The 72,089-nt window shown below is 37.5% G+C and overlaps 2 protein-coding genes and 1 pseudogene across 2 annotated transcripts; 1 reads left to right on the forward strand and 2 right to left on the reverse strand.

Moving 5' to 3' along the window:
* Positions 1-11,537: 11,537 nt before the first annotated feature.
* On the reverse strand, positions 11,538-41,932 carry LOC104244862 (uncharacterized; annotated as a pseudogene).
* Positions 41,933-54,487: 12,555 nt separating this feature from the next.
* On the forward strand, positions 54,488-57,314 carry LOC104244863 (uncharacterized). The gene is made up of 5 exons (XM_070172819.1): positions 54,488-54,833; positions 55,006-55,210; positions 55,360-55,910; positions 56,176-56,666; positions 56,871-57,314. Exons 1-5 carry the CDS (start codon positions 54,488-54,490, stop codon positions 57,312-57,314), a joined length of 2,037 nt encoding a protein of 678 aa, XP_070028920.1.
* A 2,688-nt stretch (positions 57,315-60,002) lies between these two features.
* Positions 60,003-61,448, reverse strand: LOC104244861 (uncharacterized). The gene is made up of 7 exons (XM_009800364.2): positions 61,425-61,448; positions 61,117-61,320; positions 60,796-60,927; positions 60,608-60,713; positions 60,439-60,519; positions 60,242-60,322; positions 60,003-60,168 (listed from the first exon to the last, which is right to left on the reverse strand). Exons 1-7 carry the CDS (start codon positions 61,446-61,448, stop codon positions 60,074-60,076), a joined length of 723 nt encoding a protein of 240 aa, XP_009798666.2. The 3' UTR covers positions 60,003-60,073.
* Positions 61,449-72,089: the final 10,641 nt, after the last annotated feature.

Below are 72,089 nucleotides of genomic sequence, written 5' to 3' on the forward strand. Positions count from 1 at the left end.
CTGTGGCTTCTCTGATCGACCTTGTGGAATATAGAGAACCTCATTCTTCTAAGGCAACATCGTCTCTGTCTTTGTCTCAGCCTTCTTTTCGAGCTCAGCCTTGACAGTATTAGTCTTCTTTTCCCCTTTCTCTTGCTTCGAGGCTGCTTTAGGCTTTCTCTCTGCATTGACAATGGCGATTATAGCTTTCAGGGCAGGATCAAACTCCTTGTCCTCACAGATCATCCCAATCAATGGCCCATTATTGTGAGCGGGCAACGGATTGTTGGTCACATTTGGGACCTCCTCGTCCCTTAATACTATCTTTCCTTGTTCTATTAAGTTCTCTACCGCCATTTTTAAAGTCCAACAATCATTTTTATCATGCCCTTCTGCTCCCGAATGATAAGCACACCTGACACCGGCTCTGTAAGCAGGTGATGCTGGATTTTGCCTTGTCTGAGGGACTAGTTGCAGGAAACCCATCTGGACCAGTTTTGGGAATAGGGTAGAATACGGTTCACCAATGGGTGTGAAAGTTTATCTTCTGGGTGGTTCTTGAGGATGGAAGTTATTCTGGGGTAGTTGTGGATTATAGTGGTTTCGGTAAGGAGGCTGATTTCTGGGAGGTGAAGCTTGGCTCCGATTGGCTTGCTGTGGTGGTCGGCCGTAAGGTTGAGCATTCATGACCATGTAAGGTTGAGGAGCATAGGCCACATCCTGGTGGGGGTAGTAATGTTGTGGTTTATTTTTGGAAAACGGGGCCTGGGATTACGATATTCTCTTGCTTCTGACGCCGCCATGGACGTCTCTTCCTTTTTCTTCCCTCTTGCCATTCCTCTGGACCCGCCTTGGATGGCTTGGGAGGTCGCCCTTATGGCCGCCTGACTCAAGATTCTACCCATTTTCAACCCATTTTCTACCATCTCCCCGATCTTAATCGCTTCTGCGAAAGGTTTTCCCATGGCCGACATCATGTTTTGGAAGTAATCTGATTCTTGAGCCTGGAGGAAAGTAGTGACCATTTCTATTTCATCCATGGGAGGTTTTACCCTTGATGCTTGCTCGCGCCATTTAATAGCGTATTCTCTGAAGCTTTCTGAGGGTTTCTTCTTCAAGTTTGACAAAGAATTCCTGTCTGGTGCGATGTCAATATTATATTGAAACTGCCTTACAAAATCTCTGGTAAGATCGTCCCAAATGTGCCATCGATATATGTCCTGATCCATATACCACTCTGAGGCTATGCCCACCAAACTTTTTTTGAAGTATGCCATCAACAATTCTTCTTTGCCTCCAGCCCCACTCAATTGGTTGCAATACTTTTTGAGGTGAGCAATGGGATCGCCATGCCCATCATATTTCTCAAACTTCAGTGTTTTGAACCCTACGGGCAGGTGCACATGAGGGAACATACACAGATCAGTATAGGAGACACTCTTCTGCCCGCTTAAGCCTTGCATATTTTTTAAGCTCTGCTCGAGGCTCCTCATTCTTCTCGCCATTTCATCTTGTTCAGGAGCTTTGGGATTTCAGTCTTGCCTAGGCGTAAGCTCGCATTGAGGCTGCTGAGGGTGAGCACTGGTGGTAAACCGAGTTGGTTCCAGCGAGAAAGATGGTGCTTGAAATGTGAATGAGGAAGAGTCAAAATTAGGCCTGTGTATAGCGGGTTATGCCGCAATTGGACAGGGCGGTGCAGTGAATATGTTTGTAGCCACATCTGTCATTGACACCCGGGGATAAGAATCGGAGGGTGATCCAGCGGAGTGGGCTGAAATGGTAGGATACCCGAATGGGGTAGTTGGATAACTTATGGGGACGTTGGAAGTCCCACTTGTCCTAGAGAACACCTCGGGGAATCCAGGGATTACACTCGGCGGATCTTTTCCATTGTTCCAGTCATCCAACATTTCCAACATGCGAAGCCGCAAGATTCTGTTTTCTTCAGAGGTTACTGATTCGGAAGTTGGGATGGCCGAGATTGAACTCTCTTCGAAAATAGGAATCGTTGGCAAAGGAATTTCTGAAGACATCTCTACACTTCCCTTTGATCTCGTGAAGTAAGTGTGAATACTTCCTCTCAACTTAGTGACGGGTAGCTGAACACTTCCTTTCGACCTCGTAAAGTATGAATGTGAGGCCAGACCTCCACAAAACCAAACCACCTTTCTAAAAATCTGGACTTAGCAGCAAGCAAACGGTTAGTTTGAAACAAATAACAGATAGGTAATCTCACGTTGGGGTGTGATGCACCTATACAGTTAAGTGAGTTTCTACATGTTTGCATCGATGGCATGCGTCATTCCGGCTTCTCTTTATGCTCCCCTTTATTTATATATATTTATTTTTTATTTATTTATTATATATTTTTTTTATCATTATTATTATTTTTTTTGGTTTTACAACCTTTCTTCTTATTTAAGGTTCTGGTCGAATCTTACGAAGATTGCCTACGTATCACGGCCCCGCGTGAATCAGACCAAGCGAAGTTTGTGACAAACAAGTGCAAAAATAAAGAAACATTTTTTATTACTAAAACATTCTATTACAAACTAAACATTTTTGAAAAAGGGAGAATAACAGACTTGAAATAAATACAAACTCAAAAACTACTGATACACCATGATGCGAAAAGACAAACAAAAGACGCCAAGACGGAAAATACAGACTCGACCTATAAATACATTAAAGCTTTAAAAATTGGCGCCCGCGGGGCATCGTTCGGCCTCGCCGCGGGCTTAGGTGCGAGGTCCCTTTCAAGTTGTTCCAGCTCATACATGGTTCGCTTGACATAAATCATCACTGCCGAGAAAAAGGTAGTGCGGGTCATATCTTCACACCGTAGACACCTCCTAATGATGGCATGGGCAATGGTCTTAATGTTATCCCTAGTTTTCCCTTTTCTATAAGTAGGTGCTCTATTTGATCATTACGGGCCTTCAAAACCCGAGAATCCTGGAGATGTTGATTCTGCCACTGCTGAATTTCTACTTCCATCTGGGCCAGTAAATCATAGTAATGTCTATTTTCAGCTTCAAAGGTTCGGGCTTGCTTAGCCTCTTTGTCCTCAAGAGTGGCCACCTTTCTCTTCAAATTGGCAATGGTTTGCTCGTGATCCCTTTTCAACTGCTGCAGGTACCGGTTGCGCTCCTCTGTTCTTTTTGCCCAGTGTGCCTCGAGTCCTGCTATGGTATTCTCAAAATTCTCCAACTCACTCCAGCACTCACTAATTTCCATTTTTAAACCTTTTATCAGTTGCTCATCCGACCGGCTCCTTTGTTGGTTATCAGCGGTTATCCTTATTTGCTGGATTTGGGCCCTAAGCGCCTCGTTTTCCTGGGCCAACTTATTCTTTTCTCCCAGATCAGTAGCAACTTGCACGTTGTTCTCAAATTTTAGACCTTCAATTTGTTGTTTCAGCTTGCTGATTTCAGCCCGATAGCCTTTTTCTTTTGCTAACCAATCCCATTGCTCCTGTGATGACTCGGCAAAATTCAGGATATGGGGTCGTTTAGCCGACCTTTTGTGCTCAAGTTCTCTTCTGTACCACACAAGGTACCCTGGTGCTACTTCACCTTTGGCCCGATCCTGCACGCAAGTATCTGCTTTTAAACATTGGCATTCATTCCAGATCTGGCGGACTTTTGCTTCAGGAAATTGTCCGTCAGGGCTAATCTCAATTGCTTGAGCACTAAGATTTTCCTCGTGTGGCACTATCTGGCATCTCCCGAGTTGTCTCAAAACTCGATAGGGCGCGTAAGGCTGAATGCTCTTAAGTCCCATCAATAGAAAGTGGGTCCTAGCTGCCGGCATATATATGACCTCATCAGCAGGCAACCATCCCAGTGTCCGCTGTATTTGGCTGGCGGTGAGGGTTCGAAAGAATGACGTTTATGCCGTAACTCCCTTGGGTAGACTGACCTCCTTGATTCTCATGTAAAACTCTTCTATGCAAGTCTTCTTCGAGGAACCATAACTCAAAAGCTCGGAACGGTGGCAGAGATGTTCAGTCATCCATATTTGTTGCAGCAAATTACACCCCTCGAAAAAAATTCCTCTGGCTTTGCAGGCTTTGAGAGCTCGAAAGATATCAGATACTACCATAGGCGCAAGAGTGCTTTCATTTTAAGTGAGCAAAGTACTGACGACCCCGGATATTTTCAGATCAATGTTTCCGTCTTTCCTTGGAAACACCAAAAGGCCCAAAAATGTTATCATGAAAGCCACTCGTCTATGCTCATCCCACTTCTGACGATTACCTTTGCTGCATAACTTGTTACCCGGATTGTTGAATCCTCCCACATGACCATATCTGTCGTATATGAAGCGCGAATTACAGAAACTTGCGGTCAAATCTGGGTTATGGACCGTCCTGGGTATCTTTAATGAATCTAGAAACTGATGCACAGTGACAGCTCTTGGGGCAACCAGGTATTTTTTCCTTAATAGAACTTCAGCATTTCCGATGTACCCGGCTATTTCCTCCAAAGTCGGGGTGAGTTCAAAATCGGAGAAGAGGAAGACATTGTGTGTCGGGTCCCAGTAGGTGACCAAAGCTCTTATGATATCTCCCCGGGGCTGGATTTCCAATAAACCCGTGAGACCTTTCAGATATTTCTTGACCTCATCTTGCCCTTCACCACCTAGATCATCCCACCATAGCCGCAACTTGACAGGGACTTTAGTCATTATCGAAAAGTGTTCATTTTGCATTGTGCTTATCCTGCACATTTATTAAGGTGATTTAAGCAAAAATTATTTGACTCAAAAATGATTTGACTATATTTTAGAAAGAAAGATCCGATTTTTTGAACACGGCCTTTCAGCACTTCAGGGATGAAGATTTTAAGGCTTTGAGGGTCAACCGATCAAAACTCTAAAGGATGATCGAAAGTGGTCGTTTATGCAAAGTCAACCTTCCGCCGTCCCTTTCGGGAACATTTGGCTGTTTTTGACAAAAACCAGCATCACTTGATTTATTTATGACTCTTTTTTTTTTCAAAATAGTGGCCCGACATTGGGAACACGGCCTCACAGAGCCTCGGGGACGAGGATTCTAAGGCTATTGGGCAAATTGGTCAAAATTCAAAAAATGACCAAAAGCGTCTGTTTATGCAAAGTCAGCCTTCCGGTGCATCCCTTTTGGGAACATTCGGCTACATTTGACAAAAACGGCATCACCCGACTCATTTATGATGAAATTAAAATTTTGACATTTTGGCTATTTCTGAAAAAAGGTAGGTTGGACCCGATGAGGGTTGCCTACGTATCTCACATCCTGTGAGAATCAAACCTGCGTAGTTCGGGCAGATAAAACAAACTTCTTTTGAAAAACAAGACTCTTTTTCCATTGGCAAACAATACCATTTTTCATAAACAAAACTCTTTTTTTTGAAAAATTCGGCAGAGTTTCGACACTATTTGGACGTTGATTTTTTTTCAAAGCAGGCGATTAACTACCTCTATCTCCCTTTCCTCAAGACATTCAGAAGCCGGTCGGCATGCAAGTCCGAAACAAACAACTGCACAAGTAGCAAGTTGGATGCATCAGGATGGTCTTTGTCATTTTGGTACATCTGTCCTAGACAAACCCAACCCCTATGTTGAGCCTCCAAAGTCAAATGCACATGATGCAAACAAACGTTCTTACTAGGGATCCGGCATGAAGCTGAGTTATTCTAGGTTCGTAACCTGGGTATTTGTTCTAGACTGTGTACCCGAGCAGATAACTCGAGTCGAGGAGGGGGCTACGTACCAGGGACCCGCGAGATCGTCCGGCTTTGTAACTTGTCCGGACTCTTTCTTATTTCAGGGTTACACTAACAGAATAAGGGAGTCTCGACTAGTAAGCACATCCCCGAAGATGAGAAGAGGAGGGTTTCAACACAGTTTATATACAGTTAAGATAATATCAAAGCGGTAAAAGGCAATATTTAGCACGTTATGCCCAAACATGTAATAAAGATCAGATAATAAAGCCAAATATAACAATTATTCTAAGCTCGAATTCTTGAACCCTGAACCAGAGATTCTGGGTTCACTCCCCAGCGGAGTCGCCAGAGCTGTCACACCTCCTTTTTGCGCACCTGTCCCGAAAGATAAATGCGTGAGGGAGTTTTTCCATTTTAAGTTACATTATTCGAAAATGGGATTATTTATTTATTTCAGAGTCGCCACTTGGGAAAGGTTTGGCTTTTGGTGTCTCAAGTCACCGGTTTATCTTGAATCCCAAATCGAGGAAATTTTCGACTTTCCAAATGAAGTCTGCGAACCAAAAATTCTAAGTAAGGAATTCTGTTGACCCGAGGGAAGGTGTTAGGCACCCCCGAATCCCGTGGTTCTAGCACGGTCGCTTAAATTGTTGTAATGGCTAAATATCTGATTTTTATACATGTTATGACTTGTGTGCTTTTATTAAGTTTAAACCGCTTTTATTATTATTTTTTAATAGAATTGCAACGTCGTGAAAATGCATCTCGAACCACGTCACAATCAATGCACCCGTGGATGTTAATACGTTCCGACTCCGTTGAGATTTGGATTTGGGTCACATAAATGCGCACCCGAATTTAAGCATGTAATTTAATTAAAATCGCGTCTAAAGAGTCTAACGCGTTATTATCTTTGGGGAAAGCCGTGAAGTTCGCTAAATGGCCACTCCCGAAATCTAAGTAATTATTAACATCTATTGAGGGCCCCGCAGTTTGTGCGTCTTTGTTTGGCGAGGCTCGCCTCATTTATTTTAAGGATATCCTAAAGTGACTACATTTCTATTAAATTCGTTTCTAAAATAAAAGAGAAAAAATCCTAATTAGTTACATGCTTAAAAAAAAGGGCGTAACATATTAAATGCTAGATTAAGACAAATGTTAACGGAAAGGAATATTACTAAAATTGAAATTATAAATAAACTACGGAATCGACAAATAATATGTTCAAAAGAAACTAATTATCCTATAACTAGATTAAACTCGCATTGTTAGATGACTTGAACCGTTGGAATTAATTATTTACGACTATTTGAAACTAGAATCAATCTTAATTACTAATGCATATTCGAAAGTTTATTAAATTCAAACGTTAACTCGTCTTGTTTGAACTCAAATCATGCCATAATGCCTAATTCACGAAATTAATTTAAATTCATACTTTAACTAAATTTAGCTACATGTTCACGATTAACCTACTGTTGACAATATTAAAACCTTCAAGCTAGTGAACTAACCAGTTTTACCAAGCCGATTCACTAAAGACCAACTTATGTTATTTTCCTCTTACTCCAATTGTTAAACAGTTTGACAGTAATGAGCATGCTTAAACATATACTACCTAATAACCAAACTAAAACAGAGTATTATTTAATACATTACTACAAGATGCCTAGTTATGCAAAGCAACCGAAATTTACAGAATAATAATATATGAGATAACCTAAACACAATCAGTAAAAGAGACAAAGAAAAAAAAAACTAAATTAAAACTTCAAAATTCCATTCTTCATATGTATTCATGCTTTCACATTTCAGCTTACAATATCGATAAGGTTACGGCCATGTACCTGGTATTGGAAGTAAAAGAAGAGGAATATCAGTAGAAGCAGCAGTAGTGTAAATACACAGCAACAACAGGTTCAGCAAAAGCAAAACCAGTAACGACCAGTAGAATAACCCAGTAACAGATTGAAAACCAGCAGTACCAGAATGCAATCGCAGTCAAAGCAGAAGAGAGACGGATACAAGACGCAGTAGTTTACTGATTTTTGAATAACACTCAAGGAAAAGCAACCTGAAATTATTCAAGTAAAAGTTCAGCTTGTTTTTCTCTTTTTGCTCTCAAATTCTGATTTCTCAAAATTTAGTCAACTCTCTCCTCTCTTTCTTGTCCAAAATCCAGTCTATTTAAAGACTAGAATTGGCCATTCTTTTATTCAAACATTTCACTTTCAGCCTGTTTTATTCCCTCCTCATGTGCATTCCTACCTTTTTATCATTAAACCCATGCTGTTACAGATTTCTCACTAGTAAAGTCACTAAGCCAACTCAAGTAGTACCTTTTTCACTAGTTAATTCAAAAACCTGTCAGTCTTTTAACTGGCCATTTCTATTTTTAAAATTAAACCCCATGCTATTTCTGATTTCCAGCCACTAAAGGCACTTAACATATTATCACTCCCACTATTGATCCCTATTTTATTCATTTGCTTAGTGATATGTTAGTATTAAACTGACAGACCCTTAAAACTAAACAATTTGCAGGTTTCTAACATCCCAACCTGTTAAAACTAATTGACGACATTTATCCAATCGACTATATGAATTACAACATATATAGTCAATAGTTAATGATCAGAATCGAACAGTACACACAGGTGATTCAAGTTGTACTGACAAAACAGGGAATTACCCTGGAAACTAATTAATCGACTAAACTCATTCCAATCGATTATATAGTTTAACACATACACTTAACAACAAACAGACGAAAATTTCGACCAAATAAAAGGTCTAATTTGGAGAAGAAGAATAACAAAGCACAGAAATTGGAAATAAAATCATTCTAAACACACAAACGAATAACCAACCAAACAAAAAAATAGAACAAACAGAAAGGGAAAAAGAATACCTCAAAGTAAACTAGATGACCCAGGTCCGAACTCAGACTTGACCCTTTTGAGGTCGAATGGACCTTAATCAAGTGTTCTCAATGGAGAACACTTCGACTAAGGTCTATTAGACCCCACACCCTCTGCTAATTTGGACAAATTCTTGGTTCTTGTATTTCTAGGGTTCTTGGGGCTCAAATTAGGGGTTCCAGCTTTTCTGGTTCGATTCGAACCAAACCAGGCTTGGTTTGGTCACGAGGGAGGTGAGGGGAGTAACTGGTGTGAATTTGGGGTCGGTTAGTATAGGTTGAGGTTTGGCTCGAATCTTCAGATGAAGATTCGAGACGATATAGGTTGATTCGAGCCAAACAGTTTGTAGATTCGTGTCCAGGGGGTCAAGGTGCACTAGGGGTGTTAATTTGGTGGTCACCGGCATCGTTGCCGCCGGGTTTCAGGCTTAGGGGTTCAACGGCGGCTAGGGTTTGCTGATTGGTTTCGTCTCTGAGTTGATAGAGACGAAGGGGTGCAGGGGGTTGTTTGGTTACGGGGGCGTGGGGTGAGAGATGAGGGTTTATATACGGGACGGGGGAGTTGAATTTCGGCCGTTGGATCATTGATGATCAATGACCTTGATCTTTTCACTTAAGGGGACGGCATCGTTTGGTCTCGCGTGGAGACTGGGTCGGTCTTTGGGTGAAATAGGTCGGGTATCTGGGAAAGCCTGGAGCCGTTAGATGAAGTGAGATGAACGGCTCAGATCAAATACACCTAAACGACGTCGTTTGGAAGCCCAGGTCATGGACTGGGTCAATGTAATGGATTGGGCCTGATTTTCAATTGAATTTTGGGCCCAAATCTGGTATTTTCTTCCCTTTTCATTCTTTTAATTTAAACAAAAATTCCTAATTAAATTAAAACCAAAATTAAACTACACAAATATTAATTAACATTCAACAATAATTAACACACAAATTAAAACGTTTAGTTAAAATAAAATCAACAATGACGACAGATAGAATAAAAATGCATAGTTTTGTGATTTTTCCCTTGAAAACCAAATTATGGTTTAATTAATTCCTAAATGCACAATTAAATCCTAAATATGCATGCGGCCTGTATTTTTGTATTTTTTTAATTAACTACAACAAGGTAAACATTTACGGACAAAACAATTACCAAAATGTCATGTAAATTCTCAAAATTGTACCCAAAGGTAACTTGATTCTAGGGCTCCCACAGAGATGAGATTCTTCTTCAAATCCGGTACATATCGAACATCTGTTAATGTTCTGATCATTCCATCATGGTTCCTTAATCGTATTGAACCAATTCCATATGAGGTAAGAGAGTTGTTGTCCGCTGTGTGGATGACTCCATATTTTCCTTCTTGAAAATCCACGAACCAGTCCCTGTTGGGACACATATGATAGCTACAAGCCGAGTCCATTAGTCATATGTCTGCTGATGTTGATAGCTCTGTTGTAACTAATGAGAAATCTGAATCATCACAATCAACTATATTTAAATCCATAATGGCCTTTCCATTGTTATGTTTGGATTTATTCTTCAACTTCGGACAGTTTTTCTTCCAGTGTCCCTTTTCTCGACAAAAGGCACATTCATCTTTGCTGGGTCTGGATCTTGACTTGGATCTTCCCTTCTTTGTCCTCATTTGATTTTGAGGACGACCCCTCACAACTAGTGTTTCTGTTTCTCCGCCCTTTTGTTTTTCTCCCTTTCTTTGTTCATAGCTGTACAAAGCCGAACAAACTTTTCTGAGAGAAATTTTGTCATTCTCATGGAGTAGAGTAGTTTCAAGGTGCTCGTACTCATTAGGAAGTGATCCCAATAACATCAAGTCCTAGTCACCATTATCAAAAGTTGCATCCATATTTTGCAAATCTGTGACCAACTTATTAAAACTGGTGATATATTCGTTCATTGTGGTACCAGGAACATAGGTGAAGCAAAACAGTCTCTTCTTCATGTACAATTTATTTTGACTGTTTTTCTTCAAAAATTTATCCTCCGGTGCTTTCCATAATTTACTTGCAGAAGTTTCCTTTGTGTATGGATATTTCTGCTCTCTAGCAAGGTAGGATCGAATGGTACCGCAAGCAACACGGTTGATAATTTTCCAATCTTCTTCTCCAATAACATCTGATCTTTTTTCTTCAATGGTAAGATCTAGCCCTTGTTGAAAAAGGACATCTAGAACCTCGCCTTGTCACATCCCAAAATGTCCTGATCCGTCAAAAATTTCTACTGCAAATTTCGCATTTGACACAATTCTTGTCATAAGCGAAGATGCCAACGATGACGTATTATTGACACTTGATGTAGATTCTTCTTGTTTATTGTCTCCCATTTTGACACGAATATTAGACAGAATCTTGACACAGTTACCAAGATAAATCTTTTCTGATGTGGAAGATCAGACTATGCTGCAACCACAGAGCATACTAAGACAGTACCTTGGCTCTGATACCAATTGTTGCGGAAGCCAAATGTATATAGTGTGAATAAGTCACAACTACTATACCAAAAATTATGACAGCCACCAAATAATAAATAAGACAATAAAGCAACAATAAAAGGAACACCAGAATTTACGAGGTTCGGCTAATTTTGCCTACTCCTCGGACACAACCAATATTTTATTCCACTCCAAAAATACAAGTGAAATAATACTAAAGAGAGAAGATACAAATGCCTTAAGAAGATAAGAAGGCAAATGAGAGGTGTGTTTAAATCCTAAACATTAGACCTCCTTTTATAGGGAAAAATTCTCAATCCCAAAGTGTCACCCACCGATGTGGGACTTTTGACAATCAACAACTGTGACATGGCAAAACAAGCAAATAACTATGCCACACGCGTGGAAAATTAACTATACCGATGCCCTCAAAATACAAACTTTAACCTGGAGATCATCCTGCAAGGAAGTCGATATAATGTCAGATCAAGCAAACTTGCAGCAGTAAATAGGCATATATAATCACTTAAACATGGCCGGGCCAGAGTTCATTTTTTGTGTTTTGCACTTTCGCGACATTCACCTAGAGCACAACAATATTCAAAGTAAACTCCTAAAAACAATGTCAAGGTTGCTTAATAAAGTCTTTCATCCTTTTAATGAATTCAGTACTGTTAATACAAAAACACACTACATGACTGAAGCGTCCAATTCTAAAGGAATACAATCCTTATTAGCTGATTCACCAGACTTCATAGTAGGAACTTGCTACCTAAAATGTTGTGTGTGCTACCCCTTTATGGTCTGCCTCTGGGAATGGTGAACAAAAGCCTTATATACATGCTTTCAACCTTGTAATCACCTATAGAAAATTGAACAATTTGCTTAATCTTTGACGTCTTCCTAATTTATTGCTTGCACCATCAGAGTTCAGACGTAAAACTACAGCATATCCCCTTTGTCTAAGAGTAGGTAATTACGGAGTAGACCAATCAACTCTCAAAATATAACAGAACATCTGTAGCTTCAAGTAGCAACAATAAGACCCTTTATTAGAATACTGTTTCCGTGCTAACAAAGAATATTAGAAAAACTGTTAGCTTAATAAAAAAGGTATCCTACAGGTTGCCACGCAGGTGGACACCGGTTTCGCATAATAACCATCAAAGCTTCGAGATTTAACATATCCGTGTATAATGTATTCCAGTCACCCCTTTGTCCCACGATACATGTTTGTATTTGCTAAAGAACCAGCTCATTTTAAAGTAAATCAGAGAATTAGTTTAACCAGATGATGGTGTTAGATAACTTGGACAGTGATTTATTCTTGGAAGCTTTTGACAAATCTTGAATGCTTCGCAGAAATTGCCCTGAACCAAGAATCTTTAACTGAAGTTCATTGGAAATATTACTCAAGCTCTACTGGTTTGCTAGTAATTGTAAAGCCAGCATCTTTAACATGGTGGTAACATAGCAAAGAGCATGAATTACTCTACTACTACCATGAGAGACTTCAAGTATCCAACTAAAACCTTAAAAGTAATGAGCAAAGTAGTTCATGAGTATATTAAACTATATGGAATTTGAAATCCTTAAGTAACTAATTTGGGGCACATATTTTAACATTTTCTTGCACATGTGACAATGTTTCAAGAAAGAAACGGGTCCAAATACATTACCTTACTGTTTAAGACACACTTGACAAATAAAAAAGCTCAGCCTTTGGAGATGCTCTAGGGAAACGCATCAATTCTGTGGTGATATTTCTTTCTTCGTCGGAACCAAAGGCTCTATAACGCTTAATGCTCATCCTTATCAAAGATGGACTATGAGCTAACAATAGCTTTACGAAAAGCAGTTCAGTTTTTGAACCGTTAAACCAATGTATCACTACATCTTTCAGCTGGTTGAGTGGCCGTTCCAAGCAGGTTGGTGTGCCTAGATATTTCTAAACTGCTTCAGCATTGTCGCTGGTATCATAGGCCTAATGGTGTCAAATTACACAAAGTAAGTTTACCTTCTCATGTTTAAATATACACATAACCACATTTACCTTTCTTACCCAAATCTCAAGTTTACTCAAATTGGGGGTACTCTTAATTAACTCTAGAGAGCAAGAAGTCTGACCCATTTTGCCGAAGCATACACCCAACCTTACATACCACAAGCAGTCGAGCGTACAAGGAAGCCGCTTCGAAACTGTGTCTGCACTCAAAAGCTTTAATTGGAGCAAATATTAAAATAAGAATCGCATGAACACAATCCTTATAAGATGTTCAAGTAAAACAACATGAATGATTCATACCTCAAGGTCAATTGAGCCCAAAGCAAGATCCTCAAGCGTAGGCAAGTTAAAAAGAAGCTTTCCCAAAGTTGATCTTTCATCATGTTTTGGATTATTAACCACAAGGTCCAATACTCTTAAATCATGTTGTAAAGCAATTTAGTTCAAGATCATAGTGACTCTGACGAACAGTCAAGAACTCCAGCAACGGTGAGGCCAGGGGTGGATTTAGGGGGGGCGGAAGGGGTTCACCCGAACCCCCTCGCCGAAAAAATACACTGTATATATAAAGCAAAATCTGTTTTTTACCTCTATATATTAAGTTTTGAACCCCCTTAACACAACCCAAAAGTATAGTTCAGTCAAGAGGGTTCAAAACCTCAACACAATTTTTTTTTTTGAACCCCTTCGTGAAGATCCTGCCTCCGGCAGTGGGTGAGGCCATGTTTAGGTATTGCGTGCCGTTACAGTATATCAAGTACAAATTGGCAAGAAGGGGGGCATTGATAACACAAAACTCTGGGGTTTATTCAGATGGAGGTCTGCAAGATTCTGAAAGCCTAGAAAAGTATTTGGTGGTTTGAATACACAGTTGTGGAGATCCAAATATGTCAGGGTTGGACAATTAAATATATGCGAAGGGAGTCTATAAGTAGTAATATCTGGCATGTTTAGGGTTAGCTCCTTGACACCATTTTTGGTGACATACTACATCCATCTATCAATATTTGCATATGAAGACAATATTACTCCTGAAACATCAAGAACAAAAATCACGATGTCTCCAATATGCTGTAAGAGAATCCAATCTACTGTTTAGTTGAAAAAAGAATGAGATCTTTTTGCTAATTTATTGCCAGGGGCGGATGTATAGGTAAGATTACGGGGCATGTGAACCCATGGTCTCTCGGCAAAATTAATATTTTATGTATATATATATATTTTTTTAAATTGGTATAATATTAACTGTTGGCACACATACTCCAAGAAGGTTGATTAGGGTACTTGGTTGAAGGTTGTGTTATTTATCTAGAGTAATAGGGATCATTTCCACTTAATATATTTTTTTTCTTTTTTTGATTGTGCACTCATATACTAAAAATCCTAGATCCGCCTCTGTTTATTGCAAAAGAGCTTATCCAACACAATATTAGGAAGCATGGTCCAAATATATCTCCAGTTTGTGGATAAAACACTAGTTCTTGCTGCATCTTGAACCGATAAGACCTCAAAGATATAATATATAATGCTTCTTGGTAAAGCACTGATTCTATCTTCTCTATTCCCTTCAACAACAGCTTCTTTTACTATCTGTTAGAAGAAGTTGAATATAAGTCTTAAGCTTAATATTTAGAACCCAAAACGCAAAAAAGAAGGGGGAAAAAGAGGGAATTGTATACCTTGAATCATGCTGGCTGATTCTTAAGATAAAATTTGTGATGTTAATCAGAGTCCTCAAATTACATAGCAGAACAGAACAGGACCAAATGCAAAAGATGTTGCAACATTACACTCTGTTCCTTAGAATTTTATCACCGTCAGCATACCCCGCTGAAAAATATCAAAATTTTAAGCAAAGTCAACAAGCTGTTAATTAGATTACTGCAGAGAGAAAGGGAGGGAGTGAAAAGGCACCCAGCAGCTCAAGAAGGAACTGAAAGTCAAGTCTAAGACCTATCTCCAACCCTAATATCAAATTTCGAGAAGTTTTATTTTGTGTCTCATACAACTTATCCTAATTGTATGAGGCTTTTTTTTTGTCACATAAATTTGTGGACCCCCAATTTTACACTTCTGGGTCCATAAAACTGTGAGACAAAAAAATTGCTTCATACAACTAGTGTCAGTTGTATGAGATACAAAATAAAATTTTCCCCAAATTTCTCACCAAAATGATGTAACACCAAATTTACTTCAACCATTACACCATTTTTTACACCAAAAAAATATTTCTTCTCTCTCTTCTATATTATATTACTAGTATTAGTAATCGCACGATGTGCGGATAATATTATGATCCTTCTAAATTATATAAATTAAAAAGAATAAATTATATGAATAACTATTGACATAAACTTAAATATTATAACCCCATATATAGTCGATGATACAAACAAATAAAAATACAATATGATTCAAAAATAAAACTCATTCCCTTTCAATTTACATAAAATATTTTTCTTGTTAGTCTGTTCCAAAAGAATGACACATTTTTATATTTGAAAATAATTTAACTTTAAATTTTTTATTTTACTCTTTTACATATAATGAGAAGTTCTTACACTCATGCAAATATCATGGCTCCGCAAAACTATTAGGATCATAAGTTTCAAAAGTTTCCTTTTTCGTTCTTAAATTTCGTGTTAAGTCAAACTATCTCATCTATATTGAAACTGAGTGAAGTCGTATTATATAGAGTAATAACAAATAAAAATACATTTAGTAATATCTTAATTTAAATTATAAAGATATATTATATTATTATCTAAGCATAATATATTCTCACATTAACATCAACTTCTACCAATCTAAAATTACACAGTGATAAATTAATATATACATACATGATAATTTATTAACAACCAATATATTCTAACTTTTGGGAGTTACCAACTTATAAAACAGCTGGATCGTAATTTGCTTAATAATTTTGCTAGTTACCTCAATTTTAACCACACAGCTAAAGTCATATTGTTTTTAACAATTTAAGTGATACATTTGGGATATAGTTAAGATTAATATATTATAATTAAATAAATGTTAACCTACTTTAAATATTATTCTTCTATGATGCACATGTACTAAAAGAAGATGAGTTCTTACATGTAATTATAAATTAAATGAATCTTACCTTGTGATTTTGTGATTTGCTTTATTTTGTGTAAATAGCAATCCCAAATAGTGCAATTATATTGTGATGACCCAAAAAGTCATCACTTATTTTAGAAATGAATTCTGCATTTCGAGGTCTTAAAAAACCTCTTTCAGCATCACCTCGATTTGCATGCGCAGTCCAGGCGTATAGTCGGAAAGCCATTATGTAAAAATCTGTGAAAATGATGAATTTTAACTTTAAAATGAATTAAGTTGACTTCGGTCAATATTTTAGGTAAATGGACCCGTGATTTGACGGTCCCGGAGGGCCGTAGGAAACTATGGAACTTGGGTGTATCCCCGGAATCGAATTCCGAGGTCCCAAGCCCGAGAAATGAATTTTTGAAAGAAATTATTTTGCTGAATTAATTATGAGTTTTTGAAGGTGAAATGTGTTTGAAACCATTGGTATCTGGCCCGTATTCTAGCTCCGGAGCCCGGTACATGTCTTATATATGATTTGGGTCGAGCCTATGAAAATTGGTAAGAAACGGATTTGAAACAACGTGAATCGGACCTTATTTGAGAAATTTGGCAAATTTGAAGTTCTTAAGAAATTCCATGATTTTGATGCTAAATTCATAGTTGTTGATGTTATTTTAGTGGTTGAATGCACGAGCGAGTCTGTATGATGTTTTTAGGTTGGTGTGCATGTTTGGTTTGGAATCCCGAGGGCTCGGGTGAGTTTTGGATAGGCCACATGGTAGATTTCAGACTTGAGAAATTGCAAACTTCAGCTGTTGCATTGCAGGCCTGCAGGCTTTGTCGCAAATGCGAACAATAGCCCATGCCAGCTTACCTCGCAAATGCGAGGGATTGATCGCAAATGTGATCTCCCAGTTTTAGCCAGACGTCGCAAATGCGACACATTGTTCGCAATTCCCACTTCGCAAATGCGAAAACTGCTTCGCAAATGCGAACTTAGCAGAAGTCTGGGTTCGCAATTGCGAACCCATGTCGCAAACGACATCTGCAACCTGCAATTTTATAATTTAGCCGATAATATTTTATTTTTCACTCTTTCAAAATCAAAACACTCTTGGGCAATTTTTCAAAGACAACTCTTCTTCCAAATCGATTGTAAGTTAATTTTAACTCGTTTTCTTCAATCATTAACATCTTTTCATATGATTTCAACTCAAAATCAATGATTTTCATGGGGGAAATTGGGTGTTTTAGGTAGAACCTATGGTTTTCAAAAATTGGGGATTTGGACCTCGATTTGAGGTCCGATTTCAAAACAAATTATATATTTGAGTTCGTGCACGAATGGATAATCGGGTTTTGGTTCGAACCTCGAGTTTTGACCATGTGGGCCCGGGGGCGATTTTTGACCTTTTGGGTAAAACTTTGGAAAACCTATTTTTATGTATTGACATCGATTCATTTAGCGTTTATTGATATAATTAAGTAACTTGTGGCTAGATACGAGCGAGTTGGTGGTGCGATCAAGAGGTAAAGCGATAATTGAGGCTTGAATTGTGCTCGTGGCATCGAGGTAAGTATTTGGTCTAACCTTAGCTTGAGGAATTGGGAGTCGTGTCTTATTTGCTACGTGTTAATTGTGGAGTACGACATATAAGCATGGTGACGAGTATCTATACGTCGGTGTCAAGCATGCCCGTGAGTCTTGTATTGTAATTCTTATGACTCCGTTGTGGTTTATTGCGCTTCATATGTTATTATCATTATTGTTCCATTGCCGGGATGCTATTATCATTACTGTTCCCTTGCCGAGATATTATTATCATTATTGTTCCCTTGCCGGGATGTTATTGTCATATTATTATTCCTTACCGGAATGTTTGTTTTGATATTATTGTTCCCTTGCCGGGACCCTTTTGTGATTGGTGTTGATAAAAGAAATAGGAGCGGGTTGCACGCATGCAACAAGATATGTGAAATAGGAGCGGGCTGCACGCTTGCAACAAGATATGTGAAATGGGAGAGAGTTGCACGCCTGCAACAAGATATGTGAAATGGGAGCGGGTTACACGCCTGCAACAAGATATGTGAAATAGGAGCGAGTTGCACACTTGCAATGAGATATATGAAATGGGAGCGGGTTGCACGCCTGCAACGAGATACATGAAATGGGAGCGGGTTGCATGCCTACAACGAGATATATGAAATGGGATTGGGTTGCACGCATGCAACGAGATATATGAAATGTGATCGGGTTGCACGCCTGCAACGAGATATATGAAATGGGATCGGGTTGCACGCCTGCAACAAGATAAGAAATGAAAGTGAATTCTGCATTTGTTTTCCTTATCCTTGTTAGTAATTGGATTTTGGTTTCTTTATATTCTCTTGATATTCTGTTGTTATCTGTTATTCCCCGAAGCATGTTTCTCCTGCCCAATTTTAATTGTAATTATCTGCTTTTATTTCCGCTGTTTATGATATAACTGCACATGTTTATTTGGTAGTCTAGTCCTAGCCTCGTCACTACTTCGCCGAGGTTAGGCTAGACACTTACCAGCACATGGGGTCGGTTGTACTGATACTACACTCTGCACTCTTTTGTGCAGATCCCAGTATTATAGACTTTGGACCGCAGTGAGGTTACTGCCTTCAGTCCAGCAGGCGACCTGAGGTAGTCCTGCAGGCGTCTGCGGGCCTTGGCGTCACCTCCTATCTTTCCTTTATCCTATTTCCTTTACTTATTTTAGAAATAGTGTATCTTTTATCTTTCGGACTTTGTATGTAGTATTCTTAGACCGTCTGTGAAATTGTGACACCAAATTCTGGGTAAAGTTATATTTAGACTTACGCAGTTTGTATTAAGATAAATAATCAGATTTTGTCTTCCGCTTAATTATTTTCGCTATTTGTATGATATCTACTCATCAGTATTAATGGATTAAAACTGGAAAAGGTAATTAGAATAATTTGGCTTTCCTAGCTTCCACCAGTAGGTGCCATCACGACTCTCGAGGGTGAAAAATCCGGGTTGTGACATATATTCATCTATGTGCTTACGCTATCCAAATCTATTCCATTCTAATTGACACACACACACACACACACACATACATACATACATACATACACACACACACACACACACACACACACACACACACATATATATATATATATATATATATATATATATATATATATATTTGACCACATCGGTTGCTCGATCAATTGGCTCATACAATTTGAGAGAACATAAATATTAACAACGCGCCAAAAGGTCATTGTCCATACATGAGCCATTAGAAAAGAATATATCCTCTCTCCTTATCTATTTTAGCATAACAACTGCTAGCACTAAAAGAAAAATAAAAATAAATGTCTTCCAAACAATTGAGATATAAAACAAATTATAAAATATTGGATAATTAATTTTATAGTAAGGCAACACAATTGACGTTTGTTTAGCCTATGTCGGCGTCGATTCATAGTTAAACATTATCCCTAAAGTAGTTAAGAAAGTTAAGTTTCGATCCAACAATGCGGTAATTATGATTATGGGTTCGAACCTAGATTTTTTAGTCTTATTTCTAGTAACAAACACGTTTTTATTTTTTCTGTTGTTTTTATTGTGAACTCAAATTTCAAAAAACTCTTTCTCATTATTTAGAACAATTCCCCTCACTCGCTGAGCCTCTCGTTTGAATTGGAACATTTATGTGTTGATTAGCTTTCCTAATTAGTTAATCAATCAATTCAAATTTAACTTTCTTTCCATTCAAATTCAAAAGAATTTTATTTACCATATTTCTATTTAAATTTAAATAAATATCCCGTCTTTCAATTTAAATTAAATTCTATAACAAATATTGTCATAATTTTCTAACCATAATGCAACATTGCTATATTGCCATGTGACTTTTTGTTAGCTTATCGCGTTACTTAATGTCCTTACTCATTGCTCTACTTTTAGTATAATACAATGAATATAGTTTTGTGTTACCCCTAAAATTTAATTTAACTTTGTTCTTTTGTTCCGTAGCTCCAATTGTTTTGTTTAAATTTATCAATAATATTATTTTTCCTATTTAATTATTTTATTAAATAAATTTAAAGTATAGACCCCTTCACATTACTTCTATTATCCTCTATATACATTATTTCTATCATATAATATTTTAATTATTTTTCACACTTCGTGTTGTATCTATAATATAAACATTATCGTATAATTTTTCTAATTCTTTTGAGAATATGCAAAAAACGAAGAAGTTCTTTTTATTATTTTCCATAAATCTACACTTTTAGTAATTATTATTTAGTATTATGTGCAATATGTAATTATTTTTTTTCCTTTTGTTTTTGTATAGAGTTTTGACTTTAGTTTTTTTATAACTTAACTACATACAATTTTAATACATCTTTATATTATTAATTTGTTTCTTGGCATTATTTCATTGTAAACGTTTTAAATTTTTGGTTTATAAATTATGTTTTCGATTTCATGATATTATCTATATAAGATGTTTTTTCTCATAATAATTCAAAAAAATTTCTTATATCAATTTTAAATAGCTAATCCTTCTATATATCTACAATTATATTATTTATTTACAAAAATAATCTCTATTTTTTGTTCTTTGTCTATTGTTATTGTGTTACCCGTTACTTGATATGGTTACATTATTACTTAACTTTTTATTAGCTTGTCACCTACTTTATATGCCTATCTGCTACTTCTATTATAATATACTATAATGGATATGGTTTTTCTTTCTCTTAAATTAATCTTTTTATTTATTTTTAATCATTCACTATATAATATTTAAATTTATCAATAATATTTGTGAGTATTAATTATTTATTTGCTTTACTTTATCATTTAAATTCATTCAAACTATAAATTCTCACACATTATCTTTATCCCCCTCTTTCTAAATTATTTCCCCTAGTAAGTATGATATTGTTTTTTAATTTTTTCATTTAGTATTTTATTCTATAATATACAAAAATAAAAGTGCATATGATCAGACTATATAGTACTATATCAAAATTTTACGGTATGTTTATTACTAAACTTCTAGTAATTATTATTTTTGTTGAAGCTTTTAGCCGTTAAAAAAATTATTTCTATTGTATACTTGTTTAAAATTCAGAAAACTTAGTCTAAAATAGATACTTTAGATTATCCCTTATGAAATAAATAAATTATTAAATATATCTACATTATGAACTTTAGGTTAAAACTTTAAAATATATTTATCTTCAACTCACTAAAAAGTACTGAATTTTTAAAATAAATTAAAATTTCACATTAAATTACGGTAGGATATATTCTTCTCATTCGATATTAGAAAAGGAATCCAAATACTATTGATATCAAAATTTTTTACTTTCCAAATAAAAGATTTCAGTTAGAAAATATTAGAATAATGATTGAACTTTATTTTTTAAAAAGGAATTCTTATTCAATTTAATTACAATAAATGGAACTCCATACATAATTCTTAAGTGATATTTTCTTATTTGACAATCTTCCACAAACTCTTTAAGATTGCCAAGTGGCTTTATAGTAGCTTGTCACTTGGTTTAACCACAATGCAAACTTTCTACTTTAATATATATAGATTTATTTTAATCTTTCACTATAAAATATTTGAATTTATCAATAATATTTGTGAGTATTAATTATTTATTTTCTTTATTTTATCATTTAAATTAATTCAAAGTATAAATTCTCTAACACTACCTTTATCCCCCACTTTCTAAATTATTTCCCCTAGTAAGTATGGTATTTTATTTAATTTTTTCATTTAGTATTTTATTCAATAATAGACAAAAATAAAAGTTCATATGATCAAACTATATAGTACTACACCAAAATATTACGGTATTTTTATTATTAAACTTCTAGTAATTATTATTTTTGTTGAAACTTTTAGCCTTTAAAAAAATTATTTTTATTATATACTTATTTAAAATTCAGAAAACTTAGTCTAAAATAGATACTTTAGATTATCCCTTATGAAATAAATAAATTATTAAATATATCTACATTATGAACTTTAGGTTAAAACCTTAAAATATATTTATCTTCAACTCATTAAAAAGTACTGAATTTTTAAAATAAATTAAAATTTCACATAAGATTACGATAGGATATATTCTTCTCACTCGATATTAAAAAAGGAATCCAAATACTATTGATATCAAAATTCTTTACTTTCCAAATAAAAAATTTCAGTTAGAAAATATTAGAATAATGATTGAACTTTATTTTTGAAAAAAGAATTCTTATTCAATTTAATTACAATAAATGGAACTCCATACATAATTCTTAAGTGATATTTTCTTATTTGACAATCTTCCACAAACTCTTTAAGATTGCCAAGTGGCTTTATAGTAGCTTGCCACTTAGCTTAACCACAATGCATTTAATTTTTTCATGCACAATCCCCCTCTTTCTAAATTATTTCCCCTAGTAAGTATGATATTTTGTTTAATTTTTTCATTTAGCATTTTATTCAATAATAGACAAAAATAAAAGTGCATATGATCGAACTATATAGTACTACACCAAAATATTATGGTATTTTTATTATTAAACTTCTAGTAATTATTATTTTTGTTGAAGCTTTTAGCCTCTAAAAAAATTATTTTTAGTGTAAACTTGTTTAAAATTCAGAAAAATTAGTCTAAAACAGATACTTTAGATAATTCCTTATGAAATAAATAAATTATAAAATATATCTACATTCTGAACATTAGGTTAAAACGTTAAAATATATTTATCTTTACTTCATTAAAAAGTACTAAATTTTTAAAATAAATTAAAATTGCACATCAGATTCACCCTCGGGAGTCGTGATGGCGCATACTCGTGGAAGCTAGGCAAGCCGAATATTGAGAATTTATCTCCCATTTTATTTAAACATATTAAACAATGTAAAATACCAAGTAGTTAAACAATGGAATATGATTAAACAAGCGGAAAATGCGGAAGCCGAAACTTAATATTCCAATTGAACGCTGCTACATAATTTGAAGTATAATACTACCCAGAACTGGAGTCACAGCTTCATAGACAGTCTAAGAACACTACAAACAAAGTCTGAATGAAATACATAGGTCTGTCTCTGAATAAGTAAAAACAAAAAGAGGAAAGATTGGAGGTGACGCCAAGGCCCGTGGACGTCTGCAGAACTACCTCGGGTCACCTGTGTGGACTGAAGACAACACCCTCACTGTGGTTCAAGCGCTCCGGTATCAGTGTCTGCACACAGTGCAGAGTGTAGTATCAGCACAACCGACCCTATGTGCTGGTAAGTGCCTAGCCTAACCTCGGTGAAGTAGTGAAGAGGCCAGGACAGAACTACTAAATAAACCTATGCAGTTAAATCATATACAGCGGAAATAGAAGCAGATAATTACAACTAAAATTAGGCGGGGGAAACATGTTGCGTGGAGCAACAAGTAACAACAGAACGACAGTAGAGAAACATAAGGAATACCATAAATCAGTTACCATCAAAAATAAGGAAATAGAAAGACAGGTACACACGTAATACTGTTGCAGGCGTGCATCCCATTCCCCTTCTTATATTACCGTTGCAGGCGTGCAACCCGCTCCCATTTCACATATTACCGTTGCAGGCATACAACCCGCTCCCATTTCACATATTACCGTTGCAGGCATGCAACCCGCTCCCATTTCACATATTACCGTTGCAGGCGTGCAACCCACTCCCATTTCACATATTACCGTTGTAGGCGTGCAAGCCGCTCCCATTTCTTTTATCAACACCAATCATAAAAGGGTCCCGGTAAGGGAACAATAATATTAAAACAAACATCCCGTCAAGAGAACAAAAATATGACAATAAGATCCCGACAAAGGAACAATAACGATAGTAACATCCCGGCAAGGGAACAATAATGATAATAACATCCCGGCAAGGGGACAATTATGATAATCCTCATATGAGCGCAATAAAACACAACAGAGTCATAACAATTACAATACAAGACTCACGGGCATGCTTGATACCGACATATAGATACTCGTCACCATGACTACATGTCGTACTCAACAATTAACACGTAGCAAATAAGACACGACTCCTAATCCCTCAAGCTAAGGTTAGACCAAACACTTACCTCGATGCCACGAACACAATTCAAGTCTCAACTATCGCTTTACCCCTTGATTCCACCACCACTTCGCTCGTATCTAGCCACAAGTTACTTAATTATATTAATAAGTGCTAGATGAATCGATTCCAATGCATGAAAATAGATTTTCTAAAGTTTTTCCCAAAAAGTCAAAACTAGACCCCGGGCCCACCTGGTCAAAACCCGAGGTTCGAACCAAAACCCGATTAACCATTCCCCCACGAACCCAAATATGTAATTTGTTTTGAAATCGGACCTCAAATCGAGGTTCAAATCCCCAATTTTTGAAAAACCTAGGTTCTACCCAAAACACCCAATTTTCCCAATGAAATTCATTGATTTTGAGTTGAAATCATGTGAAAAGATGTTAAAGATTGAAGAAAACTAGTTAGAAACCACTTACAATTGATTTGGAGGAGAAGTTTTCTTTGAAAAATCGCCCGAGAGAGTTTATGTTTTGACAAGATGTGAGGAATGGTTGAAAATGCGTCTAAGTGTAAATTTACAGGTCTCTGATGTCGCAATTGCGACCAGGGTTTGCAATTGCGAACCCTTCAGAATTCTAAGACCTTCGCATTTGTAAATAAAATGTTGCATTTGCGACCTAGTCTATTTTCCGGTCTTTTTCGCATTTGCGATAGACCACTCGCAAATGCGAAGTCGCATTTGCGATAGACCACTCGCATTTGCGACTAAGGCAGTAACTGGGGGGGGGGCATCGCATTTGCGATGGAAAACTCACATTTGCGAGGGAAGGCTGGCCTGGGCTAGTTCGCATTTGCGACCCAGCCCTAGCATTTACGAACTCGTATTTGCGACCCAGGCTTCGTAAATGCGAAGCCTGCAGGCCTGCACTAGAACAGCTGAAACCTGCAATTTTTCCAAGTCCAATTCTACTCCGTGGCCTATCCAAAACTCACCCGAACCCTTGGGGCTCTAAACAAACATGCACACCAACCTAAAAACATCATACGGACTCGCTCATACATTCAAATCACCAAAATAATATTGACAACTATGAATTTAGTATCAAAATCATGAAATTTTCTAAGAACTTCTAATTTTCCAATTTTCTCAAATACGGTTCGATTCACATCGTTTCAAGTCCGTTTCTTACTAAAATTAACAGACTCATCTTAAATCACATATAAGACCTATACCGAGCTTCAGAACCAAAATACGGGCCCGATACCAATGGTTTCAAACATAAATTCTCTTCTTTACTTTCATAATTAATTCAGCAAAATAACTTCTTTCAAAAATTTATTTCTCGGGCTTGGGACCTTAGAATTCGATTCCGGGCATACGCCCAAGTCCCATATTTTCCTACGGACCCTCCGGGACCATCAAATCACGGGTCCGGGTCCGTTTACCCAAAATATTGACCAAAGTCAATTTAATTCATTCTAAAGTCAAAATTTATCATTTTTCACATATTTTTACATATTGGCTTTCCGGCTACGTGCCCGGACTATGCATGCAAATCGAGGTAAGACATAAAGAGGTTTTTAAGGCCTTGAGGTCATCACATTCTCCACCTCTAAAACAATCGTTCGTCCTCGAACGGACAAAAGAAGGAAGTACTTGAGTCGGGGAAAATATAGGGATGACGGCTCTGCATATCGGACTCGGACTCCCAAGTCGATGCCTCAACAGGCTTAACTCTCCACTAAACACGAACAAAAGGAAAACTCATCGATCTCAATTGACGAACCTGCTGGTCTAGAATAGCAACCGGCTCCTCCTCGTAAGACAAGTCCTTGTCCAATTGGACAATGCTAAAATCTAACACGTGGGATGGATCACCGTGATACTTCCGGAACATGGACACATGAAACACTGGATGCACGGCTGATAAGCTCAGTGGCAATGCAAGTCTGTAAGCCACCTCTCCCACTCGATCAAAAATCTCAAACGGGCCAGTGAACCTAGGGCTAAGCTTGCCCTTCTTCCCAAATCTCATCACGCCCTTCATAGGCGACACTCAAAGCAATACCCGCTCACCGACCATGAATGCCAAATCATGAACCTTACGGTCGGCATAACTCTTTTGCATGGACTGAGCTGTACGAAGCCTATCTTGAATAATCCTGACCTTGTCCAAGACATCCTGTACTAGATCCGTACCCAACAACCGAGCCTCTTCCGGCTCAAACCATCCAACCGGCGACTGACACCACCTACTATACAAAGCCTCATAAGGAGCCATCTAGATACCCGACTGGCAGCTATTGTTGTAAGCAAACTCCGCTAAAGGCAAAAACTGATCCCACGAGCCTCCAAAGTCAATGACACAAGCTCGGAGCATATCCTCCAAAATCTGAATGGTCCACTCGGACTGCCCGTCCGTTTAAGGATGAAATGCTATGCTCAACTCAACCCGTATGCCCAACTCTCGCTGAACTGCTCTCCAAAAGTGTGAGGTAAACTGCATGCCTTGGTCCGAAATGATAGACATGGGCACACCATGAAGACGAACAGTCTCCCGGATATAGATCTCAGCTAACCTCTCAGACGAATAAGAGACTGCCACAAAAATGAAATGTGCTGACTTGGTCAGCCTATCAACAATAACCCACACTGCATTGAACTTCCTCTGAGTCCATGGGAGTCCAATAGCGAAGTCCATAGTGATACGCTCCCACTTCCACTCAGGAATCTCGATCTTCTGGAACAAACCACCGGGCCTCTGATGCTCGTCCTTAACCTTCTGACAATTCAAACATCGAGCCATATATGCAATGATATCCTTCTTCATTCTTCTCCACCAATAATGCTGCCGCAAATCCTGATACATCTTTGCGGCGCCCAGATGAATAGAGTACCGGGAACTATAGGCATTTTCTAAAATCAACTCTCAGAGTCCATCCACATTAGGCACACAAACTCGACCCTGCAATCTAAAAACTCCATCATCTCCTAAGGTAACCTGCTTGGCACCTCTGTGCTGCACCGTGTCTCTAAGGACACACAAATAGGGATCATCATACTATCGATCTCGGATACGCTCCAATAAAGAAGAACGAGCGACTGTGCAAGCTAACACATGACTGGGCTTAGAAACATCCAACCTCACGAACAAATTGGCCAAAACCTGAACATCCAAAGTAAGCGGCCTCTTACCGACCGGAATATAAGTGAGACTGCCCATACTGGCTGACTTCCTACTCAAAGCATCGGCCACCACATTGGCCTTTCCAGGATGATATAAGATGGTGATATCATAGTCCTTTAATAGCTCCAACCATCTTCTCTGCCTCAAATTTAGCTCCTTCTGCTTGAACAAATACTGCAGACTCTTGTGGTCCATGAACACCTCATATCCCACTCCATACAGATAATGCCTCCAAATCTTCAACGCGTGAACAATGGCTGCTAACTCCAAATCATGAACCAGATAGTTCTTCTCATGAATCTTCAAGTGATGCGAAGCGTAATCAATGACCTTTCCATCCTGCATCAACACTGCACCAAGTCCAATATGAGATGCATCATAGTAAACCGTATATGGCCCTGAAACTGTGGGCAAAACCAATACCGGTGCTGTAGTCAGAGCTGTCTTGAGCTTCTGAAAGCTTGCCTCACACTCATCTGACCATCTGAACTAGGCCCCTTTCTGGGTCAACCTAGTCATCAGGGCTGTAATAGATGAAAACCTCCCACAAACCGATGATAATAGCCTGCCAACCCCAAGAAACTCCAAATCTCTGTAGTTGATGCTGGTCTAGGCCAGTTCTTGACTGCCTCAATCTTCTTCGGATCAACTTGAAAACCCTCTGCTGATACAACATGACCCAAGAATGCAACTGAACTCAACCAAAACTCACACTTCGAAAACTTGGCATACAACTGACTATCCCTTAGAGTCTGAAGAACCACTCTAAGATGCTACTCGTGCTTTTCCCGGCTGCAGGAATAGATCAAAATATCATCAATAAAGACTATCACTAATGAATCCAAGTAAGGTCTGAACACCCGGTTAATCAAATCCATAAAAGCTGATGGGGCATTTGTCAACCCGAATGACATCACCAAGAACTCATAATGCCCGTACCGAGTGCGAAAAACGGTCTTAGGGACATCGGATGCCCTAATCCTCATTTGATGGTAGCTAGATCTCAAGTCAATCTTTGAAAATACCTTGGCACCCTGAAGATGATCAAACAAATCATCAATCCTCGGCAATGGATACTTATTCTTGATTGTAACCTTATTCAACTGCCGGTAATTAATACACATTCTCATCGATCCTTCCTTCTTCTTAACAAACTGTACAACAAAAGTAACCATCCTATGAAAGCTTCAGGAAGAGGTGGAGCTTACCAACTCACAGCTGAACCCTGAAATCCTAGCAGAGGGGTTGATCAGAGTTTCTACCTGGACCTGCATGCACGAAACAAAAATGCAGTGTCCCCAGGCAACAGGACATCAGTACGAATAAAAATATATTGGTATGTAAGGAAGAAAGTAGAATCATATATAGTTGATGTAAAAAAAAGTAATAACTCATTAGGAAGTGACCCCAACAACATCAAGGCCAAGTCACCATCATCAAAAGCTGCATCCATATTTTGCAAATCTGTGACTAACTTATTGAAACTGGCGATATGTTCATTCATCGTGGTACCGGGAACATAGGTGAAGCGAAACAGTCTCTTCTTCATGTACAATTTATTTTGACAATTTTTCTTCAAATAATTATCCTCCAGTGCTTTCCATAATTTACTTGCAGAAGTTTCCTTTATGTATGGATATTTCTGCTCTCTACCAAGGTAGAATCGAACGGTACCGCAAGCAACACAGTTGATAATTCTCCAATCTTCTTCTCCAATAACATCTGGTCTTTTTTCTTAAATGGCAAGATCTAGCCCTAGTTGAAAAACGACATCTAGAACCTCGCCTTGCCACATCCTAAAATGTCCTGACTACCACCTGACACTGAAACTCTGATAGCCTCCATTGCCGACATCCAACCGCATAGTAATCAAATATGCATGGTATGCTCGTGGAATTGTATGTCGTGAATACATATATATTGATGCAAATGCATGACATACCCAACCAAATGCTAGCAATGGAGGTCTCTCTCGGTAGCTAACCGGTATCATATTGCCAACCTGTAGCCATCTGTATAATATATATAGTTTTTCAGGCAAATAGGCCCCTTACCTCCGATTATAGCTCGAAGTCCATGCATAATATGCCATGTATGATATGAACTTTTAATGCACATAATAGGCCATAACAAGAACTTAGCCAATTTTGGCTCATTGGTACTCTTATTCTCATAATCTCATAATCACCTTCGTATAACATATAATTGTCTCGTGGAACCTTATATGTTTTTTTTTTGAATAATCTTGAAAACTTAACTCGACTTTTAGAAAGATAACTTAACTCTGAAGATGTTCATAAAAAGCTTAAGGTGCTTCACTCAGTCCATATACCTGATTTCTTGATATTTAGTAAAAGAAAGTATTTCAAAAATCAAGTGTTTTAGTAGTTTAAACATAAAAACTATATTTAAGATTTTTGGAAATCGACGTGTCACTTAGAGATTTTAAATACACTTTAACAAGGAAGAAGGACTGATCGCAAATACTAAATACCTTTATTTTTTTTAGTCACACAACCCAAAGACGAATAAGAATTCATATATATAGACATATAGTTAAGAAAGCTGATAAAATGACATATATAGATGTCGAATACCCTATTTAACCAAATAAGTGGAATATCAACCTAATAGCATCATGAAAATACTTCAGCTACGATCCCAATGTCTTTCATAGAAGGTCTTTCTAGCAATAGAATAGTAAAATATCACATTTGACGTCTTGGGAATTTCTCAGAATTCGTGCTAAAAGGAAGGACAGAGCTTAGCCTTAACATACCTTTCCAACGAACGTCTGAATGCCTGTAATTCCTTCACAAAAAGTGTTCCTTACGTCCTAAGCTTTGCAAACAATATATATATGCAGCATATACGCACCTATAAACAATTCATAATTGAGTTTAAATCAACAGATTTTCCATATGACCCTAACTTGACGAAACGTCCGTAGAACTTTGTAAAAATGATCATAAAAGTATCCCAAGATGATTACCTTGGCAAACCAAGTATAAATCCTGAAGAATCAGCAAGAACAAAAAATTCCTACCTTCCAAGAATAGCTCCAAACACAACTAATAGAAGGGGGAAACGACTGCAAAGCGTAGAGATTGCGTTTCTAGGCACGGGGGCAAACTTTAACGATAGAAATCATTAAAAATGCGCCTTAATCCCTCAAGAACACCATGGAACCTTCTCTTAAGCTTGATCACTATTTTGGGACTAAAATGAAATGTTTTAAGGTCTTAAAAGTCGAATTTGCCGACTTATACCTCTTGTTTGACCCGACCCGGTTCGCGTCCCGGTTTCAGCCCGGATAGTCCGCGGTAAAATAATAATAACTTTTTACTTCGATGTCGGTTTGATGTGAGGTTTTTTTGGTCCTGAACTAGACTCGTAGATCTTCGATTCGGTAGGTTGTGGATTCCATAACTATTTATATATTGGGAGAAATGGTCTAATACATTTGACTCCAAAGTTTAGAAAATTTATTAGAGAAATTTACGATAACTTTTTTCGACCTTTATTTCGCAACTTGCTTGACTCCAAAACTTAACATGTGACCAATGTGATATTATAATACCTCATAACACATTATTATGAGCATATTAGACACTCTTAATCTTATCCCACAGGTGCAAGTTAACTTAAACCTTCCGAACGTGCGGGGTGCTACCCGAGCCATTTCTTTAACCACGAACCTTTGTTTAAGGGATTCCTTTGACCTAAAGCTTTAGTTTAGTTCCTTGATATTACCACACATTTTCAGTCTTATTCTCCCAATGTTCTATACCCAATCATATATACCTAATATAACCATGCCACGCTACGTATATTACGTAAGAGAAGAGAGAAATAAAACACATGGGGTCTCACAGTATCCCCCCCTTAAGAACATTCGTCCGCGAATGGGTCAAGTCAATTCCTTGGTTTCATTTCTTTTCCGCTAATACGTTATTTGCGAGGCTATATTTGTTACATTTGCAAAGCATAAATCAAATTCTGAAGATTTTAACTACTAGGCTTCGTATAACTATCTCGCAATAAGAAATTTAAATTGCACTTTCAAGTCATTTAAAATCCAATTAAGTTGCTGTAAAGAAATAATTGCCAATTATTTAAATGCGACTCACCTTAAGTCGTAAATAGGTGGGGGTACTTCTTCCTCATTTCCTCCTCAGCTTTCCAGGTCATTTCCTCGATGTTGTTATTTCGCCATAACACTTTCACGGAAGCCACTTCTTTAGTTCAAAGCTTTCTTACCTGCCGATCTAAAATAGCTACTGGTACCTCTGCAAAAGATAAGTCTTCAGCAATGTGAATATCCTCAATGGGCGTAATACGTGAAGGATCTCCAATTAACTTCCGCAACATAGATACATGAAACACAGGATGGACTGCTTCCAATTCTGAAGGCAAATCAAGCTCGTACGCCACCCTACCAATCCTCCGAATAATCTTATACGGTCCTGTTGATACCCAAATTTCCCTATATATTTTTTAATATGAAAATACCTTCAAAATAGAATGTATATGCATATATAAGTATGTCCAAGTATTTTATTATTTTTCCTTAAATTTTAAAGGTTTTTAAACCAATTTATTTCTCTATTTTTTATTCATAAAACCCAATAATTATTTCCAAAATTATTATTTTTGGTAATTCGTTTATTGGAATTTTACATTTATGGTAAAATATAGCCAAGGGAATTTTTGCATATTTTTACAAACTTATTTAGTATTTTTAAAGGCTAAATTGTATAATTACGATATTAGCCTCCTTTAGGATTTAATTACGTTTATGTTCATGAATATTAGGTCCAATATTTTTAAATTGATAATTATATGTCATAAATTGTTTTAGTACTTTTAATTTATTTTCAAAAGTTAATTTTCTATTTTTATAAAATAAATAGGGAAAAATGGCTATTTAGAATCTAGCCAGATTTCATTTCAATTATAACTCAAAATTGACCCCAATTTGAACCCAACTTCCCCTGTACCAATTCCTTTTAAATACGACACTTTACCCATTTAAATGACCCAACCCAGACTCCCCACCTAACCCCTTTAATCCCAGTCGTTGATCGTTTATATCAACGGCTCCCATTACCCCTTTCCTTTTTAATCCAAACGACCCCTTCACCCTACCTCATTCCTCACAAACTGCTGCCTCTGAATGCCTCTTCTCTCTCAACTCTCTCAAAAACTCCTACAAACCCTAGCCGCCGCCATAAAGCTACACCCTAATACACCTTGATACCTACCTAATCCATGGCCTTCCGTGGTCATTTGAGGCTTGTACTAACCTTCCATGACTTCTATGTGTTTGGTTCTATGGTTTCACGACTAGACTTCGAAGGCGTTTGGTCCGGTCCTTGATCGACTGGTGTTCATGGCCTTTCTCTGACCATCCACGACCTTTTCCGGCCATTCATGGCCTTTTGAGGTGGGTCCTTGACCTTTTCTGATTAGATCGTTAACTTCCAAGATATTTCTCATTTATTTTGGGTTTCCTGAAACCCTAATCTCTAAGATCTTTCAATTTTTTTCAGACCTACCTTAGATCTGTGCTTACCATGAGCTTTTAAGCATTTCTTCTCGAAGGTTCTTTAACTTTGCCTTCAAAACGACTCTTTATCTTTTCCGATTAGGTTTTTTCTTTTAAGTTATTTCAAAAAATATCTTCTCTAATTTTAACATGTTTCTGATCTTGCTATGTTTTGCTCATGTTGTTCTTTTATCTGAATTAGCATGTTTAAAACCCTAATTTCTTTTGGGCCTCAATCGAGTTCTTGAAGCTGTTTATTAGATGTGTACATGTTTGTTTAAGTTCTTGGTTGATTCATCTGTTTACCCTCTTTTGAACTCGTTTGTTGTGGAAAACTCTAGGTATTTGGGTATGGAATTATTGTCTGAACACTTGACTCGATTGAAAGTTCTTGTTTCAGACACTCTTTTCTTATGTGACTTATCTGATTTTTACTATCTTTCTAACTCAACTTTTGTCGAAAACCCTAACCTCTCAAAGGATTTCCTCACCTGTTGCTATGAGACCTTTGCATGTTTCTGATACTCTATTTTTTTCACTGTTGACTCAAAGTGGCTTGACCTACTTGATTACTATGCCTCGAATGTTTGCTTTACTACTGAACCCTAGCTTATTTCTACCACTACTGCATGTTTGTGATTATCTCTTTTGTTAATATGTTTGTCCTCGCATGTCTGATGACCCTGTTCACTTTTTTTATATGCTGAAGCCTCTTCTTTGATTGATCTTGGTCATGTGACTGGTTACAAAGTTTTTCTTTTATGAGCCCTAATTTCACTCGCCTGTTTGAAATTTATTGATTCTTTTCCTTTGGTGTAATATTTTGCCTTACTGAATCTTTTTCCAAAATAAACATATTTCTGTACTTAGACTCGATTGCTTACTTAATATTTTCACTACACCTTTTATGGCAATAATCAGTCAGTCTCTAAACTGATTTCCTTGCCTTATTTGAATCTGTTACTACCCGTTAAACAGTGATTCCTTAATTAAAGGGAATCACTCGGTTAATTGATTCTGACCGGAGAGTGTTTCTATATTTGTGTTAAAACTTTACTTGTTACCTTATTTCTCACCTGTTTTCAAATCTATAAATACCCTGCACCTTTTCTTCTTTCAAACGAACCACTTGAGTTCAGAGCACACACTTCACTCAAAACTCTCTCTATCTCTCTCTTTTTTTCTGTAACTGATTGGGTTGCTGCCTTGTCTAGCTGGCTGGAAGCCAAGGCTAGGCTGTGGAAAATTTGCTTACTTTTCCTTTTCTGCATTTGCTTCTTTACTAGTATGTCCTAATTAATTTTTCAGCATCAACAACAACATGTTTCTTTACTATTTCCTTCACTCTAGCCTATTTTCTGCTTGTGTTTAATCAAGTTACATTTACCAAGCATGCTGTAATCTGCCCTTCCTTTTCTGAATTAATGTATTTTTCTTATGTATGAATTCTGTCAGTCACTTATTATGACTTATGAATCCAAAACCCCCATAGCCCCTATGTTTTTGTATTCTTTGGTTGGTTTGAGGGCATGCCAGCATTAGATATTGCTGGGCATGATCCAAACCTGACCCTCCCTAGGTTCGTATGCTTCATATCCCCTCTATGTGTTGTGTTCTCTGGCTGGTTTATGAGCATGCCAGCACCAGCTATTGCTGTGCATATCCAAACCTGACCCATCTTAGGGTCACAAGCTCCCTGCAATGTATTCCCAAACCCCTGACCCCTTTGTATGAAAAATGTTGATTCTGTGTAGTGTTAGTTTTACTACTCCTGTTTTCAAATTTCCCTCACCCCCTTACTATTCTCAACCCAGTTTTAAACAAATCTCTGCCTCTGTACTTCCACTATACTCTTAAGACTTAGGTTCTGCCCCTCTTGTGTGAGCCTTGCCTTGGAACCCATGAGCTCCCTCTCAACTTGGACACATAAGGGCTGACCCTTTCACACTGCACTTATCTCTATCTGATTATGCAAACTTGGGTGTAAGCACTTCCCGGGGTCCCTCGAGACCCTTAGGGAACTTTGAAACACTCAAGTCTAAGAAAGTCTTTGGAACCAATGGCATTTGAGGTGATTTATTCCATAACTCAAAGAGGAAGTCCATAATCAGGCTCCCTCTGGTTGTAACTTCTTCTTTTGCACTTTTCTGATGTAATTTATTATTCAGTTTGTAATAATTTGTAATAACTATTAGGGTTGGCTAGTGAAAAGGGCTGGGTAATCGTGCATGCTTAACTATTAGAAGAGTAGAGGATATGCCTATAGTACTTGTTTTCTGCATGTGTAATTCAACATTTAGATATCATGCCTATAAGATCTATTGTTTTAAATTCTGCATGTTTAACTTTGCATTTAGAAAACATGCCTATAGTACTTGTTTTCCGCATGTCTAATTCTGCATTTAGATAATATGCCTATAGGATTCGTTTTAAATTCTACATGTTTATTACCACACATAGATACCATGCTCTTAGGATCTAATTGGTTACAATCTAGCATCATGTCCAATAGGTAAAAATCCGTATCGTTCAATCAGATATCATGCCTATAGGAATTAAAAAATAGCAATAATAGATATCAATGTCTATAGAATCTGAAACTAGTCTAGTTTAAAATCAACCTAACTCGTATTGTTCTGAATTAGTTTTAAACAACCTTACTCCTTTATTAATACGGTTTAGAAAGCATGCCTATAGGATCCCTAAATCGCTCGTTTAAAACTGTTACTACTTTGCTACATTCTAAATCAGTAATAGATGTCATGTTTATAGGATCCCACCCAAACACTTAGGCAAGCCTTAGGTGATAGCAACAATAAAATCAGAACCTGTTTTTATTAGTCAGTTACTGCTACAACCAGCAGGCAGGCCTGACTCCGACTTCTTATCTGAGTTATGTAATAAACTGGTCTGCCTCAACAATAAGAATTCTTCTTGCCTTATACTTTAAATTCAGACCCTAACTGTGTTTAAGTCATGATATTTATGTGCTTTGTTTGAGGAGGTATACATGGGCCTTTTAGTTGTTTACATGTTTCCCCTAATATGCAGTCCTATGTTTTTTTGTATGTCGCCTTAGCTTTTTCACCTTTTGAAACCCAAAAGTCAGCCTAATATCCCTCACCTTTAGGAATAGTAGCCCTAAGTTCCTCCGAAACTGATAGGAATGGGACGGGTAATAGCATGCAATAGTGGTCGGGACCAATCCGCGATTTAATACCTTGACGGGGTGGGAAGGGTAGATATGGATATGATGACCGGTGCGCTAATACCACATGTATCCCCTCTTCTGAGGAGTGTCATACCGGCTATCACATTGATGTGATCCATAATATAAATAAACCTAGGACCCCCTCCTTTTTATATTCTCAAATATTTTTAGAATTGCAACTTTTTTTCCAAAATCCGCCTTTTAATAATTGCTTTTTCAAACTCTTATGCGTTTAAACTTAAATCCCCTACTATTTGAGCCTATATTTGTCTATCTGCTAATTGTACAAAATTCACAAAACTATCTGGCCGGGAACCACACTAGTGGATCCTGAGGGGTGCCTAACACCTCTCCCTTAGGATAATTTCAAGCATTTACCCTATCTCTGGTTATCAAACAAACTTAGAAGTGAACCTTATAAGTGTCATAATACACCTTAAATCATTAGGTGGTGACTCTTCGAAATGCAAAATCCAGTTCCCAAAAGGAATGAGTTATCTTATGCCCATAATATCATAAACCCGATTTTCCAATGCGAAGAGGAAAAAAAGGGGTGCGACAGGTCCAACATACATGGGGATGAGCTTCCCCTTCTTTCCAAATCGCATGACACCCTTCATAAGCGATACTTTCAGGAAAACCCAATCTTCTACATGAAACTCTAAGTCTCATCGTCGAACATCTGCATAAGACTTCTGCCGACTTTGTGCTGTACGCAGCCGGTCTCTAATAAGTTTTACCTTTTCCATTGTCTGTTGGAATAAATTAGGACCTAGAAACTCTGCTTCCCCGACCTCGAACCAACCGATCGGCGACCTACACTTCCGCCCGTATAGTGCTTCTTAAGGAGCCATCTGAATACTAGCTTGGAACCTGTTATTATAAGCAAACTCAACAAGAGGTAGATGATCATTCCAACTTCCTTTAAAATCTAGCGCGCATGCACGTAACATATCCTCAACTGTTTGAATAGTACGCTCTACCTATCCATCAGTTTGCGGATGAAAAACAGTGCTAAGATTTACCTGCGTGCCTAGACCCTTCTGAAAAGATTTCTAAAAATGTGTTGTAAATTGAGCCCCTCGATCAGAGATAATAGATAATGGCACTCCGTGAAGGCGAACAATCTCTCAAATGTAAAGATTGGCATAATATTCGGCTGAATATGTCATCTTAACTGGCAGGAAATGACAAGCTCAAATTCCATGCATAATATGCCATGTATGATATGAACTTTGAATGCACATAATAGGTCATAACAAGAACTTAGCCAATCTTGGCTCATTGGTACTCTTATTCTCATAATATCATAATAACCTTTGTATCACATACAATTGTCTCGTGGAACCTTATATGTTTTTTTTAATAAGCTTGAAAACTTAACTCGACTTTTAAAAAGATAACTTAACTCTGAAGATGTTCATAAAAAGCTTAAGGTGCTTCCCTTAATCCTTATACCCGATTTCTTGATATTTAGTAGAAGAAAGTACTTCAAAAATCAAGTGTTTTAGTAGTTTAAACATAAAAATTATATTTGAGATTTTTGAAAATCGACGTGTTACTTTAGAGATTTTAAAATACACTTTAACAAGGAAGAAGGACTGATCGCAAATACTAAATGCCTTTATCTTTTTTAGTCATACAACCCAAAGGCGAATAAGAATTCATATATATAGACATATAGTTAAGAAAGCCGACAAAATGACATATATAGATGTCGAATACCCTATTTAACCGAATGAGTGGAATATCAACCTAATAGCATCATGAAATACTTCAGATATGATCCCAATGCCTTTCACAGAAGGTCTTTCTAGCAATAGAATAGTAAAATACCACATTTGACGTCTTAGGAATTTCCCAGAATTCGTGCTAAAAGGAAGGACGGAGCTTAGCCTTAACATACCTTTCCAACGAACGTCCGAATGCCTGTAGTTCCTTCACAAAAGTTGTTTCTTACGTCCTAAACTTCGTAAACACTATATATATATATATATATATATATATATATATATATATATACAACTTATACGCACCTATATACAGTTCATAATTGAGTTTAAATCGGCAAATTTGCCATATGACCCTAACTTGTCGAAACGTCCGTAGAACTTTGTAAAAACGATCATAAAGAGTCCTAAGATGATTACCTAGAAAACCCAAGTATAAAGCCTAAAGAACAGAAAATTCCTATCTTCCAAGAATAGCTCCAAACGCAGCTAATAGAAGGGGGAAACGATTGCAAAGCGTATAGATTGCGTTTCTAGGCACAAGGGCACACTTTAACGATAGAAATCGTTAAAAACGCACCTTAATAACTCAAGAATACCATGGAACCTTCTCTTCAGCTTGCTCATTGTTTTGGGACTAAAATGAAATGTTTTGAGGTCTTAAAAGTCAAATTTTCCGACTTATACCACTTGTTTGACCCGACCCGGTTCGCATCCCGATTTCAGCCCGGATAGTCGGTGGTAAAACAGTAATAACGTTTTACTCCAATGGCGGTTTGATGTGAGATGTTTTTGGTCCCAAACTAGACTCGCAGACCTTCGATTCGGTAGGTTGTGGATTCCAAACTCTTTATATATTGGGAGAAATGGTCTAATACATTTGACTCCAAAGTTTAGAAAATTTATTAGAGAAATTTACGATAACTTTTTCCGACCTTTATTTCGCAACTTGCTTGACTCCAAAACTTAACATGTGACCAGTGTAATATTATAATACCTCATAACACATTATTCTTAGCATATTAGACACTTTTAGTCTTATCCCACAGGTGCAAGTTAACTTAAACCTTCCAAACGCGCGGGGTGCTACCCGAGCCATTTCTTTAACCACGAACCTTTATTTAAGGGATTCCTTTGACCTAAAGCTTTAGTTTAGTTCCTTAATATTACCACATATTTTCAGTCTTATTCTCCTAATGTGCTATACCCAATCATATATACCTAATATAACCACGCCACGTTACGTATATTACGTAAGAAAAGAGAGAAAAAAACACATGGGGTCTCATAGTCTCCCCCCTTTAAGAACATTCATCCGTGAATGGGTCAAGTCAATTCCTTGGTTTCATTTCTTTTCCGCTAATACATTATTTGCGAGGCTATATTTGTTACATTTGCAAAGCATAAATCAAATTTTGAAGATTCCAACTACTAGGCTTCGTATAGCTATCTTGCAATAAGAAATTTAAATTGCACTTTCAAGTCATTTAAAATCCAATTAAGTTGCTGTAAAGAAATAATTGCCAATTATTTATGCGACTCACCTTAAGTCGTAAATAGGTGGGGGTACTTCTTCCTCATTTCCTCCTCAGCTTCCCAGGTCATTTCCTCGATGTCGTTATTTTTTGCCATAACACTTTCACGGAAGCCACTTCTTTAGTTCGAAGCTTTCTTACCTGCCGATCTAAAATAGCTACTAGTACCTCTGCATAAGATAAGTCTTCAACAATGTGAATATCCTCAATGGGTGTAATACGTGAAGGATCTCCAATGCACTTCCGCAACATAAGTACATGAAATATGATGGACTACTTCCAATTCTGAAGGCAAATCAAGCTCGTACGCCACCCTACCAATCCTCTGAATAATTTTATATGGTCCAACATACATGGGGCTGAGCTTCCCCTTCTTTCCAAATCGCATTCACCCTTTAAAATCATTCCAACTTCCTTTAAAATCTAGCACACATGCACGTAATATATCCTCAACTTCCTGAATAGTACGCTCTGCCTGTCCATCAGTTTGTGGATAAAAACGGTGCTAAGATTTACCTGTGTGCCTAGACCCTTCTAAAAAGATTTCCAAAAATGTGTCCCTCTATTAGAGATAATAGGTAATGGCACTCCGTGAAGGCGAACAATCTCTCGAATGTAAAGCTTGACATAATCCTCAGCTGAATATGTCATCCTAACTGGTAGGAAATGAGCAAATTTTGTAAGCCTATGAATAATTACCCAAATAGCATCATACCTCCGTGGAGGTCGAGGCAAACCAGTGATGAAGTCCATATTTATCATGTCCCATTTCCATAATGGAAGTTCAATATACTGAGTTAGGCCTCCAGGCCTCTGATGTTTGGCTTTAACTTGCTGGCAATTGGGACATTGGGCTACCATCTCCACGATATCTTTTTTCATTTCATTCCACCAATAGATTTGTCGAAGGTCCCGATACATCTATGTCGCTCCGGGGTGAACTGCATATCTAGAATAATGGGACTCCGAAAGAATCTTGGCGCGGAGCTCTCTGACTGTCGGTACACATAAGCGGCCCTGGCATCTAAGGACTCCATCTCCAGTTAGCTCAAATAAAGGTTGTCGCTGATGTGGAATACTTTCCCTCAGTTTTATAAGCTCAGGATCCTCGTGTTGTCGCTCTTTCACTTCAGTAACAAAAGAAGGTTTTGTCGTATTCTGAACGAGAATGCGTCCACCCTCTACGTCTACCAAACGCACCTGCAAACTAGTTAGCTAGCATAGATATTTGGTAATCTTCACCTTATCAACTTCAACATGGCTTAGACTGCCCATGGTCTTCCAGCTAAGGGCATCAGCAACAATATTAGCTTTGCCGGGATGATATGAAATATCAATATCATAGTCCTTTAGTAATTCTAGCCGTCTTCTTTGTCATAGGTTCAACTCCCTCTGTTTAAATAAATACTGAAGGCTCTAGTGGTCGGTGAAAACATCAATATTAACCCCATATAGATAATGCTGTCAAATCTTTAGGGCAAATGCAACTGCGGCTAACTCAAGATCGTGCGTAGGATATTTCTGTTCGTGTTTCCGCAACTGTCTGGAGGCGTATGAGATAACCTTACCATGCTGCATAAGAACACAACCTAGGCCGATTCTCTAGGCATCACAATATATAACATAACCCTCGGTGCTATCCGGAAGAGTTAAAACAGGTGCCGTCGTAAGCCTTTTCTTTAGCTCCTGAAAACTTTGTTCACATGCCTCAGTCCACTGAAACTTAGTTCCCTTATGTGTTAATGGTGCAGAGATAGAGGAAACTCCCTCCACAAACCTTCGGTAATACCCTGCCAAGCCTAAAAAGCTACAAACCTCGGTCGGATTTAAGGGCCTCAGCCAAGTCATCACAGCTTCAATCTTTTGGCCATCAACCTTGATACCATTGCCGATAATAACATGACCAAGAAAAGTTACAGAAGTTAGCCAAAATTCACATTTAGAGAATTTAGCATATAACCTGTAGTCCTGGAGAGTCTACAATACAGCTCGCAAGTGGTCCACATGCTCGATTTCCGATCGTGAATATATCAGGATGTCATCAATAAACACAATGATAAATTCATCCAAGAATAGTTTGAATACCCGGTTCATAAGATCCATAAAGGCTATTGGGGCATTTGTAATCCCGAAAGACATGACAAGGAATTTAAAATGGCCATACCTCGTCCAAAATGTTGTTTTTGGGATATCAATATCCCTGACTCGTAGCTGATGATAACCAGATCGCAAGTCGATCTTCGAAAAGCATTTGGCACCTTGTAACTAGTCGAACAAGTCATTAATCCATGGAAGATGATACTTATTCTTGATAGTGACTCTATTTAGTTGCCTGTAGTCAATACACATCCGCAAGGAGCCATCTTTCTTTCGAACAAAGAGCACCGGAGCACCCCATGGGGATGTACTTAGCCTAATAATGCCTTTATTGAGCAAGTCCTTTAGTTGTTCCTTCAATTCCCTTATCTCTGCAGGAGCCATTCCGTAGGGAGGAATGGATATAGGCTATGTATCAGGAAGCAAATCTATAGCGAAATCGATTTCCCTTTCGGGGGAATTCTTGGAAGCTCGTCAGGGAATACCGTCAGGAATTCATTCACAATAGGAACCGACTGAAGAGTCGCTGGCTCCTTATCTATATCCCTGACATAAACTAGATGGTATATACAGCCTTTAGCAATAAACTTCCGAGCCCTAAGGTATGAAATAAACTTATCCTTGGGCGTGGCTGCATTACCTTTCCATTGAAGGACATGCTCACCAGAAAAATGAAATCAGACCAATTTTGCATGACAATCAATATTAGCATAACAAGCTGCCAACCAATCCATACCCAAAATGACATCGAAATCTAGTATAACCAATTCAACTAACTTTACAGAGGTTGGACGGTCATTAATTATCACTGTACAACCTCGATAGACATGATAAGCTACAATAGAGTCACCAACTGGCATGGACACCTCAACTGACTGTGGCAACAACTCAGATATCATGTCAAGCTTACCAGCAATAAATGGAGTAATATATGAAAATGTAGAGCTGGGATCTATCAATGCATAAATAGCATGAGAATGTATTGTCAATATACCTGTGACAACATCTGGGGATGCCTCTGAATCCTGTCGACTTGTGAGTGCATAAAAGCGGTTCTGGCCACCACTAGAACTTGAGGTGTCTCCTCCACCTCTCCCCCTACCACGGACCTGAGTAGACTGTGGACCTGGTCGGGGAGCATGGACTAAGGGCGAAGAGGATGCTGTGGATCTTGAAGGTTGAGCTGGTGCACATCTGCCTAACCCCGGGCACCGGCTAATAAAATGTCATGTCTGCCCACAATAATAACATGCACTCGAACCCTGTCTACACTGCCCGATGTGCAGATTACCGCATTGAGTACATGGAAGAGTAGGCTATCTCATTTGTGCGAAACTCTCCTGTCGACGGCCCTCAGGCTGTCCTGAGCTCTACCCCGGTCCTAACTGAATATAACGATCAAACCGCTGGCCCTGCATCTGTGGTGGGAAACTACCTGCTAACCGAGGTGGATATCGATGGAGTGGGGGCCTAAAATCACCCCATGGCTCCCTATAAGACCCCATAGTATGAGCCGTCTTACTCTGCTCCCTATCCCTACGAGTATCACGAATCCGATGGGAAATGTCCTCTATAGTCTGAGCGAAAGCCTGTATGCGGGAAATATCTACATCATCCGATAGGGATGCTACCCTACAGTCTCTAATCAGATGATCCTCCAAACCATCCACATAATGATGAACTCTAGCCCTCATGGTACGTACGATATCTGGTGCATACCTCGCCAAAGAATTAAACTTATGGCTATAATCCCTCACACTCATATCCCCCTGCATCAGGCTAAGAAACTAGTCAAGTCGGGCCTCCCGAACCTCCCGTGGCAAATAATGGGCGAAAAAGCCTCAAAAAAGTCCTCCCACTCTGCTGGCGGAGCATCAGGTCCTCTAGATCTCTATCATGCCTCATACCATAGGACAACTATATCACGTAGTCGAAAAGAAGCCAACTCCACAACCTCGGCAACGGAGGCATGCATCACCTTCAATACTCTATACATATGGTCTATAAAGTCCCGGGGATCCTCAATGGAACTAGATCCTGTAAATAATGGAGGGTCCAAGTGAAGAAACTCTCATACCGTCGAGCTTCTTGTCCGATCTCTCTGGGCATCTGCTCCCGACTCTAGCTATCGCTCATGAATAGAAACCATCCTAGTCAGCAACTGAACTTCCTCCCTCATCCCCTGCTCCCCAGTCTCTGATGGGGGAACAACAGGTACTAGAGGTCCTGTGTCTCTAGCTGCCCTAGGTACTAATGGAACTGGTGAGGCTGGGGGTACTGCATCTCCCTGGGCTCCAGAAAGTGCTGGGGAAGGGGAAACTAGGGGTACTAGAGACTCACTGTGTGCCTTTAAGGGAAATCTATCCCTCTGACCTGGTGGGGAACGACTGGTACCTTCCCCCGGATCCATACCTATCTCTCACTATGCCATCTCCTAAGCGTAGGTAGCCTGTTAGATAAGAAACACAAAGCACGATTTAGATTTCATATGTTCTTATAACTTCGCTCTATAGCACGGTCTATTAATTAAAAGAAACGTAAACATTCCTAAATGCTGCATAGCCTCCTGATTATAAGTGTGGTGCATAACACACACATAAGCAAGACACTACTAGATACGGCTTGTGGATTCCCTAGGATACGACCTGCTCTGATACCAAGTTTATCACGCCCCAAACTAGGGGATGCATGACTGGAACTCGATACTGTGTTCGATCGAGTTAGCCATTAAACATACTAGCTAACTAAACTGGGGGGCCAATAGATCGGGTAGCAAAACATCTGAAATACTAAGCCTGGACCATTAAGGTCAAAATCTGAATAACAATAAGCCATATAAACAAAGGTAGACGAGCCAAAATAATAAAGTACTAGCTGGCCGACGAGGCCACGATCAGAGACATACATGCCTACACACAAATATATATACATGCTAAGCCTATGGGCTGGAGACTGAAATCTGCAAAAAGAAACCTAGAATACTGTGTCCGCAATAGCCTCTAAGAGTGTCATAAGAACTGTCGGGACAAGGCCCCGACTATACCCAAACTGTACAACAAAAGTAACCATCCTATGAAAGCTCCAGGAAGAGGTGGAGCTTACCAACTCACAGCTGAACCCCGAAATCCTAGTGGAGGGGTCGATCAGAGTCCCTACCTGGACCTACATGCACAAAACAAAAATGCGGTGTCCCTAGGCAACCAGACATCAGTACGAATAAAAATGTACTGGTATGTAAGGCAGAAAGTAGAATCATACATAGAGGATGTAAAAAAAGGTAATAGAGATACCACCTGACACTAAAACTCTGATAGCCTCCATGGCCGACATTCGACCTCATAGTAATCAAATATGCATGGTATGCTCATGTAATCGTACGTCGTGAATACATATATATTGATGCAAATTCATGACATACCCAACCAAATGCTAGAAATGACGGTCTCTCCCTGTAGTTATCCGATATCATATTGCCAACCTGTGGCCATCTGTACAATATATATAGTTTTTCGGGCAAATAGGTCTCTTACCTCCGATTATAGCTCGAAGTCCATGCATAATATGCCATGTATGATATGAACTTTGAATGCACATAATAGGCCATAACAAGAACTTAGCCAATCTTGGCTCATTGGTACTCTTATTCTCATAATCTCATAATCAAATTCGTATCGCATACAATTGTCTCGTGGAACCTTATATGTTTTTTTTGAATAAGCTTGAAAACTTAACTCGACTTTTAGAAAGATAACTTAACTCTGAAGATGTTCATAAAAAGCTTAAGGTGCTTCAGTTAGTCCTTATACCTGATTTCTTGATATTTAGTAAAAGAAAGTATTTCAAAAATCAAGTGTTTTAGTAGTTTAAACATAAAAATTATATTTGAGATTTTTGGAAATCGACGTGTCACTTTAGAGATTTTAAAATACACTTTAACAAGGAAGAAGGACTGATCGCAAATACGAAATACCTTTATTTTTGTTTAGCCACATAACCCAAAGACGAATAAGAATTCATATATATAAACATATAGTTAAGAAAGCCGACAAAATGACGTATATAGATGTCGAATACCCTATTTAACTGAATGAGTGGAATATCAACCTAATACCATCATGAAAATACTTCAGCTACGATCCCAATGCCTTTTATAGAAGGTCTTTCTAGCAAAAGAATAGTAAAATATCACATTTGACGTCTTAGGAATTTCCCGGAATTCGTGCTAAAAGGAAGGACGGAGCTTGGCCTTAACATACCTTTCCAACGAACGTCCGAATGCCTATAGTTCCTTCATGAAAGTTGTTCCTTACATCCTAAGCTTCGGAAACACTATATATATGCAGCTTATACACACCTATAAACAGTTCATAATTGAGTTTAAATCGGCAGATTTGCCATATGACCCTAACTTGACGAAACGTCCATAGAACTTTGTAAAAACGATTATAAAAGAGTCCCAAGATGATTACCTTGGCAAACCAAGTATAAAGCCCGAAGAACCAGAAAGAACAAAAAATTCCTATCTTCCAAGAATAGCTCCAAACACAGCTAATAGAAGGGGGAAACGATTGCAAAGCGTAGAGATTGCGTTTCTAGGCACGAGGGCAAACTTTAACGATAGTAATCATTAAAAACGCACCTTAATCACTCAAGAACACCGTGGAACCTTCTATTTAGCTTGCTCACTGTTTTGGGACTAAAATAAAATGTTTTGAGGTCTTTAAAGTCGAATTTGCCAACTTATACCACTTGTTTGATCCGACCCGGTTCGCAACCCGGTTTCAGCCCGGACAGTCCGGGTAAAACAGTCATAACATTTTACTCCGATGTTAGTTTGATGTGAGGTATTTTTGGTTGCGAACTAGACTCGCAGACCTTCGATTCAGTAGGTTGTGGGTCCCATAAATCGTTATATATTGGGAGAAATGGTCTTATACATTTGACCCAAAGTTTAGAAAATTTATTAGAGAAATTTACGATAACTTTTGCCGACCTTTATTTCGCAACTTGCTTGACTCCAAAACTTAACATGTGACCAGTGTGATATTATAATACCTCATAACACATTATTTTTATTATATTAGATACTCTTAGTCTTATCCCACTGGTGCAAGTTAACTTAAACCTTCCGAACGCGCGGGGTGCTACCCGAGCCATTTTTTTAACAACAAACCTTTATTTAAGGGATTCCTTTGACCTAAAGCTTTAGTTTAGTTCCTTGATATTACCACACATTTTCAGTCTTATTCTCCCAATGTGCTATACCCAATCATATATACCTAATATAACCATGCCACGTTATATATATTACGTAAGAGAAGAGAGAAAAAAAAACACATGGGGTCTCACACTGAAGACCCCCAATCACAACTATACATGAACGATAGACTCGATCTACCACAATAGAATCACCCACCGGTGTAGACACATAAATAGGAGCACTCAAAGAATCACTATGCATGACCAGATACGGTGCAAATACATAGGAGTATGTAGATCCTGGATCAAATAAAGCTAAAGCATCTTTGCTACAAACCAGGACAGTACCTGTGATAACTGCATCGGAAGCCTCAGGCTCGGGCCTACCTGGAAGAGCATAACATCGGGGCTGGGCCCCACCACCCTGAACTAAATCTCTAGGACGGCCTGCTCGGGCCTAGCTGGAAGAGCATAACATCGAGACTGGGTCCCACCACCCTAAACTACATCTCTAGGACGGCTTGTTGTTGGTTGGCCTCTATGCGGCCTGAGCTCCACCTCTAATACCTTTACCTCCACCTCTAGCACCTCTACCCCCACCTCTAGCTGGCTAGGTGGGCTGTGGAACACTCGGTGCCTGAACCATGGCACGGGAACCCTGATGCTGAGAGCTGCTCGATGCTCGAGGGCAATACCTAGCAATGTACCTCGTGTTGCCACAACTAAAACAAGCCCTCGGCTATTGGGGCTGACGACCCTAAAAACTCTGAAGCGGTGGTGCACTTATAGGAGATGGTGGTGCAATGTAGGACTGTTGATCAGAATACTGCGTATGAGAACCACGGCCACCTGAAGCACTGTGAGAAATATGAAGTACTGACTGAAAAGGCCTAGGAGGATGACCTCTACCAAAAGAATCTCTGCCTCCAGACGAGGCACCACTGAATCTGCCTAAATGACGAGGCCTCTTGTCAGACCCCTGACTACCTCCATGCGATAAAACCATCTCAACTCTCCTGGCCACATTGGCCGCCTCCTGGAAAGAAATCTCACTCCCCGTCTACTTGGCCATCTAAAGTCGAATAGGCTGGATAAGTCCCTCAATGAACCTCCTCACCCTCTCTCTCTCGGTGGGAAGTATGATAAGAGCATGAAGAGCCAAGTTGATGAATCTAGTCTCATACTGAGTAACGGTCATAGAACCTTGCTGGAGACGCTCAAACTGCCTCCGATAGGCCTCTCTTTGAGTGATGGGGAGAAATTTCTCCAGAAATAGCTGAGTAAACTGCTCCCAGATCAAAGCTAGTGATCCGGCTGGTCCAGCCAAGCAATAATCTCTCCACCAAGTCTTGGAGGATCCCGACAAGCGAAAAGTAGCAAAATCGACCCCATTGGTCTCCACTATCCCTATGTTCTTGAGAACCTCATGACAAATGTCTAGATAATCTTGGGGATCCTCAGAAGATGCACCGCTAAAAGTAGTAGTGAAGAGCTTGGTGAACCTGTCCAATCTCCACAAAGCATTGGCAGACATAGCTGCTCTATCACCGGTCTGGGCTACCACACCCAGCTGAACTGCTCCAACTGGCTGAGCTGCTGGAGTTTGACACTGGGGAGCCATCTGCTCCAGAGTGCGAGTAGCAGGAGTCTAGGCTCCTCCTCCAACCTGAGAGACGGCCGGTGCTACAAGAAGTAATCCTGCCCGGGTAACGCTCTCCATAAGGCCCACTAGACGAACCAGAACATCTTGGAGTACTGGGGTAGAAATAAACCCCTCCGGGACATGAGTTGGGCCCACCAGGACTGTCGGGGCCAGAACCTCATCATCGAAGTCAACCTGAGGCTCCACCGCTGGTGATACTGCTTTGGGCTGAGCTCTGCCCCTACCTCGGCCTCTAGCACGGCCTCGACCTTGCTCTCTGGCCCTCGTGGTAGCTGATGCTAGGGGCTCGGGCTGCTGGTCGGTGGATGAGGAAGCGTGTGTTCTCGCCATCTGCGAAAGAACATAGTAGAAATTCAATTAGCATTGAGAAACCAAACCGCACGACAGGAAGGAATAAATGTGAAGTTTTTCCTAACTCTGTAGCCTCTGGGGGATAAATACAAACGTCTCCATACCGATCCCTCAGACTCTACTAAGCTTGTCTGTGAACTGTGAGACCTATGTAACCTAGAGCTCTGATACCAACTTGTCACGATCCGGATTTCCCACCCTCGGTAGTTGTGATGGCGCCTACTCGTGGAAGCTAGGCAAGCCGAATATTGCGAATTTATCTCCCATTTTATTTAAACATATTAAACAATATAAAATACCAAGTAGTTAAACAACAGAATAAGATTAAACAAGCGAAAAATGCGGAAGTCGAAATTTAATATTCCAACCGAACGCTGCTACATAATTTGAAGTACAATACTACCCAGAACTGGAGTCACAGCTTCACAAACAGTCTAAGAACACTATAAACAAAGTCTGAATGAAATATATAGGTCTGTCTCTGAATAAGTAAAAACAGAAAGAGGAAAGATAGGAGGTGACGCCAAGGCCCGCAGACGTTTACAAGAGTACCTCGGGTTGCCTATGTACTGAAGACAACACCGTCACTGCGGTCTAATCGCTCCGGTATCAGTATCTACATATAGTGCAGAGTGTAGTATCAGCACAACCGACCTCATGTGCTGGTAAGTGCCTAGCCTAACCTCGGTGAAGTAGTGACGAGGCTAGGACCAGACTACCAAATAAACCTGTGCAGTTAAATCATATACATCGGAAATAGAAGCAGATAATTACAACTAAAATTGGACGGGGGAAACATGCTACGGGGAGTAACAGGTAACAACATAACGATAGTAGAGAACATAAGGAATGCCATAAATCAGTTAGCAGTAAAAATAAGGAAATAGAAGGACATATATACACGTAATACCGTTGCAGGCGTGCAACCCGATCCCATTTCATATGATACCGTTGCAGGCGTGCAACCCGCTCCCATTTCACATATTACCGTTGCAGGCATGCAACCTGCTCCCATTCCTTTTATGAACACCAATCATAAAAGGGTCCCGACAAGGGAACAATAATATCAAAACAAACATCCCGACAAGGAAATAATAATATGACAATAACATCCTGGCAAGGGAACTAATGATAATAACATCCCGGCAAGGGAACAATAATGATAATAACATCCTGGCAAGGGAACAATTATGATAATCCTCATATGAGCGCAATAAACCACAACTGAGTCATAACAATTACAATACAAGACTCACGGGCATGCTTGACACCAATGTATAGATACTCGTCACCATGCCTATACGTCGTACTCCACAATTAATACGTACCAAATAAGACACGACTCCTAATCACTCAAGCTAAGGTTAGACCAAACACTTACCTCGATGCCACAAACACAATTCAAGTCTCAACTATCTCTTTACCCCTTAATTCCACCACCAATTTGCTCGTATCTAGCCATAAGTTACTTAATTACATTAATAAATGCTAAATGAATCGATTCCAATGCATGAAAATAGATTTTCTAAATTTTTTCCCAAAAAGTCAAAAATCGACCCCGGGCCCACATGGTCAAACCTGAGGTTCGAACCAAAACCCAACTACCCATTCTCCCACGAACCCAAATATGTAATTTGTTTTGAAATTGGACCTCAAATCGAGGTTCAAATCCCCAATTTTTGAAAAACCTAGGTTCTACCCAAAACACCCAATTTCCCCCATGAAAATCATTGATTTTGAGTTGAAATCATGTGAAAAGATGTTAAAGATTGAAGAAAACCAGTTAGAAACGACTTACAATTGATTTGGAGGAGAAGTTTTCTTTGGAAAATCGCTCAAGAGGTTTATGTTTTGAGAAGATGTGAAAAGTGGTTGAAAATGCATCTAAGTGTAAATTTACAGGTCTCTGGTGTCGCAATTGCGAACCCTTCAGAATTCTGAGACCTTCGCATTTGCGAACAAAATGTCGCATTTGCGACCCATTCTATTTTCCGATCTTCTTCGCATTTACGATAGACCTCTTGCAAATGTGAAGTCGCATTTGCGATACAGTAGTCGCATTTGCAACTAAGGCAGTAACTTGGGGGGGGGGGCATCGCATTTGCGATGGAAAACTCGCATTTGCGAGGGAAGGCTGGCCTGGGCTAGTTCGCATTTGTGAGCCAGGCTTCACATGCAGGCCTGCAATAGAACAGCTGAAACCTGTAATTTTTCCAAGTCCAATTCTACTCCGTGGCCTATCCAAAATTCCCCCGAGCCCTCAGGGCTCTAAACCAAACATGCACACCAACCTAAAAACATCATACAGACTTGCTCGTGCATTCAAATTACCAAAATAACATCGACAACTATGAATTTAGTATCAAAATCATGAAATTTCCTAAGAACTTCAAATTTTTCAATTTTCTCAAATACGGTCTGATTCACGTCGTTTCAAGTCCGTTTCTTACCAAATTTCACAGACTCATCTTAAATAACATATAAGACCTGTACCGGGCTCCGGAACCAAAATACGGGCCCGATACCAATGGTTTCAAACATAAATTATCTTTTTTACTTCATAATTAATTCAGCAAAATAATTTCTTTCAAAAATTCATTTCTCGGGCTTGGGACCTCGGAATTCGATTCCGGGCATACGCCGAAGTCCCATATTTTCATACGGACCCTCCGGGATCGTCAAATCATGGGTCCGGATCTGTTTACCCAAAATATTGACCGAAGTCAACTTATTCATTCTAAAGTCAAAATTTATTTTTCACAGGTTTTCACATATTGGCTTTCCGGCTACACGTCCAGACTGCGCACGCAAATTGATGTGAGACAGAAAGAGGCTTTTAATGTAAAATTTAATTTTAAAACAAGTGATGACCTTTTGGGTCATCACATCACTCGATATTAGAAAAGGAATCCAAATACTATTGATATCAAAATTCTTTACTTTCTAAATAAAAAATTTCAGTTAGAAAATATTAGTATAATGATTGAACTTTATTTTTAAAATGGGAATTCTTATTTCAATTTAATTTCAATAAATGAAATTCCATATATAGTTCTTAAAAGATATTTCTTTATTTGACAATCTCCCACAAACTCTTTAAGATTGTCAAGTGGCTTTATAGTAGCCTGCCAGTTGGCTTAACCACAATGCAAACTTTCTTGCTTTAATATAGATATAGATTATCTTCTATTTAAATTTTATTTTTTATTTCCTTCAAACAAATTATATTTTTTTTCTTTTTTTCCATATTCATCATATATAATTCACATTCACCACTTATATAATCATTTATTATAAAATTATTTTAAAGGATAAATCAACTAAATGTAAAATCATTAATAAAAGATAATTAAATAAATATTACATCATAGTAAAATTTAATTTAAGTACCACATATATTCAACTTTCGCCTCTATTCTTCCATAAATGCTCGATTAAGTCAACAATTTCAACAACCACAAGCATAACAATCTTCTACTCTGTTCTCTCAGTGTTTTGATAATTTTGGTGCACCTGAAAATGACATAGCGGATTACTAAACTTATGTCTTATGTTTTTTAATGTAATTTCAGTTTTATTGCATCCGTATTTGATGTACTTTTAATTATAATGTATTTTTATTTTATATATTGTTAATTTTCTTTTTTAAATATTAGTTTTCACTTTTCAATTTTAGCAACATTAGATATCTTACATTTGCATTTTTTATTTTTAAATAATGGTTATATTTCTTTTTATACAATTATAACAATAATAAAATTAACTTACAATTTTATATATAAAAATTAATATATCAAAAAAATAGGATATAAAATTAAAATTATAAAGATCTTAATATAAAAATTAATTAAATACACAATATATGATAAATTAAAAGTCCAAAAAAATAAAAAAGATGAGTTAAATAATACTAATAAATCAAATTTGGTGTTGATGAATAGTGCAAGATTTGGTATTCCATTGGAACAAAAAAACACCAACTTTTACACCAAATTTAGATTTGGTACAAAAAATAGTGCTCCCTTGAAGATGCCCTTGGATTTTATCGGAGGGTTTTGGGCATCTTTTTCCCTTTTTATTTTGGAAAACGATATAATTACCTACAAAAATCAAACTACCATTGTCTGCCCCATTTACTTTTCTATCCTTCCAACCTATTGTACATTTTGAAGGTAATTGCCTCTTTTTTGTCCTTTTCTTTTTTATTTATAAGCGTCATTTTCTTTTTTTTTCCTTCTTTCTTAATTTCTTTTCTCTTTTTTCTCTTTTTTTTCTTTATTTTTTTTCTTTTTTTTCTCCTTTTCCGTAAGGAATCTTTGTGAATGATTTTTATGTTGTTTACGAATGATTGAAACCCCCTTTATATAGTAGGAGAACCCTAAATAAGATACATTTCTATTTTCAGTAAAGAATCTTATTGGGACAGCTGTCTAACCGCCTAGTACGGATTCGTACTAGGTCGTACAAATAAATTTCGAAATTTACGCCACGATCTTGGGGACATGGCGGGAATCTTGCCCTTCTGTAACAAACTCATAACGGCATCAACTCGGAGTTGGTCGTATTTGGCTCCGATGTTCCTCGAACATTTAGATCTTCGAGCCTCTTATTTTACCTTCGAGCCCGAGCTTGGTCTATTCTGAACTTGTCCTCGATGCAACCCCTCGAGCCCATAAAATCGGAGGCATATAATTTTGACCGTATACATATCCTAATAAAAAAAATGCTTCTATTTAACACTGATTATAATTACAATATTAATTGTTGGTCTTCCTGATTGTTTTCCCTTACTTTTGCAATAGTGAGTAGAATAGATTAGTTGAATTTGAATATTTTCTTCCAAAATTATGATATAAACGAAACCTTAAGTTTTTTTCCTCGTAAAAGGAGATTGTTTTGATATATCATGTTATAGCTTGCGATAAAACTCATTATGATGTAGAAGTTCAGCTAAGGAAATATTTATTTATGTAAAATTTTAGTTGATTTCAAATTCCTAATTATTAGAAAAATAATAATGTCAAAATTTAGCTAATTTTAAACTCTTAATATTAGGAAAATAATTAAATGATTGTGTTATCCAATGTGAAATTTATTTTTAAAAGATATACAAGGCAAGTAATATTTCGCTAAGGGCCTTCATGATTTTATATTTTTTAAATTAAATTAAGTAATTATAATATCCAATTCAAAGTCTTTATTTAATTCTTTTTTGCTTTTAAATTTATTGAAGGGTATCTATCGATTGAAGTTTAGCTTTGCTTTGGATGAAAAAAAATAGGGATTTTTATCTATCTATACCATATATCAAATCTTATTACCAAAAATGTTCATAATTTGTTATTTACCCGTGTAGTTCACACTTTTACTATAAATTATATATCAATCCAAAAATAGGTAGATTTTGCCATTAAAAAAGCCCTAAAATGAAGGCACCAGATCTGATGTGATTCTGTCAACGATTTTATTCCAATTTTGAAACTGAAGGAAATCTCTCTTCCTGATGAAGGCACCAGATCTGATGAAGGCACCAGTTGCGTAATTCTCTCCTTCCTCAACAGAAAGAGATCTCTCTTCTCTCACGGGACTACAATTCTCAAAAATCGCAAGATACTGAAGCTCAATACAAATTGTAGAATACAAAATTGCTCTTCGTCGATATCAGTACTCAAATTGTCGAAACTATATCTGTTCTTCGTCTTTTTTCCTATCAACTACACGAAATCATGTCAAAAATCCCAATAATGCTGAAATCGAATGGTAATTGGGATAACTATGGCAGATTTAGAGATTTTGAAGTTGATGCCATTGTGGTAGATGATAATGCAAGCTACGGAATTCTCAGTTCTACAATTGCAGAACAATTATCGATTGATACATCGGATAAAATTATAGAAATCAAATACATTGTGAACGAGAATTGTCCTCCAATGGAGATTAGGAATGATATGGGGGTTCGTGTGTACATGGAAACCAAAAAGGAGAATAAAAACTTAGGTTCGTATCCTTTATGTATAAGCGTAAGAGATTTCAATATGGAATTGGCAATCAACAATGAAAGCACCAGTGCAGGTATGTTTGATTCGACATTGCAGAGAGTTATGGTGTTACTATGTTATCTACAATATTACTACAATTACCTACAATTAAACTACAAAGCTCACATAGTACTGAAAAGGATAAAGCAATGTTGCTTTCAAAATTATCTACATAGAAACTACATTTATGAATTTATTGTTTGCAGGTTCGTCTGGATCCCTAAACTTACTTGAATTTCCATCCTCACCAGCTATAGAGGAATATCAAAGTGAAATAATAACTGAATCTACGCAAACATATATTGAAGAAGGACAAGTTTATCAGGACAAGCAAACAGTAGCTGCTGCAATGAAGAATTATTCAGTGATGCACAAGTTCCAGTTCAGAGTAAAAAGATTTAGTCATAGAAGGTATGTAGTTATTTGTGGATAATATATCAGCAAAATCAGTGTATGATTGAAGATAGGTGGGTTTTATAAATTGTAGATAAATTGTAGTCAGTTTGTAGTTAATTGTAGTTTTTCATAAATTTGTGTAAATATTGTATTTCTTTTTGTAGCTACTGGCTTATATGTGTTGCTGAAAGCTGTAAATGGCATTTCAAGGCAACGTCAATTAATGATTCGACAATGTTCAAGATAAGAAGTTTCAGCCGTCAACACACATGCTGCCTAATGGACGAAACATTCATACAGCGCAAACGTACTGCAGCAGTACTTGGTAGCATGGTCGTTCCAAAGTATTGTGATCCTAAGACTGTTTACACACCAAAGGACATACAAACTGACATGTTATCCGAACATGGACTGAACCTAAGCTACATGCAAGCATGGAGAGCAAAGGAAAAAGCTTTACAGTTTTTGAGAGGGAATCCGTGTGACTCCTACAACAAATTACCCAAATATTTTTATATTCTTGAGAAGAATTATCCTTGTTCTGTTGTTAAATTGAAGAAGGCAGCAGATGATTGCTTCTTATACGCATTTGTTGCTCTTTGTACATCAATAAATGGTTGGCAACATTGTAGGCCGGTAGTAGTGGTTGATGGGACATTCTTAAAGTCAGCCTACAGGGGGATTATGCTGACAGCAAGCACCATGGATGCAGCAGGTAAATAATGGAATAATTTTGTACTTATTTTGTAGACAGTCTTTAAAATGCAGTTAAATTGTAGTTATGTTGTAGTTATATAAAAGAATGTAGTTAACTTGTCTATATTCTCAATATATATTGTAGTTGTTATTTAATCATATTTTATGTCTTAAAAATGTAGGTACTATTTTTCCCTTGGTATATGTTGTGGTTGATTCTGAAAACGACGCGTCTTGGAAGTGATTCTTTGAGCAATTCAAGGATTCAATGTGTGTTGTTTCAGATAGGCATGAGAGTATACTGAAGGCAACATCAGTTGTCTATCCGGGCATGGCACACTACTCTTGCATGTGGCATATATGGACAAATATAAGGTCAAAATTCAAGAAGGGACATCTACAATTACATGAATTGTACTTTGCTACAGCACGGTCATACACTCTGGATGAATTTAATGAAAGGATGTTGAAGATTGAAGAGGTAGACCTGCGTGTAAAGTCTTACCTATATGATATTGGCTATCATAGATGGTCAAGAGTACATGCAACGGTGAATAGAACTTTTACTATGACGTCAAACATTGCCGAGTCGTTGAATGCTGTAACAAAAGATGCAAGAGAGCTGCCAATATTTGATATATTTGAGTATATGAGGACTCTTCTTGAACGTTGGACAAAAGAAAAGTTATCGAAGGCAAAGGGTACTTTCACATACCTTGGTCACAAATACAACAAAGAATTGGAAGACAACAGTACATTATCTCAGAAACTAAGGGTAAGATATTTTTTTTTGGTGCAGTAGAATCAAAAAAGTACTAGCTGCAGTGTTTCCAGATTGTAGTTAAACTGTAGTCAAATTGTCGGTAATAATAGTTTGTAGATGAGCTGTAATATATTTGTTGCTGATTTGTAGGTAAATTGTTGATAATCCATTTTAATGATTGATGTATTATTATTTCTGTTTGGTCTTCAATTGTAGGTGAGGGCTTCAACAGATCATATACATACTGTGTTAGATGGTGTGAAGCGGTACATTGTGTGTCTAGAAAACAAGAAATGTAGCTGTGGACAATTCCAACTTGATGAACTTCCATGTGCGCATGCTTTGGCAGCATTAAGGCATAGGAATGAAACATACGAAAACTATTGCTCTCCGTATTACACAAGGAAGAGCCTTCTGCTTACCTATGAAATGCCAGTAAATCCTCTTCCTGATGAAGGCAAATGGGAAGTGCCACAACATATTTTGGATAAGGTAGTAAAGCCACCGGCGGGAGATAAAAGGCAACTAGGGAGACCTCACAAGGAAAGATATAAAACATTTGATGAAATAAAGTCAAAGAAATACAAGGTGTCATGTGGCAATTGTGGAGGTGAAGGGCATAACAAAAGAACTTGCAAGAATGCGCCGAAAAAGAAATGAATATCATGTAGTTAGAATAGTTATTCAAAATAAATGTTAGTGAGCTCAAATTATCGGATTTTCTTGTGTAATTGTTTAAGTTTTTGAAGATGAATAAGAAGTATAAACATCAATTTGTGTATCTGCACTATTTATGTTTTTATGTATTCTGTCAAGCATCTAAAGTTGTCTTTTTTTTTATAGAATAGTTAAACTTTAATATTTACTGTATACAAAAAAACTGATATTAATAAAGAATGCATTCAACGTAAATTGTATCCAGATTGTAGTGAATATGTAGTTTAACTGTGTTAGAACTGTAGTCCTGTTATTCATATGTAGAGGAGTTGTAGTTAAAATGTAGTTTGACGTAGTTTAAATGTAGATAAATTGAATTTTTTTGATAAACCTTGTTGATAAAAGATGGCTAAATTATTTATATGATTCCTATATTTATTTTATCTTTATGCTGTGTAACAAATGACAGTTATATACAGATATTACTTGGCACTTGAATGTATTTATAAAAATAACTTGAAGATTAAAGTCAAATTGTAAGACAAAGCTGTTGCTGTAAAAATGTAATCAGAGTACTCGAGTATAATGTAATCAACAAAAAGTGTTGTAGAAAACCAAAACGACATATTTCCTACATTGTTTTCCAATTCAACTACCAAATTTCACAGACCAAACTAGGAACACAATAGTCTATTTCTTCTTTCGTTGCACTCTAGTCCTCTCGTTTTTTGCCGGAGCACCCTTCCTCCTTGCTAGCCTGCCAGTAACCTCACTCTCACTGATTGACCCATCTTCTTGCTTCTTTGTTGCATAGTCCCACAGTAGAGCTCCATAGCGTCTACGGTGTTGGTCAATATCAGAAAGATCTTCCTTTGGGATTGCCAAATCTCCAAGGCTAACATACTCCGCAAATGCAGCCACAAATACACCACAATCGCTGCATAAGATGAGAATTTTTCATTATATAACAAATGATTAAAATAAAATAATTAAACATATAGAAAGAGAGATTATTTTTTTACACTGAGCCTTCCTTTTGTTGTGGAATCTCAGCAACCATCCATTGTATGTCGAGAGGGTCCGTAACTGGTTTCTCGATGTATGCCTTTGTGGTCTTGAAGTTAATGTCTTTACGTTTACCATAGAAACCAGTGCATGACAAATACAGAGGGATAATGATTGAAAACTTGTCAACCAATGTCTCAACTGTTTTATGACGGTTTGCTCTCACCATGGAATCATAAACATAAAGTTGTCTGTCCTTTATGTCAAAAACTAGCAACAACCAATGGAAGTTCTCTACAAGGTTCACAGGTATGAGCACATAGTCAACAAGATCCCAGGCAACATTAGCAAGAATTCTGTACCCAAGAATATATTCTCCAACATCATCCTCGGGTTTAACAACCGAATACCTTTGTTCCGGTGGAGAACTTATGAACTTGTCATAGATTCTTTCAATCTTTGTCTTGAACAAGCAATCCGTGGTTGTGAACCTAGTATTATTGTTGGGGCCATATTTGCCTCTTTTTCGCAGATAATACATAATAACATCAATGTGCTGCCAAAATAGAATAAACATATACAATAAGGTACGGTGTAACCACACTTGTCTACAAGACAGCTACAGATTAACTACAATTTGAATTTATTAAAAACTCTAACAGATTGCTGCAAATTAGCTACACTATAACTACAGAAATATAACAGTTAGTCCAAGTACCTCACAAAATGTAATTTAATTGTAGTTTGTATGAACCATAGTGAACAAGTACTATATGTACAATTGACCCATCAGACTACAAAACAACTACACATTAACTATATTTATGCACTGTCTACATTTATTCACTATACAGAGGAACAAATGAAACATACCACCTAACTTAAGGTCCCAATAATCAGCAAGTTCAACCTACAGTTAATATTAATAGGCACAATCACAAGCTCTACAATATTACTACAAGGTAACTACAGTTGTGGTACACAGAGATTCCAAGTCAGTCAAAAGTACCAAAATTCCAGTTTGTACATACAATCATCATCACATATGATACATAAGGTCCATAAAAAGCAAAATTTCACAGCTGAGACATAAATATAGTAACATATATATGTTGTCTACAATATTACTACAATTACACATCATAGCTGAAAAATAAACTACAATTACACTACACAGCTGAAGACAAAACAGATATTGTGAATGATTATGTTCTTTATACTTACTGTGTTATTGATGACTTGTCTGGGGTGAGCAAGGGCATAAAACCAGTCCTTCTTATCAATCTTTTCACAACCAAAATCCAACCAAGGCTTGATTTGGTTATCCTTCTTGGAAAAGTAATATTTCCTCCTGTAATAACAAAAAAATATCAAATACAAAAAATTGACAAAATGAATTACAATTTTAAAGTATAAAAATGGTGAACAGACAGTGTAAAATGAAGCATTCATACCTCCTAGATACTTTATCACTACGAATGTATAACCAGTTGGTGAACCTTTCTGTCAATTCAGGATCTACATTTTCACCTATGACACTTGTGAAGGGGTGCTTGAGGTAAAAAAATTTAGGTCCGCCAGATGTGCTGCCTCCAGAACTATACAAAGATGTGAAAGGTGATCGTGCATGTTTTCCCGGTTGCCTGGTTCTACCGGGATGAACAGGGGTTGATTCATCTGGTATGGGCTCGCCATACATGACCAACTGTGATAAGTTTTCTGGCAGCTCAAAGTCATCCAATGTCAAACCTTTGTTGTCAATGCCTTTCAGGAACAACTTTTTTATCAATGCCTTCAGGAACAACTTCAGTCACAGTCACACCGTGAATTGGCGACTGTGGAACTTCACCTTCTGTAGATAAGTGTAGATCTATGTAGATATGAACATTATTATGGAGTTATAGAGAATATAGAGAATATATTACCTGCTTGTTGTGCCTCAGCTACTTCATCAATTACTGGTTCTTCCTCAATATTTCCTTGTAGATGTTCTGCTGAAACTTCAGCTTGAATGAATAATTGGAAATGAGAATTGTAGATATATGTAGGAATATGTAGTTAAGGTGTAAATTATTAAAATTTTGCATAAAAACCTTATTGTAATGAAGGAATGGTTCTGTACCTGCTTTATATGCCTCAGCTGCTTCTTGGAAGTCAGGATATAAGTCAACATGTGGTTGAAAATGTTCTGGAGAAATTGTAGCTGCAACACATAGTAAAAAAATGATTAGTATAATTAAATAATGCTGTCTTGAAATTTGTAGATATGTATGTAGGAATTTTGTAGATACCTGTATTGCTTGTGCTTCCATGCAGTTGATCACCAGCATTGAACTGGAATTGCTGGTTGTTCTCTCCTTGATGTTGGTAATTATTTTTTGTTGAACTACCAGCAAACTACAATTTTGGGGAATATTTGAGACTACTTTATTCATATGTCTTAATTAGTCTTAGTACAAAATTATATGTAAATTCTTACCTTTGACTCGTCCAAATCAAACCTCTTGTTTATCACATTCATAACACCCTTCAAAGATTGATCTATGAGCTCTCGAAGGCTTGAGAGTTCCTCAAAAACAGCCTTCCTATAGGCATCTAACTTTCCATCAACCTAAAAATTAAATATATAATTAGTTGGTAATCTTATTCTAACTGCTACAGTTACACTACAATTCAACAAACTATAATTGTTATAGATTTATACCACAAATTAACTACAATGTATAACATACTATAATTGTTATGTAATGAAGTCAAAATGTAGCAAATTATGTCAATATATTGTAGTTATTCATAATACCTGCACAATCCCCTTTTCCAACTTCATGAGCTTGCTACTGACAGATTCAATGTCCTCTTGACAATCTGTATATTTGGGTTCAAATGATGGAGAAGCAGCAGTTGGAACATGTGATGGTTGAGCACCATGTTCATCTTCATATTGAATCTTGTCTGGCAGATTAAGCACTCCAAGCTCTTCTCCAGATTCAATCATGTTTGTGAACTGAATGATGAAAATAACAGTTAATTCAAGTGACAAAAAAATGTAGATTCAATGTAGTTATTATGAATGTAATTGTAGCATCATACAAAAGTGGAAAAAAATACCTTGATCCACTCAGGCTTGATCATCTTCTCTTCAATTGCAGTTAACCAAATCTGCCCCTTTGTAGCTGACCATCTTAAAATGCGAGGTATAGATTCAGAACATCTCGTAGCAAGCTCGGTGCTGACGGACGAGCAACACTCATATAGCCACACTTGCAAGGCTAATGAGCATCCCCGTATCAGATAAGAATGTACATGGGGATTAAGACGATGTCGGACAGATTCAATAACCTGCTTGAAGGATTTGATACCCCATGGGTATGACTCAAAATTACCAGACTCTATTAGAAAGAACATAAACTTGTCTATGAAAGTCACATGGTCTTTATCAGAAGGACAAACAAAAAATTCCAACATATAAAGAATGCACAACTTCACCGCATCCACATCATTTGCCCATGCTTTTTAGTCACTACATTTTTCAAATGCCATTTCTCAACCCTTTCTTTGTTCGAAAAATATGTATTCATTAAAGGGCTAACATAGGTGGAAGTGTAACCATAGTCTGAAAACTTATTCACACAATTAAGACCAGTTATCAACCCAAATTCTCTCAAGGAAAAATTCAATTTTTCACCCTTAAATAGTACTGAAAAATATGAGTCAGTAGACTTTGTCAATTCATACTTCATCAGAAGATGAAGTGATTGGTTTTGCATACAGATTGTGGGGAGACCTAATAAGTAACCAAAACAAGTTTTTCTGAAAACCCTTAAAGCATTCGGAGAGAGTAAAGCTTGTATCTGGCTAGGTATGCTAGGATCACACAAACTGTGGAATCTAAGCACACCATAATCAACATTTTGTTGTGCAAAGTAAGGTCCATTCTGTAGAAAATATAAAATTAATGAACATTAGTAGTTTGCATAAAAAGGAAGCAGTAATCTACATATAACTACATGACAAATACAAAATATAACTAGAAGAAGAATAGCCTACCCACACCTATAACTACAAAACAATAACAGAAGAACAATGCACGTGTAAACATTATCTACAGGATGTAACAGTTACTTCAAGTATCTCACATAAATGTAGATTAACTGTAGTTAGAATGAAGTTAAATATATGAGCTATACAGGCTACAATAAAAAATATCATATCTACAATTTAACCATCAGACTACACATCAACTACAAACTAACTACATTTATACACTGTCTAAGAGTCACAGTTCCAATTAAACTACAAAATTGAGACAAAGAATCTACAAAATTAGGACAACACCACATTTTACCAAAATACACTTGAACAATCAAAGAAGAACAATGCACGTGTAAACATTATCTACAGAATGTAACAGTTACTTCAAGTAACTCACAAAATGTAGATTAATTGTATTTAGAATGAAGTTAAATGTAGCAGCAATACAGGTTGCAATGAAAAATACCATCTCTACAATTTAACGATCAGACTACAAATCAACTACAAACTAACTACAGTTATAGACTGTCTAATAATCACAGTTCCATTAAACCTACAAAATTGCGACAAATAATCTACAAAATTAGGACAATACCACATTTTACCAAAATACACTTGAACAATCAAAGAAGAACAATGCACGTGTAAACATTATCTACAGAATGTAACAGTTACTTCAAGTAACTCACAAAATGTAGATTAATTGTATTTAGAATGAAGTTAAATGTAGCAGCAATACAGGTTGCAATGAAAAATACCATCTCTACAATTTAACGATCAGACTACAAATCAACTACAAACTAACTACAGTTATAGACTGTCTAATAATCACAGTTCCATTAAACCTACAAAATTGCGACAAATAATCTACAAAATTAGGACAATACCACATTTGGCCAAAAAACACTTGAACACTAAATTAACACTTGAACAACAGATTTTTACAACCAAAATCAAACTACAAAACAGTGAGGAAACATAAATAGTGTTTACCTTTATTGAAATTTTTTGGTGAACCAATTTTGGTACTTTTGTTGAGGGTTTCTTCTTTTTTGGTTTTGATGAAGAAGGAGAGACCTTGTGTTTTTTCACAGATGTTACTTTGGGGGAATCATCTACAAAATCGTCATCTACACTCAACTCTTTCCCCTTGCGTTTGAGTTGTTTCTCGACTAGTTTATCAACTCCACCAACATCAACATCGTGCAAATGATTGCTTCTCATTTCCGCACGAATTTGTCTAGGAGATGAAATACCAGTAGTTTGTTCACTTGCATGCATCGATTGTGGGTTTTTGGGTGGTGATTTTGGTGTTAAAACACCCAAATCAAAGGTTGGAATATCAGCTAATATAGCTTTTGATGATTTTTTTGGGAGTGTTGGTTTTTTTCATGATTTAGGAGTTGAAGACAAAGATGGAAGTGAATTCAAATCGTGGGGGATACAACTGAAGGTAATTAAGTGAAGAAGAAAGTGATGGTAATTGTGGGTGAGAAGAGATTGTACGAGAATGGGGGAAAAACTGAAGGTAAATCGTGGGGGTGGGGGGAATTAACTGAAGGTAAATCGTAGGGGGTGTGGGGGGTGGGAGGAGAGAGAGGCGGGTAAACGAAATAACGTGAAAATACGGTCCTACAATCACGCCTACAATAAATGAAGGAATAATTATACCCTTAATTTGAATTATGGTATATAAATGGTAATTTGGTATGCTTAAATATAATTAACACAATCCTTAAACAATGAAGGTAATAAGGTTTGATATATGGTATAGATAGGTAAAAATCCCTTTTTAATTTGTATATATATTTTTAAAATAGTGCACATGCATTTACAAACATGCACAAGTATTTCAATAATTTTTTTTATAATTTTAGAGGCTTTAAATCAATTTATTTTTGCATCTTTATTATAAAAATATCCAATAATTATCCCTCATAATTTTATGATGATTTAATCATCTAAATTCATCAGTTATGCCCAAATAGTGCTTAAATATTTTAATTGTATTTTTTATAATTACATTTGCATTTTTCAAGCTAGAATTGCACATCTTTGCAATAATAGCCCATATGTGCATAATTACTTTATTTCTACAAGAAAATAATCTTTTATATTTTTATAATATTAAGTAATTATTTTGAATCATTTTTATGTATAAATATCATTTTTATCATTTATTAGCTATTTTCATAAATTATTTTATTAAATTAATTGGATATTCAACAAATAGCCTCTTTTAATTTGATTTCTTTTCGGACCTGGCCTAAATTACTACCCCAGCCCAATTAAATCATAACCCATAAGCTAATTTCCAATAACCCGCCCTAACCCAGATGAAATCCTGGCCGTTGATCTCAGAAGATCAACGGTCCAGGATCCATTTCCCTTTTTAATTAATCCCTAACCCCCTAAACCTAATCACTTCCCAAATCCCGCCACCCCTGAATCCCTTCCTCCTCTCTTCTCTCTCAACCTTCCCCTAACCCTAGCCTGCCGTCACCTGAACCCCTTCAATCCATAGGGTTTCTCTTCGATCTTGGGCCCTATCCGGCCTCCTATCTCTACTGTTTGTTTGATTTCCATGTTATTTGACGGAGTCTCAAAGAGATTTGAATAGACTTGGTTCAAATCCCTTAGTTTCTTGATGAATCCATCTGTATTCACCCATTGTTTGTGAGTATTATCATTTTCGTGTTTTCATGGCTTCAAATCTCCGGTCTAAGAATTGATTTTTCTACCTCTGTTTATTTTCGCACAAACCTAACCATTTCTGGCCAAATAGGCTGAGATCTCTTTGGATTTGAAGTATTTGGAGTTTGTTTAATATTTTCCTTTAAGATTACTCTGTTTTTACCACTATTATCTACCGATTTCACTTTTTCCCTAAAAAACTAGGGTTTCATCTTTTTTAAGTTTCTGTAAATGTTTTAAAATGCCTAAAAGCTCAACTCCGGCCTTTCTTCTTTACTGTTCGACTAATTTCTTTGTTTGATGTTTCATCTCTGCGTTTCGATATGTTTAAAGTTTTCCGTTATTCGACCATTTATCTCACTATTCTTGCCCGCTCACTTCGGTTCTATCAAATGAACTGATTAATTGATTTATTTGCCTAATCAGGTTTTGAAATTATATTTTCTTTTAATATTGGTATCTTTATGAGATTTTTATTTATTATTTCCTTATAGGTGACTCGTAATTGGTATTGTCTTCCTTAATTATGCTACTATCCTAATTTTTGGATATTGATTGTTTTGACCGACCTATAAAGGGTCTTTAGGCTTATTGCTTACCTTATTTAACTTCAATCATGTTTGCTGACCGATTTCGTGTTGATTCTCCCTAATTTAAATGATATTCCTGGATTCTATCTTATTTATTGATTGGGTCTAACCCTAATTGATTGATTAATTGATGTTGCATGCCTTATTGTGAACTCTTGATTTTCCTGCCTTATTTGTTTATGCTGCAGAATGCTATATAATCCTGCACCATTCTGATTTCAAAAACAGAAAAACATCTACACACACACATATGCTTATAAGCACACACTGATACACACGAACTCTCACTTACACACTTACACAATTTAAGTTCTTTGATTTGCTGCACTGTCTAGCCAGCTGAAATCCAAGGCTAGACTCTTGGATTCCACTTGCCTTCACCTTCTTGTTTGCTGTCTCCTTAACTGTTATGCCTCAATTTCTGTTATCATGTTCTATTCTATATGCTATGTAGTCAGTTTGCTATAGACATCAACATGCTTCTATTTTGATATCTGTTTCCTGACCATTTCTTTTTCAACTACTATGATGTAGTTCTTATTCCATGTTACTTATATGATTAGCTTATTTTGAACCTCGAGATGTTCTGTTTACTATATGTTTCCAGTTTACTTTCCACTAGTATGCTTTAGTCCTTGTTATCTCACTGTTATATGTCTGTGTGGTTAGTGTTTCAAATTCCAATATGCTTCTGCTGGACATATAGTTCATGTTCTGTTCTTGTTATCTTGCTCTATTTGTGGTAATTTTAGCATATTTCTCTACTTAATACATGTCTATATGTATACGGTAAAATAGAAGGGTCCAATTTTCCATCGTTATGACGCCTCGAAGGCTTGAAATCACGATCAAGTTTCATCCCTCGAGGGTCATCGACGCTCGACCTTGGGACAGTATGAGACCGATGGTTATAGGAAGAAAATGGGGAGTTCCCAAGGCGTGAAGCTAGAACCGACAAAATCTGTCATGCTAGTCTGAGCCCGTATCATGGCATTAACTAGGTGTCCTATCTCCATATCTTTGTAATAAATGCACTTGTACTATGTTGGGATTCTCCCTCTTATATAAAGGGGACCCTTGTCATCTTGTAAACATTTGTTGCTCCATACAAAATATACTAGAACATTCTCTCTGCTCTCTAACACATTCTCTTCGTTCCGTTATCTTATTTATTGCTCATATTTATTGTGTTCTATTTATTGTTCATCATTTATTGCTTATTATTGGCCATAAAGAGCCGCCTTTGATTTATTTATAACTTTTAGTCACCATCGACCGCCTTCGATAGCTCCTAGCCGAGCTTTAGACTCGACCCCGAGGCCCTCGAATATGCAAGCTCGAGGCCCCAATTGATAGCGATTCGGTTTGATTAACATCCCGTTTCTAAGCTCTTATCTCATTTTCTAAGTCTTTCACATAGCATCAACTGTCTAACAACTAACATAAAAATAGATCGCATATTTTTAGAACCACTAAATCAAATTTAATTGTTATTACCATTTTCACGGTAAACAGGTTGGCTCCCAACGCGAGGCTAAAAATAATAGTGATTATTTTCTTGCTGGTTTTACTACACAACGCAAGTTATCTTTCACACTTTTTCTTGTCCAAAATCTTTGGTTTCAGGTCAAAATGTCTGACTCAGTAAACAACAATCTTGAGAACCACGGAGAAAATGGTGTAGATGTTCCAGGTGCTGGTGTACCGCTGCGAAACCCTGAGAACGCACTAGAACTGATTCCCGTGGATGCGGTCTCACGCGATGCTCAACACATCAATGTAAGCTCCCACACTAACAGGAGCATACACCAATGAGACCAACAAGAAGCCTAGGAAACCCCGACTAGGGAAGAACGGGAGGTTAGCGTTCACGTTATTTTTGAAATTTTGCAGGCACAATAGCTAGCGATTACTCAATTGCTAAGTCATCAGAAAACTCCAAGCACGGTAGTGCCGGGAACGGCTCCCCGGGCCGAGCAGGTACCAGAGAGGTCAAGCAACAACGAGTTGGTAGCCGATCTCGCCATCGTAAAGATGCTCGAAGACCTCACAAAGAGGAACGAATCGGGCGAGAAGAAGATAGAAGCCAATAGAAAAAGGTCGAGACCTACAACTCCAATGTCGACCAAATTTCGGGTTCACCCCTGATCATGAAAAGTGTGGATTCGATGAAGTTCATACAAAGTCCGTTCCCAGAGGAAGCGGCTCCAAAACCCATTCCAAAGAAGTTAAGAATGCTAGACCTTCCAAAATACAACGGGACCTCAGACCCCAATGAGAACGTTACTGCTTACACTTGCGCAGTGAAGGGCAACAACATAAAGGACGACGAGATCGAGTCTGTCTTACTAAAGAAGTTCAGGGAAACACTCTCGAAGGGGGCCACGATGTGGTATCACAACCTAGTTCCTAACTCCATAGACTCATTTGCCATGCTGGCAGATTCCTTTATAAGGGCACATGCTGGTGCCATCAAAGTAGCAACAAGGAAGTCTGACGTCTTCAAAATCAAGCAGAGGGAGAACGAGATGCTGCGAGAGTTCGTATCTCGCTTTCAAATGGAATGGATGGAACTACCACCAGTCTCCGACGACTCGGCAACACATGGCTTCACTTAAGGTCTGAATGAGCGAAGCTCGGTGGCTTCAAAGCAACTGAAACAGAACCTGATCAAATATCCCGCCGTGACCTGGTCGGATGTTCGCAACCGATATCAATCAAAAATCAGGGCCGAGGATGACCAACTAGGAGCCCCCTCGGGCTCGGTATACCCAAGCAGGCTTTTGGCGAAGGAGCCAAAGCCAAACAAGGAAAGGTACCAGCCATACACCGATGACAGGAGAAACACCCCGAGGTGTAACATACCTTGCAATGATCGAAGGATGGACCGAGGCCAAAACCATAGGGGACTCATCAATAGAGCCGGATTCGACAAGAACACGTGGCCAATGGAGGCACCTCGCTTGTCGGAGTACAACTTCAACGTAAATATATCAGACATCGTGTTCGCCAGGCCATCAGTAAAATCAGAGATGCCAGGGGCCAACGGAGGCACCTCGCTTGTCGGAGTACAACTTTAATTTAGAGAAATTCTCACACCCCGGGTATAACTCTTCCTTCCCTTCCTCCAGTAATTTAAAAAATTTCTTTGCATCTTCAGATGGTCCCTCTCTCGCTTCTTCTTCACATCTCAAGTCACGCTCTGTATTTCGAAAAGTATCATGAAGTAGTCCATCAATATCGTCATGCATGTTAGAATCATCCTCATCGTTGCTTGACCGTAGAGTATTTCTTGAGGAAAAGCTTTCCCGTGAAAACCCCATTTGGTGTATCCAGTAACAAACCCATAAGCAACCAAGTGATCCTCCACTACATTTCTATAATGCCAATAATAGTTAACGCATTTTTTGAAAGGGCATAATATTTTATTTCCTTGGGCAGCTCGTTCAAATGCCTTGTCAAGAAAATAGTTCACTCCACGGATGTACTCCTCCGTTGATCTTCGGAGACCCATCCAACTTTTATCTCCATTATCCATTAACTATTGAATATCCTATATAACACCAAAAGCAAATCATGAAGCTAAGAAGCAGAAGAAAAGAAACAATGTCTTGCATTGGATACTCATTTTCTATACTTAGAATTTAGGCAGATTTATTTTACTTATTAAGATGAATGGTAGATATAACATATTTTGAGCCATACTAGAAAGTATGATCTTGCAAAGCATTGAAAAACCATAACACAACCATATAACACTATAGCACCACAAAATTTAACAAAGAAGAATCTTCACTCTGACTTGACTGAATGAACCGTAGAATGAAGACAAATTAGTCTATTACCTATTTTATTTGGTATACACAACACAAAAGAGCACCAATGACTTAAGTCATCTCATTATACCTAGCTATTCAGAACACAAGGGTTTTGAATCACACAATAAATTCATTCTCTTCTCAAAGCATAGTTTGTACACACAACAGATTAACTAAACTTAACAACTTTAATTATCACATTATAAAATTAGGTCAACTGAGCATCAAAGAAAGAAGATTTTAATTTAACATGTAATCCAATAACAGAAACTTCGAAAGCTCCCCTAGACGAATTATCAACTTGAGGATTCCGTAACCAATTATCAAAAAAAAAGATTAACAGCCAGATCAAGTTAAACTTATAAACTGATGCTTATTCATAGCACCATTTTGCTCAACTTATGAGAAAATTAATCAAAAAACCCAAGAATTTTGCAAAAATTATAAGTAGCAGAAAATGGAAGCAAAATTTCAGAAAGATACCTAGAAAGTTAAAGAATTGAATTTTTGACAGTGCACAAACACAATTCAATATAACTTATAATTACTTCTCGATTCTCATTATTCAGCCATAAAGGTTCAAGAGACTATTCAAAGAGGCCACTTAAGATTATAATTAAATTAAAAAATTACAAATTGAAAAACTAGTGATGGATCAAAGCTTCTGGAATAAATAAAATAATTAATCAAATTGTAATTTTTTACCCAAATAACGAGATTAAATGAAACCTAACTGTTCAAGAGATGTAATAGCAAATAAATAAGAATAAATATCGGAGTAGTCTTCCATAACTTAAAGCTTAAAACTTTCAAAAGAAATATACTAGCAACAAGATTCAAGAAAAATTATCACAGCCATGAGAAATGTTTACCCATATTGAATAGCAGCCCAAAATTAAAAATAAAGAAATAGACCCATATTTCTACTTATTTTGATTTCAAATATTCAACAAGATTATCCATAAAATTAAAGCAAAATGCAAGAAATCAGTAACCAAGATTGAATTTTTAGATAATTGTTTAGGGATTAAAGAATGAAATTCCTACTACAATCACAATTGAAGGCGGGGAGAAAGAAGTAAAAAGAGAAAAAAATTAAAAAAATTGTGACCTACCAGAAGGGGAAACCTGCAAAATAAACTCTCACGCCGGCCAAAGTTGTGTGGGATTTCTCAGTGGGTTCTCTAGTTAGAGCTAGCTATGTGAAAGAAGGAGATGAGACCAAAATGAAATAGGGGTTTTAGTCGATGTAGTGGCCTCACATATTATTTTAGGGTTTTAAAAAATAATAAAAATAAGAGATGTGGCAGATTCATTAAATTGGAAGAGGGAAAAAGATGTGGCAGGTTCATTAAATTGGAGGAGGGAAAATAAGAAGCGTCCAAATAACTTATTTTTTCAGATAACCGTCACCATAGAGGAACCTACTGTGGCGAATACGACAAGCGTTACAATAGAGAATACTATTGCGACGATTATATCTCTATTATGACGATTCATTTTTGTATTTGTTCCAACAACACTAGGATAATTATGGAACGGTTTTAGTTGTCACCATAGATATCTAATGTAACTGTTTTATAACCGTCGCCAATGAACTGTCCCAACAGGACAAATTTCTAGTAGTGCCATCAGTAAAATCAGAAACGCCAGGTGGCCAAGCCTATGCAATCAAATCCTTCGCAAAGAAATCATAACTTAGTTTGTGAGTTTCACAACACACACGGCCATAGGATCGAGGATTGCCACCAGCTCCGAGAGGAAGTGGCCAGACTACTCAGTAAAGGTCACCTCCGATAATTCCTCAATGATCTGGCTAAAAACCAGTTCCGGGAAAGAGAGGCGGCCAAGAAAAACGAAACGAATGAGCCACAATATGTCATCTACATGATCTTGGGAGGTATCGATGCCCCACAAGATCCCATGATGAGAAGAACAAAAATATCCATCACCAGAGAAAAGCGAACTCAGGATTACATACCCGAGGATGACCTCACATTCAGCGACGAGGACATCGAGACCTTGTGTCAGCCCCACAACGATGCACTGGTAATCTCTTTTCTTGTAAATACATTTCAGATTAAACGTGTACTTGTGGATCCAGGCAGCTCGGCCAACATTATCAGGTTGAGGGTGGTAGAGCAGCTCGGACTGCTTGACCAAATCATACACACCTCTCGAGTCCTCAACGGATTCAACATGGCGAGCGAAACAACAAAAGGGGAAATCACCCTTCCTGTCAATGTGGCCGACACAATCCAAAATGCCAAATTCCATGTCATCGAGGGAGACATGGGTACAATGCCTTGGTCGGAAGGCCGTGGATACACTGCAAGAGTGCAGTACCATCCACCCTCCATCAAATAATGAAATTCCCCACTAAGGATGGGATTAAGACCGTCTACGGGGAATAGCATGCGACGAAAGAAATGTTCGCGGTACACGATGTGGCCCCGGCACTGGTACCTCCACCTTCGAAGGAGCCAAAGGATAAGCAAATAGTAAAATAGAAATAACAAACTACACTCCTGGTTATCCCCGACTTAGCAAAGCGGGGAACCATACCACATCCGCATCATAGGCGACCGAAACGTATCAAGGCCCGAAACATCGCCAGCACACTATATGCTAAGGTATGA

This window comes from Nicotiana sylvestris, chromosome 4, assembly GCF_000393655.2.
Source record: "Nicotiana sylvestris chromosome 4, ASM39365v2, whole genome shotgun sequence".
Lineage (NCBI taxonomy): Eukaryota > Viridiplantae > Streptophyta > Magnoliopsida > Solanales > Solanaceae > Nicotiana > Nicotiana sylvestris.

Excerpts from the sequence above, each read along its gene's own strand:
- LOC104244863 (XM_070172819.1), top strand. The coding sequence starts at position 54,488 with ATGTCAAAAATCCCAATAATGCTGAAATCGAATGGTAATTGGGATAAC. Across the intron at positions 55,211-55,359 it reads AAAAGATTTAGTCATAGAAG|CTACTGGCTTATATGTGTTG; the intron begins GTATGTAGTTAT and ends TTCTTTTTGTAG. Across the intron at positions 55,911-56,175 it reads AAGCACCATGGATGCAGCAG|ATAGGCATGAGAGTATACTG; the intron begins GTAAATAATGGA and ends GTGTTGTTTCAG.
- LOC104244861 (XM_009800364.2), bottom strand. The coding sequence starts at position 61,448 with ATGATCAAGCCTGAGTGGATCAAG. Across the intron at positions 61,321-61,424 it reads TCAAGCCTGAGTGGATCAAG|TTCACAAACATGATTGAATC; the intron begins GTATTTTTTTCC and ends TTCATCATTCAG. Across the intron at positions 60,323-60,438 it reads AGCTGAGGCATATAAAGCAG|CTGAAGTTTCAGCAGAACAT; the intron begins GTACAGAACCAT and ends TATTCATTCAAG.